The sequence below is a fragment of the Narcine bancroftii genome, chromosome 3 (genome assembly GCF_036971445.1).
Source record: "Narcine bancroftii isolate sNarBan1 chromosome 3, sNarBan1.hap1, whole genome shotgun sequence".
Lineage (NCBI taxonomy): Eukaryota > Metazoa > Chordata > Chondrichthyes > Torpediniformes > Narcinidae > Narcine > Narcine bancroftii.
The window spans coordinates 359,668,157-359,740,245 of NC_091471.1; the positions used below are offsets into that span (position 1 = coordinate 359,668,157).

At 41.3% G+C, this 72,089-nt stretch overlaps 1 long non-coding RNA gene across 1 annotated transcript; it reads left to right on the plus strand.

Annotated features, from left to right (window-relative positions):
- Positions 1-14,771: 14,771 nt before the first annotated feature.
- LOC138756636 (uncharacterized) lies at positions 14,772-58,175 on the plus strand. Its single transcript, XR_011353211.1, has 2 exons — positions 14,772-14,945; positions 57,416-58,175. It is a non-coding gene; the product is annotated as an uncharacterized lncRNA (long non-coding RNA).
- The last annotated feature ends 13,914 nt before the right edge of the window (positions 58,176-72,089 follow it).

The following is a 72,089-nucleotide window of genomic DNA, read 5'->3' on the forward strand; positions in this document are numbered from 1 at the left end:
TGGTCGTTCATGCTCTTGCATGGAGAAGGGCGAAGGTTACACCATAGATTATTTCACAAAAACAACCATGCTGGAAGTCAATGCACAGTAGATTTTGAACGGAAGTACTTATTTACATCGGCTCTGTGACAGAGTATATAGATATACGTAGATATGTTTTTGGGAGCTAAATTGGGAAAAGTTGATTTGAGTATGTCACATACAAACACTTTAAAACAGATTTTATTTAAAATACTGGAGCTCTGCCCCATGGTAGACATATCGGCCCCAGTGGTTTTGCAAGAGCTTTTTTGAAGAGTGCTTAAATGACTTCACTAATGGATTGTTGTTTACAAAAGGCAACAGATGAAAGAGTATGCCGTAGCTACTGCTGTCTGGAATAGAACTTGCTGTCTGAGAGGGTCATATGGTTTTTCAAGCAGGGAGAGTCAAACAGGCTTTCTCTCAGAGAGTCAGAGAGAGAGAGAGAGACACACGCACGCACGCACGCACGCACGCACGCACGCACGCACACACACACACACACACACACACACACACACACACACACACACACACACACACACACACACATGCACAGATCACTTGTACAGTGTTACAGCCATCAGAAAGCAGCTGGGACTGGAACAGGACAAGCTGGCAAACTTATGGAATGCCCAGTTGTAAGACGGCCTAGTCAAAGCCCTTCTGGTTCATGCAAGAGGAGAGAATTGGCTGTCTAATGTTTCACTTGGAATAAGGGAAACAAAAAGGAACTCTGTGATGACCTGAAAGAAAACAGTTATCACCTGGAAACCCCTGAAGGGGCAAGTTTCATCAGCAGGACACTGAAGTGGCTGATTAAAAAGGAGCAACAAATCTCTTTCTGAAAACCGACAAGAACCTTCCTGAGCAGTAACCATTTACCTTTCAAGCACCAAAGCCTGGTAAACTTTATAAATGTTAAATTCTGTACACAGTATAAGATTTGCCTGCAACCAGTGAACTTGGAGGAATGAGAAGTGAGATTGGACTGTGAACCAATGAACTTTTCTGAACTTACACACATACATTATATGCACGTGCGCTTAGAATTAGAAGGGAGTTAAGTTAAGTAAAGTAAGTCAATAGAGATAAGTTACAGTTTGATTCTATTTTCATGTTTAAAGATAATTAAAAGCAACTTTTGTTTAAGTAACCATTTGTCGTGTTGAATATCTATTGCTGTTGGGTTTTGGAGTCCTCTGGGCTCGTAACTGCACTCACTTCTCTGCTCTAATGACTTGGGTCCAGCTGTTAAATACATAGACTCTCTGCCTGAAGACTGATCAAAACCACTCAGCATGCTTTCAATTTATCAAGTGCACATCGTCCTTGCTGTTGGACATTCTTAACAATCTATGTTCCAAAATATACAGCAGTATTTCTGACTGCTTAGGAAATTGTTTCAGAGGATGTTCTTGGTCCAGTTGGAAGGGAAATCTCAATAAAATTAATTCTTCAACACCACTCATTTCTGGATGTAAAAGGGTTAAAGAAGAAAAATGAGTTGACATGCTAAAAGAAGAGAGCCAACAATCACAGTTTTTTTTAACATCAGGTGCAGACAAAATAAGCACATTACATAACTGGTGCTCGAAAGCTTTGACACGCCATACATGTTCGTTAACTCTTCAGAGATGATTTACAAATATATGTTCTGAAGAAACATGGGGAAAGATGTTCATTTTTCCAAATGGGTATGAGTGTATATTAGTTGAAATAAACCAGAACCAACATACTGCATATGCTAGCAATCTGAAATAAAATACAAAAGGCAGACCATTCTCAGCAGGTTAACCAAGCATATGTGGAAGAAGGAAGGAGTTAACCCATGACACGTTAGCAATAAAATACAATTGCATCACCATTAAATGATTCTTTCCAAACATTCTATGTATTTTCTTTTCAACTAGGTTGCTCATTTTAGAGTCTGGGAGATTCATCTTCAATACAACCATTGCCGAGTCACAAAAAAAAAAATTGACAAATGTAATACCAGGAGAGTAAGTGTATATTTAACACAGTAAAATCCTCCATATCCATCCAGCACCTATGAGGATTGTTAGATGACAGATAAGTGAATTTTCCAGTTGCTTGAGACCGCATGTTACGTGATTGGTGAACTGACCTCTCGGGCACGTGAATTCAAACGTTTGGTTTTTTTTCCTCTTTATTTTCCGCAATTTGTTTTTGGCAGTTGCTTGATGCCGCTGGTTGCTTTAATTCCAGATCACAGGGATTTTAGTGATTCAGGAAGAGATGGACAGAAAGGGCTTCTTTAATTCTGGAGGAAATGAGGCTGAGAGGTGATCTAATAAAGATCTTTTCACCGAGAAATCCAAAATAAGACATTCAGAAGATGCTTCTTTGTGCAATAAATGATCGATAAGAATGTGGAAGTTGCTGCCTTTGGACATGATCAAAGTGAGTAGATGCACGTCAATGCAGACTGGATCATTTTAAGCATGGCAAGGGAGCAAAGGATTATGCCGAATAGATTCAGGTGGAATAGGATGGGAGAAGTCTTGAGAGGAGCACAGACTACATGAGCCAGTTTGTGTAAACTTTTGTAATCTTGTGTAGCATAATTCAGAAATGCTGACAAAAAACAAAACCTTTTTCGCCAGGAGGTTTGGACCATTCCTTAAAGTGATTGTGCACACTTCTTCATTTGTTGCCATGATGTAAAATTTTGAAGCCACGTTCACAGCTCAATCATAACATTTCCCATAGCCAAGTAGTTCTTGAATTCTGTTTCATGACATTGAACATCAACAGCTGACAGAAAAATAATCGTCCAAGTGTTTCTGGTTTGAGAATGCTCCTATATATTATGATGAACCGCAAAAGGCAACCCACGCTCAAGGGTTACTGCGCTTAGAGGCTACTGTTGATTGGCTAGAGTGTACGTCAACACCTATAAAATAATTCACTGTCCAGATGCAAGGATACCCAGTCACATGGCGTCAAGAGAAGGTGCAAGTATTAATTGGGGCTGCACGCCAATTTATTGGACTTTATCAGTGCAAATGTCAAATTGAAAAAAAAACTCCTGAAACCAATTAAAGAAGGGTCTCCATGACAAAGTACAAGCAAAACACTATAAATCACAAAATAAAATGACAAATTTTCAATGGTAAAATACCTTACTCTCACCCACAGACTGAATAAATAAACCCACCAATTTTTTTCTGTAATGTTAAAGAACACCTCCCCACCCTGGCTATTAGCAATCCAAAAAATCAGGGCTTTTACCATTCAATTTGTTTTCATTATAGCAAAGAAATCATTCCTAATATGCAAGTAATTAGTGTTGCCACCACCATCTTTATAAATGTTTGTACAGATTAAAGCAATTAAAAAAGTCAGCCACTGCACACAGAGGAGGGAAAAAATGGGAATGTACAGCAGAGAACCAGTCGTAGGGCTTCTGAGAGAGATGTGAGATGTCACCTGAGATGCATTGCAGCTGGCAGGCAGTGAGCAGAGTGTGCCTTGGGCTGACGCCTGCTACCTTTTTTTTAAAAAGAAAGTCAAAGAATGGGATTTCAAACCAATGCCAAAAATATCAACAAATTCATAGCTGTTGTAAAGCCAGGGAAAGCTGAGTCTGAACATGGTGCCGAAATTTTCCAATAATTCTGTCCACCCTCCCTTCAAACCACTTTCACAAAGTTCCCCCACCCAAAAAATAAATGGCCAAGAAGTCTAATTGCGAATTATAAACAAGCATCAAAAATACTTTGCTTTAAAATATATATAATCCACCAGATACTCATGCTTTCCAATTGTCAATTAAACAATAATTGGTTCAATGGAATTGAACTAAATCTTGTAAGTCATAATAATGCGATGAAAAGTTCAAAGTGGACTAGAATTTCAGTCTAAGAGCTTGGCTCATGAAATACTGTCTGACCTCAGATTAAATGATGACTGATTTAATTTATAACTCACTGCATTCTCTTTGTTTGATGGGCCATGAGACTTATAATGCGTCTATTAATATTTTACACCCACAACGTAAGTCAAACAAGAGAGAAAATAATAGTTGACGTATCAGTTTCTCAACTCAATTACATTCCCAGCACTCAGATTTTTCCTCATTTCACCATATTTTTACTTAAGTTTAGGCAATCACTATAGTTTGTACCAGTATATTTGAACAAAAAAAAAAGCACAGGAGCAAGAGAAGAAAATTTAATATGTTCTGCTGTCTAATTAGTTTTTGTAGACCCTAACATCTTGACTCCATTCACTTACCTTTGATTGACATTCTTAAAGTCTCTTCCCTAATACAAATCAGAATCAGAATTTATTGTCGTGAACAAGTCGTAGTGCAAACATTCATATAAACCACCTTACACCAATAAAAAAATCTATTTCAAATTTTAAGAATAACCGCAATTTGAGCTTGTCTCGCTTGTTTTTACAAGTTCAAGTTGTGCACCAAGGTGCAGTGAAAACGTTTATTTTGCATGCTGTCCAGCTCGTTAACCCTCACAGCAAATAAAACACAATATGGAGCGTAGGCTTTACGGAGAGAGAGAGAAACCAATCAGAATGCATCAAGAGAGATATTGGTGGCACGGTTAGCGTAAAGCTGTTTCGACGCCAGCCATCTGGTCCAAGAATCCCACACTGTCTATAAAGAGTTCGTACATTCTCCCCGTGTCCGCGTGGGTTTCCTCTGGATGCTCCGGTTTCCTCCCACCCTTCAAAACATATTGTTGTAATTGGACGGCACGGGCTCGTGGGCCGAAATAGTTGTTTGTCTGAATTAAAATATTAATTTAAAATGTTTTTAAAAATCACAAATTAAATATGTATATATTTTCCAATGTGAGATTCATCCAGGAGGCTGAAACACTCAACCTATAGAGTTTTTACAGCAGACTGCAGCATCTGCGGCCTCGCGTGTGTCTCTATCAGACGTGGTGTACCTCAGTGCCAGATTTGAAAAACTAGAATAAAACAAACGAATAAGATGAGCCCAGTATCACAGAAGGATGGGAACATTTCCTCCTGAAATTGTGGAATTCGATATGAAAGGGGAAATGCTCTTCCTTAAGCTTATATCGGGCCTCTTCGTAGTTTCAGATTTTCTTTTAGATTTCCAGCAAATGCAAATTTTAAAATTTAATTTTCCTTTACTGATATTTGCTCTCAGGGACTGGAGACCTCAACTTATGAAGGGACAAAGAAAATCACGAATGTCACCCCACTATTCAAGAAGGGAATGAGGCAGCAGCAAGGAAATTATAGAGTGGTGAGCCTGATGATTGTTTCATCTTGTATTCATATGTTTAATGTTGTGGTAAACAGCACCATGCAAGCCTCCTTTACAGATCTCACATACAGTGTGTCAGCCCCCTGCACACAGTAACAATAATCAAGGCCTTGCTAGTGGCCATGCAAACATGATCACCATCATTCCAATGTTAGTGGCTGGGAAGATGTTGGAGTCGACTGTCAAGGTTAAGGTAATGGAGTACAGTACTTGGAGCCACATGAAAAGATGGACCAAACCCAGCATAGTTTCCTTAAGGGAAAACCTTGCTTGAGAAACATATTGGAATTCTTCAAAGAAGTGACAAGCAGGCTGGATAAAGGAGATGCAATGGAGGTCGTGTATTTGGATTTTCAGGAAGCCTTTGACCACATGCCGCCCATGAGGTGACCTAATAGGGTCTACCAGAAAACTTAATAGAGCATTGGCTGATTGGCATGAAGCAGAGTGTCAGAATTCATATTCTGGTTGGCTGCCAGTTGCTCCTGGTGTTCCACAGGGGTCAGTGTTGAAGCTGGTTTTCATGTTGTATATTAATAATTTGGATTATGAAATGAATAGCTTTGTAACTTTGATGAAACCTGAGTGAAATTTTGTGTCATTTGATATAAAACATTGCAAGAGCCATATTTCAGAAAACACCCCTGGTCCAAGCCTCTGTTTACTCTTGATGAAATAGAAAAGATCCCCAACTTGTTGTCTGATGAAAAGCAACAATTTCCTCCCTGCAAATTCACAAAACTGGTGGAGGACCTCGGCATGTCAACATTTTCAGCCAGAGCCTTTCGTCAGGAATGTCAGAAATCAGGCATTACCGCCCGCCCTGTGCACTTCAATCAACTTTATTCAGCCAGTTCTCTTTTGCTGTTAGGTGAGAGAGATTTTTCTGAGTGCTACTTGGTTACTGTGATTCCCTGCATTAGTCCTGAAGTTCGATTTTATGATTTTTTTGGCTCACAAAACATGCATGCATGTTTTGCCGAAACCAGATGTCCAACAAAAATCTGGTAACTTTGTGAAATTTTCCTTTCAAAATCGTTGGACTACTCTACGCCATTTTCGTGTGCTTAAAAGCAAGCCAAACCATGTCCATTCACTGCTATAATGCCATGGGAGAGAACCTTAAACAAGTATTTCATTGCAGCTAAATTCATGGCAGAAAAGGCTATCTGAGAGATGAGGAAAGATGTGTGGACAGAGAAGGGTCACATCTTTACAGAATGTGTGGCTCCCATCTCCCTCCTGTGCTCCCTAACCCCCATCCCCACTGACAACCATTATCGTTCATCCTATCCTCTGCCTTGAGTGGCCCCCTTATCGCAGCAAGTAACTGTTCATAAACCTGTGAATACCTCACACAGCATGTTAGTGCAGTATTGACCACAATGAGATTCGCCAATGAATTATTCAATGATAGGAATGGTCTCAAATGGTGTCAGGCCCTTGCATAAATCAATACACCAATGTCCCACTCAACACTCTTTAAAAAGGTTGGCTTCTCAACCTCTGTGTGGTGTGTTCCATGATTTACGAGGAGCTAGAAAATATAGCTTGAAGGTTGCATAATCAGACTCCAAATTCAAAATTCTAATTAAGAAATGAGTATTGTCCTGACATCATCAACTGTGTAAATAAATCCCACAAAATTAATTCCACACTGATTAATTATGCCTGGAGGTGTCTAGCCCAATTTCCTGATCAGCGGGACTTTTGTCCACAATGGGTAAAATGATTTGAAACATGCGTCAAATGATATCTTACAGATAGAGTCGTGGAGTCTTTAGGATTATTCAACACAGAAGCCATCCCTTTGGCCCAACACATCCTTGCCAACAAAGATGCCTTCCATTAACTGCATTTGGCCCATATCCCGCTAATCCTTTCCTGTCCATAGACAGTAAAACCCCTGGTATCTGGCACCAATGGAGATTAGTAGAAGCCGGATAAATGTATTTTCCGGTAGCTTGAGACTTACTCTTATGTTGCCAAACTAATACACCTGCATTAAGAATAAACAGACAAAAGTACTATACTGGACTTAAACTGAACAAGCTTAATTTGCATGAATATAGAAATATTTAAGATGTTTACTTTATTTTCAGTCACATTCTTTGAAAAGATTTAAAAATCTCTGCATCTGCAAGTTCCTCCTCAAAAGACGAACAATAACATAATGGATGATTAACCCCCTCCTCCCCCAAGTTTACAGATAAAGCCTCTGACCAGGGAAACTGTTATTAAGCAGGGATAAGGAGCATCAATCAGCTTCGTGCTGGACAACACAATTTTATTCAAAAACAACTTGATTCAAACAAGACCAAGGCACTCCAGTGGCTGAATATTTGCTCCAATCTTCACCGAAGGTTTGTGCGTTACTGCAGAAACCATTGACTTTTACAATTTTAAACATGTATTTTTATGTTTTATTCTTATTTAATTCAATTTTTAAAAATGTTCCTCTATTTTTTTGCCAGTTGCTTAAATTCCGGATGCTGGAGTTTTACTGTAATTAATTAAATTTAGAGATACAGTACATTAATAGGCCTTTCCGGCCTATGAGTCTATACTATTCATGGTTTTCAAACTGCCCCCCTAAACTCACATTCCACCTTAAGCAATCCCTATGCCATAGGTGCTCTGTTATTAGTAAGTGGAAGGAAAAAGGTTTGAAAACCACTGTTTTAATCGTCCCTAATTGACTCGTTATGTGCACTGTTTCAGAACTCCAAACGAAATGGGCCAATGACAATTTTCTCAAGCCAAATATTTCAGTAACAATTGGGTCTAGAGCAGTGATTCTCAACCTTTTCCCCCACTCACATCCCACCTGAAGCAATCCCTTACCAATCACAGGGATTACTTCAGGTGGAATGCGAGCCGGGGGGATAGTTTGAAAGCCACTGTACTAAACCATGCATCTTTGGAATGTGGGAGGAATCAGGAGGAAACCCATGCCGGTTTTTGGAATTTTCCAGTCCTCTGGGACCATGCCAGACTCTATTAATTCATGGGGCTGCACCGTTAGCAGAGCGGTTAGTGCAATGCTGTTACGGTGCCAGCAGCACGTGTTTGAACACGATGCCATTTGTAAGGAGTTTGTACATTCTCCCGTGTCTGCGTGAGTTTCCTTACAGACAGAATTAGATTCAATCCCGGGTCGTTGGTGCAATAATGACACTAACCATATTGCCTAAATGCATTTTAATTGTACCCACATCTATCATTTCCGCTGGCAGCTCATTCCATATATGCATCATCTCCGTGAGAAAATCATTCCCTTCTGGTCTGCTTTAAATTTTTTCTTTCTGATCTTAAAGCTATTCCCATAAAATTTGGCTACAATAATGAAACAACTGATTAGATAATTTGTTGGTGAAAAGAATATTGAACAAAAAAAAACTGCAGCTGGTGGAAATCTAAAGTTAAAAAAAAGAAAGCATGTTACTTATTTCACATTGTTGCATAATAAACATCACTTAGACACTGCCCCTCACTTTGAAAAACATCTCAGATGATTTTACCGTAATAACTAATATTGCACCTGTAATTCTTCAGCACATTCAAGGTTCTTCGTGGAAAAGTTATAATCCTAAATTTCACTGCAATCCTCACAAGGAGATATTAATGCAACTAGAGAAATGTTAGCCAAAGATGGAAGCTTTAATCAGCATTGGTAATGAAGGATAATAAATGGAAGTGAATTGAAGGGAGGGAATTCTAAATTTTGGTTGTGGGAGCTGAAAGTCTGGCTCCCAATGGATCAGCAAGAAACCAGATTTCGAGGAGCGTAGATATCTCAGAGGGGTTGCGGACCAAAGATAAGGAGAGAAAGGAAGGTGAAAATGTGATGGAAAGTGTTTGTAAACGAGGCTGTGAATTTTAGCAAGCACTTATGTAGGCTCGTAAGCACATGGGGGAATGGTTTGTCCAGACATGGAAATAGATGTTTGGGTTTGAATCAGTGGGGACAATGAGAGAGAGAACAAACTGGAATGTGCTACAATAACAATGAACAAGGAAGAATTTGATTCCTGAACACATTTGTGTGTATTTGATGGACTTGGGGACTGCTGATCTCACACACACAAATCATCTTAAAATGTTCCTATCACGTAACATTTTTTAGATTTCCTGTCGTATTTTAAATCTACTCATATGTTGCCACAAAACAAGCTGTTCTGGTCAGTCCAGGCATCCCTGGGCATGCACTTAGTGTAGATGCTATATAAATGTTGTCTTTGGCCTGGGCATGCTTAGTCAGGATAGATGCAGACAGGCTATAAAAGCACCTCACATATAAAGATGCTGTGCCTTATATTGATAGAGATTGAACGCATGTTAATGGACATGATCTTCAGGCAATAGCACAGTGAGTGTACTTAACAATAGCATTTATTGATTTTGGGGAAAATTCAATACAGCAGAAATGTCTCGTCAGTGTCACAAAAGCTGCTATACATTGTTACATTTGTGGTGAGTTGGCTTATTACTAAATTCAATCATTGTTAATTTAATGTTTCTCCAGCTTTGCATAGTCTTCAGCTTGGGCTGTCTATCATAATCCCAATTGCTTTTTTCACGAGCAAAACTTTTGAAAAAAAATTGTTGTTCAGTGTAATCAAGTCTAAACAAAAGAAAGGAACAGAAACTTGGATGAGAGCTTCAGCACCAGGTGGGTTGAAACTGACTGAAGTTACAAGAGTATAAATGGATGTGGTGGGTCAGTGAACGTAGGATCAAATATGTCTGCAAAGTTGCACGTGATCTGTTTCGGTTTTGGAATAAGAGAATCAACAGGACTGAATCTGTGATAATGGTCTTGGCTTTCCTTACATTTAGTAGGGTGATGTGTCTGCTTATGCAATCCTGTTGGACAAGAGGTAAAAGATTTTAGAAACAGCCATGAGGTCATAAGCAGTGTTGAGATGGATCAATGGTGCTAAGCCTCTGCTTGATCTTCCAAGCCCGCAAGTAAAAGCTCCAGAGGGTCAGAAGGCTTATCAGTGTGAGCATATAGGGAAGTAAACCATTGGATGAGAATGATGCCCCTGATCGAAAGATATTAGAAGTCCCAACAGATCATGAAGGGATGCTCAACCATTCAATAAGATTCCGAGTCCCATGGACCAGATGATTGCACCATCAGATTCTGAAAGAAGTAGCTGTAGAAATTGTGGAGGTTATAATTTAAATGCACCATGGCAACAATGCCATCCGGCCCCAGAGTCTGTGCCATCCAATTACCCCAATTAACATACAACCTCGGTATATTTTTGAATGGCGGGAACGCACCAAGGAAACTCACGCAGACACGGAAGAATGTACAAACTCCTTGCAAATGGCATCGTGTTCAAACACGGGCTGCTGGCACCGTAACAGCATTGCACTAACCGCTCTGCTAACGGTGCAGCCCCATGAATTAATAGAGTCTGGCATGGTCCCAGAGGACTGGAAAATTCCAAATGTCACCCCACTATTCAAGAATAAGGGGAAAGCAGCAGAAAGGAAATTATAGACTGATTACCCTGGCAATGAATGCCAAGGATGAGATTAAAGAGTACTTGGAGGCACATGACAAAGTAGGGCAAAGCCACTATGGTTTCCTTCAGGGAAAACCTTGCTTGGAATACTTTGGAGAAGTGACCAACAGATAAAGGAGATGCAGTGGATGTTGTGCACTTGGATTTTCAGAAGCGCTTTGACAAGTTGCCGCACATGACACTATTTAATGGATAAGAGCTCATGGTACAACATGAAACATACTTGCATGGGTAGAGCATTGGCTGATTAGCAGGAAGCAGAGAGTCAGAATACAGGGATCAATAGGTTGGCTGCCAGTTGCTAGTGGTGTTCCCCACTTCTTTTTATGTTGCATATCAATGCTTTAGATTATTGAATGAATACCTTTATAGCCAAAATGATATGAAAGTAGGTGGAGAAGCAGGAAACGGAGACTGAAGAAGGATTTAGACAGATTAGGAGAAGTGACAAATGAAACAATGTTGGAAAGTGTACAGTTATACACTTTGGTAGAAGAAATAAACAAGCAGACTCTTCAAACTGGAGAGAACATTGAAAATTTCCAGATGCAAAGGGACCTGGGAGTCCTCATGCAAAATACCCTGAAGGTAAATTTGCATGTTGAGATGGTGGCAAAGAGGTAAATGCAATGCTGACGTTTATTTCAGGAGGAATAAAAAATAAGAGAGGGATGTGAAGTTGATGATTTATGAGACCTCCCAAAGTATTGTGAGCAGTTTTGGGCTCTTTGTTTAAGGAAAGATGTGCTTATGTTCAAGAGGGAGAAAAAGGATGTTCACAAGGATGATTCCAGGAATTAAAAGGTTGTCATGTGAGGAACATTTGATGGCTCTCAGCCAGTATTCATTGAAATTTGAGGGTGTTGGGAGGGGGGGGGGATCTCATTGAAACATTTCAAATGTTGAAAGGCATGGATAGAGAAGATGTAGTTATTTCCCATGGTGGAAGAGTCTCTAGGTCAAGAGGGCACAATTCAGGGTTGTCGGCACCCACTTAGAACAGAGATGTGGAGGAATTTCTTTAGCCAGAGGGTGGTGAATGTGTGGAATTTGTTGTCCCGGTCGGTTAGGTGTTTTTATGCCAGAGATTGGTATGTTCTTGTTTAGCCAGGGCATCAAAGGTTATAGGGGAGAAGACAGGGCAGTGGGCTGAGTGGGCGATTGGATCAGCTCATGATCATACAAATGATAAACAAACATACAAAAAAAAATCATATCCTTAAAATGAAATAACCTTGAAATGAAGTAACCCATCTGTACCTTAAAAGAAAGGAAAAGAAATAGAGGACAAGAAGAAGGAAAAAGAAAGGGGGTAAAGAGCCAGCATCAACATTTAATACAAACAAAAGACAAATAAAAATAAAAATATTAAATTACTAATAAGGGTTGAAAATTAAATATAAAATATTTAATAAATAGACTAAACCATCCAGGCAATTAAATAATTCAAATAAGGCTGCCAAATCTGAATGTTATATTCATTTCTAAGATTGCAAGTAATTGTCTCCAGGGGTATACAACTTTGCATTTCCATATTCCACGGATGAATATGTAAGAGGGAATCGATTTCCACGTTACCAGTCAACATTTCCTGGCTATTGCCAAAGCTATTTTAATTAATTTGGATTTACCTTTGGGGAAGTTAACATTCATGACAGCCAAATTCCCCAGAAGGAACAATTGCAGATCAAGAGGGAAGCCCACCTCCTTTATTTTCGTTAATATTTCCCTCAAGTTTATCCAAAGAAGTACCAATATCTATGTCACACCTAAAACACAAATTTGAGATTTCCGATTGACTATGGTGCAACCATAGATAGAGATGATGTGAAAAAATGGAAACATATCGTTCTACATCTTGAATTAATAAGAGCTGTCGTACTAACCAAACATAAATTTGATCAGCAATGTTGATCAATTTCAATGCCCATATCCAATTCCCATCTCTCCAGAGCTCTAGGAAACCCAATTTTGGAGGAAAACATATATTTTTTTAACCATGAATCCACTCAATAATGGAGCACCCACTGGGTTTGAGCATGAAAAATGACAGAAGTATCCGTGGAAAGAAATGATTCCTCACTTCAATTCTTCCTCGTGTCCCGATGGAGATTCCATCCTGAAACATTGATCATGTTTTTTTTTCCAACTGATCCAGCAGATTGTTTTGCATTCCAGATTCCAATATTTGCAGTCTCTCACATGCATCTTTGGAGAATGTAATGTTCATGCCATTGGGTTGTAAACTAGGCAGATGGAATAGGAGGAGCTGTTATTTAAACTTTCATTGAGCCTCATTGGCAATGGAGGGGGGGGGTGTGCAGAGCAATGTGGGATCTGGGAGAGACAATAAGGAGCTCCACTGGACAAAGCACAGTGATTGCTTTGCCCACACTTTTTCTCATCAATGTAGAGGAGCCCACATCGAGAGCACCACATGCAGTAGATCTTGTTGGAGGAGGTGCACGTGAAACTCTGCTTTACCTAGAAGACCTGTTTACATCTCTTGGTGATGGAATGGTAGGGACAGGCGTTATTTATAGTTATCATGAAAAATGCTGGGGAGGGAAGAGCAGACAAGATAGTCGTGAAATGGCCTCTGCACGACGTGTGCCTCGAGCTCACCAAGGTTGAAAACACATGGCTGCACTGTCAGTGGCACAGTTGGTGAATGAATTGCATTCACTAAGGCTCACTGTGACAGAATGCCTTTAAAACGGACAATACTTTATTTTAAATTTAGACTTAGCTCTTGCTTTTTCCTTTTACAGCCTTTCAGTATTCTGTATGCTATAGCCACAGGGATAAGATCATTCACAAAGTGTCCTTTCAGAGAAGGGAACGAAGAACCTTTAACTTTACTGCATTTATATGTAATACAGTAAAGCCACTGGCATCCGGAACCGATTGGGATTAGTAGATGCTGAATGCTTGAGACTCCACACCTACAATGCCTAATTAATATATCTATATTAAGAATAAACAGTTTAAAAGACAAAAATACTAGACTGTACTGACACTGAACAAACTTCACATGCATGAATATATAAACCTTAAAGATATTTTATGTTATTTTCAGGCACATTCTTTGAAAAAATTTAACCGTCACAGCATCTGCAGATTCCTCCCCCTCTGTGGAGCCACCCAAAAGACAGACAATAATATTATGGATAATTAACCCCCCCCCCTTCAATTTTATAAAAAAAAGCCTTAATGATATACTTAATAATATACTAATAAAGATAAAGACTGTTATCAAGAAAGAATATGGAGTCATTTGAAGACAGTCACCCCAGTGGCGAGCAGTGTCAACCAGCTCTTCACCCTGAGCGATGCCATTGCTGTTTCACACAACTTTATTCAAACTGCTGCTACAAGCAAAGTCCGAGCAAGGCTCTCCACTGGCTGAACATTTTCTCCAATCCTCACGTTACTTTAGAGAACATTGACGTTTACAATTTAAACTTTTATTTACATTTTCATTTATTCTTATTTATTTAGTTTCTTTTTTTTTGCTGGTTGCTCAAGATATCTGGTTGCTTGAATAACATGGGTTTTTACTGTATACAATAGTATCTCTATATTTATAACATTGCAGTTGCAAAACAGCATTCATATTTGTTGCAGATTTGTGTACTACACAAGTGTTCCCCATCTATGATTCTTTCCCAGGTCCTGTCTCATTTAATTATACTTTGCTGTCCCCCACATCATCTTTTATTTTAAAGTCATTATCCAACTCAGTTTTAAATCATGCCATTAGATTTGCTTCAAAGGTCACTTGTGGTGAGGCATTCTGCGTTCCAATAACCCTCAGTCTGAAAATATTTCTGTCAATTATTATCTTGCTCTGTCAATCATATTCCTGGATCAATGATCCCTTGTTTTGGATTCATCACAGTCTTCCAGTTTTGTATTCTCAGAATTCCTTTTCGTTACGCTTTAACCTTTTCTATTGCAATAAAAATGCATTCATTCTTCAGATTTTTCTTTACAACTGTGCTCCTCTCATTTCTAAGAAAAATCGACTTTCAAGTACAAACTTTCGTTGTGCTTCAGTTCCTTGAATATCTTTCCCGTGAAAGTTGATCAGCAAGGTATGTGATGCTTCACCTTTAGCCAAACTAATTTATTTTAATAAATTATAAATTACTGTGGCTTGTGCAAATTCAAGTTCAATGTCACAATTTTGATCACAATTTCAAAGAATCTAGGGTCCAATTGTCCTCCCCCCCCACCCCAGTTCCCAATATTAGAGATTAAACAAATAGATTTTAAAAGTGCAGAAAACATCTTTTCCCTTCTCCGAATCCCAGCTAATCCCATGATCACCCCCTTCCTCCGTCTTTCCAATTTAGATAAGTACGTATAAAATGAACAGTCCACTAGCAACTTTAACATCTTCACCTCTTATTTCTCTGGTTTTTGTATTTGCTTGTTTTATCTCCCATAATTTTATAGAATGTATCTTGCACCTATGGGGATCAGCAGGCGCTGGAGATGCGAATTATCTGGTTGCGTGTTGCGTGATTGGTGGATTAACAGCGAGGTGCACCCATTTTAAACCTGTATTTTTAAACTATTTATTTTCTGCAATTTTTTTTGCCGGTTGCTTAAGACTTAAAACTAAAATTAATACAATGGAGTGAAATCTGAAAGTCTGAAGATGCCATGATTGTAGTAAAAACACAGATATTCTGGAGGATTTCAGCAGGTCACTCAAGCCGCTTTCAGGTGCTTGGACACAGATAATGTGCCGGCAGATGCGGCTGGGGGAGTGCAACTGGGATGTTCAGGTGGCCACGAAGAAGACACCTCTCTGTCACCTGAACGTGCCGGCTGAAGGAGAGCCTCATCTGAGCAAACAACGACTCCTGTGGCCGTCGTCCCACTGCTGCTTTCATGTGCAACAGGGAATTCTACGAGCTGGAGAATATATCTACAGGAGGAGGGTTAGGTCAGTGCTCCTCCTGGCCGGGTTCTCCATCTTCAGGTGGCCACCCGATGGCCACATTGGAGTAGAATAGGCAGCTTTACAGTCAGGCATTCTGGCCACCTGAAAGCGGCTTTAGTGTCCATAGGGCAAAAGATATATCACCGACACTTTGGGCCTTAGCCTTTCTTCAAGGAATGAGTAAAAATTAAAGGACTGGGGGGTGGGGAGGGGGAGAAGGGAAGGGAGGTAGGGGAGGCACTCAGGCTCAAAGGCAAAAGGCCATAACTGGACATGGATAGGAGGACAGGTGAGAATTGATTGAGGGAGGGGGTGGCTCTATGAAGGCAAAGCTGGAGGGAAGGAGACAGGTGGAAAGGGAGACAGCTAGAGGTGAAGGCTCCATTATTGTCACGCAATATTACATTTAGAATGTAACATACATGAAATACTTTAACTTTTTTTTCCACTGCAACACCTTGTCCAGCGCCCCTCACATCACCTGGTAGTTCCCAGGCGGTCTCCCCTCCAAGTACTGACTAGTCCTGACCCTGCTTAGTTTCTGAAATCAGACAATCTCAGGCGAATTCAGGCTATCAGATGAAAGGGGACATACCAATAGGGGAGAGACGGGGATTGGGGGGTGGGCTGGGTAGTGCTAACGGAAAACGGAGATGTCAGTGCTGATGCTATCTGGTTGGAGTGTGCCCAGATGGAATTAACTCGCAATTTTATTTGGGATTGGTCTGTATCCATATTTTGAAGATTAAAATAAAGAATAATATTTATATTCTATTTATTATACTCTCAGAGTCTGGGATATTCTGAAGGAACACAGGGTGCAATTGATAAAATTTAATGTTTTGAGTTGTATATATTAAGAAAGAATAACAGCCAATTCAATAATTGCTAGATTTCAAATTAACGTGCTCCAATTGGTAACAGATATTACAAATCTGCTAAATACAGAGATTTTTTTCACCCTAAGTATGATGATTGTTAGTCTAAATATTCTAAACAACTTAAATCATATTTATTATATTAAATGAAAAGCTATCCACAGCATTGCACTAATGGTCCTTTCTCACATGTGCAATTCATCATTTAATCCTTTAGATTTTATCCTGTTCATCAGGCAGTTCAGTAGTTCTGAGATACACTGTAATTTTTGGCACTGTAAAACTGAGAGCTCAAAAAAGTTATTTAAGCTGGATGAGCCATGCTAAGATCTTGATTCATTTAACCCAAGGGTTCATGGAACCAGCTTTTAAGGTGGCTCAGTTTTCTCAGTAAAACCTGCGAAATGTCTTTCAACAGCCAAACGCAAAACGTGCAAACAAGGAAAATGACTCTTCTCATAAAATTTTCCTCAGTAAATGTTTTGAGCAGTTATAATAAATGAGCATCTTGCCTGTGGGGAAAGATATTAACTCCATCATCTACTGACACAATACATGAAATGACTCGTTCCTTCACTGTAACTTACTGCCACAGTAAAAAAAAAATATTAATTTTGGCTGTTCTGGTGTTGCCTTTCGCATTATTTTTCTAGGTTTTCATTGATCTATATCCTGGGCACGAAGTAAGACCCAGGTGCTGTCTGCATTGTTGGAAAGGCTTGAGTTTTTGGTTTCAGCTCGCAATGTGCATAATTCTCTTTCAAACTAAGATTTCAATCCAGATTTTCCCGAATCAATGGCAAATCACATTAAAAAAAAACCACCCCTATGGTGTCAGAAAATCTTCTGCAATATGGAATTCCTAACACGGAGTTCAAACGTGATTGTGACTGAGCCCATTCTGGTCATTTTTATCCACATTAAACCAATAGTCTTTGAAAGAGCTCACGTGGGTCATGTTAATATTTCAATAACAATGCAAAGTACAAGATCAGCAGATCAACTGTTTTTTTCTGAGTGTTACCTTTTCCAGAATGAGATAAATACCTCAGGATCTTTGCATTGATCAACTTATAACTTTGTAAAGGGAATTTCCTACAATGGGAAGGAAATATTTTTGTAATCCTAACAAACGATAGCAGTTGAGTTGGAAAGATACACGTTGGAACCAGAGTACAAAAGGAATGAGAATGTAATTATTCCTAGCATCAAGTGATACAGTTTGCTCATGCAACTATTAATATATGACAACTGCAAACAGTATGAAAATAGAATCAATTATGATAATTAATCTCAAGCATGTTTGTTTAGCAAACATTCAGGAACAGCTGCTACCCCTCCACCATCAAACTCCATCAGGGACTCATTTAAGCGCTCTTATTTTGTACATTATTCATTATTGAATATGTATTCTGTATTGCAGAGTCATTTGTTTCTTTGTTTACTTTCCTCGCTTTTGTATACGTACCTTTTCTTGAGTACAGTTTTTTTGCACTAACAGTAAGGAGAAATTCTGCAGGTAAAAAGAATCTCAGGGTTGTAATGTGATGTCATGTATGGACTCAACCAATAAATTTCAACTTTGAAATTCAATTGGAAAATAGCTTCAGTGGATTGTTGTTAAAATGCTCACCTAAATCAAAGTCCCTATTCCTCTCACTCAAAGTGCAGGTGACTCATTGATTCGATGTTAAAATAAAATTACATTTTAATACACACACGTTATCAGTCTGGCCATTTTGGAAATAATTTAGTTCATAGAACACAGAAGAATACAGGACAGCTACAGGCCCTTCTGGCTCCAATCTATTGAATGCCAGATTAAACTATTCCCGCCTACCAGTGATTTTCTGCTCCTTCATGTGGCTGACTAAATGTGTCTTAAATGTCACCATTTCCAACAGCCCGCAAGCAGAGCGTTCCAGGCACCTCCCATGCTCTTTTTAAAAATCTTGTCCTGCACATTTCCTTGCAAGTGTGTCCCATTTCCCCCCCCTCCCCCCTCCCCCTGCCTTGAAGCTAAACACTTGATCATTTGACATTTCCACCGCTTACACCTCTCATGATGTTATAAACTTCAACTTCAGCTTCCGACGCTTTGGAGAAAGCAATCCAAGTTTGTCCAAATTCTCTGTAAACCTGCCCTGCACCCTCTCCATTGCCTCCACACCCTTCCAGTAACGTGGTGACTAGAGCTGCACACAACATTCCACATGTCTGCAGTTACCATTAATATCAATTTTTCAATCCACGCTGTTGTCATCATCATGGCCCATCCCTTCCCAAGTGAAATGAACACAGTGCCTTGTAGTTCTTCTGTCCTCACAGAACTTTTGTTCTGTTTTCCGTGGAGCTTTAGGCACCGTGTGCCAGGGCAAGGACATGGAGGTGAGTGCTTGCCCAGGAAAAACGCCTCCCTCTGCGTCCCACGCCACTGGGCATGGCAGAGTGCGAGGCACGACAGCCAGAGTGACGCAGGATTGCCCAGCAGTGGTCTGTTCCAAGACCATGCTCGCTGCTGTTGTCCTTACGGATCTTTCGCCCACCAAGTTTGCTGCTGCAGACCGCTATGGAAGCTGTTTCCTGCGCTCTGTCACAGCTGCCGGCCCCTACTGCCAGACTGACATGTGCTATTTGCCCATAGCTGGTGCCCTTTCCAGGTATTGACGGCTGGGCGAGCTGAGCCTGGGGATTTGAAGTCAGAGTTACCTTCTCCTCGCCTTTGCCTGAAGAGACAAAACCTGCAATGCTGTTGTATACACTTGAATTCCATATTCTTTAACTTTTGCACATTAAGCTCGTGTGTGGGACATTATCAAAGGATCGTTGGTGGTTATATCACTGTATACAACACATCCAAAAAGCAAAATGTTATTGTTGCACATAATCCAATCTCAATGCTCTGAGCAGAGCGAAGATGCTCAGCAAGATGATCTCCAAGTCTTCGACGAAGAAGGCGACAACAGGAGAACAGGATGCAGTAGATGACCCCTGCAGATTCACCAGTAAAGTGTTGCTTCACTTGGAAGGATTGGGATTGTTTGAGGCCCCAAATGGTTGCTGAGGGAGGAGGTGTGGGATCAAGTGCCGCACTTCCTGTGGTCACAGGTTTAGTACAAAGGGGGTGATTGGTGGGAAGGGATGAATGGATGAGGGGATGAAGGAGGGTGCAGTACCTGTGCTAGGCAGAGAGCAGAGGAGAAGGGAAGATATGTCTCGTGGTGAGATCACATTGTAGGTGACACAAATCACCGAGGAAAATATGTAGGATGTGTAGTGCAGTGTTACCTGGGGAGGGAATCCTGTCCTTGTTGCATCTAGGGGCAGAGGGGGACCAGGCCGGATGTGCAGCAAATGGGGGTAAGGGCTGAATTGATGGTGGTAGAGAGGAAGCCAAGTTTTTTGAAGAGGACATCTCGGATGATCTGGAATGGAATACCTCATCCTGGGAGCAGCAGTGATGGAGATGGAGGAACTGAAAGAAAGGAATAAAATGCTTAAAGGGGACAGGGTGCGAAGAGGTGTAGTCGAGGCAATTGTGGGAGTTGGAGAGTTTGTGGACCTGCTGCCTCACACTTCTAACATTCTGCCTTGAACCAAACCTCCAGTCCAGTCTGTTTCACCCTGGGTTTCCTCTGAGAGCACATCCCAATGATGCGTAGGAATGTGTGTCAAATGGCCACTGTAAACTATTAAGTGGTTCAAGGTTGCATCAGAATCGTAATTTATAACCATGATCAAGTCATGACATTTGGTATTTTGTGGCAGCGTCATAGAGCAAATATTCATATTATAACCGTCTTATGACATTACTGTATAAAACAATAATACTGCATGAAAAGTAAGGCAGTGTCTTTGGTTCATTGATTATTCAGGAATCGGATGGCAGCGGGGAAGAAGCTGTCCTTGTGCCACTGAGTGCTCATCTTTAGCCTCCTGGACCTTTTCCCAGATGGTAGCAAAGTGAAGAGGGCATGGCCTGAATGGTGGGGATCTTTGAGGATAGAGGATGCTTTTTTAAGACACCATCTCGTGTCGATGTCCTCGATGGAGTGAAGTCTGGTGCCTGTGATGTTGCAGGCCGAGTTAACGACCCTCTAGAGTTTATTCTTGTCCTGAGGGTCGTCACCTGCATACCAGGCAGTGATGCCATCAGCCAGAATGCTGGTACACCTGTAGAGGTTTACGAGAGTCTTCAGGGACATACTGAATCTCCTGACAATGTATAGCCGCTGTCAAGACTTCTTTGCGATTACATCAGCCCAAGACAGATCCTTGGAAATGTTGACACCCAGGGAATTGGAAGTCCCTGACCCTCTCCACTACTGATCCTTTCCTGAATTATTCCAAACGCTTCATTACTCTCTGTGGTAACTTTTACTTGGGAAGTGATACCTGCTTGAAACAAAATTAGATTAAATCCACTTTACTTACAGAGTGTTAACATCTCTTCTGCAGAGTAGATACAGTACAAATCACTGTCCAGCTTTAATAAAAGAAGGTTCTATGAGATTAGTACATTTGCTCAACCTACTGAACGCATTGGCCTTGTGGTCTCTGAGCAGCTTTTCACGTCTTTCACCCTCAGTGTTATTCTTGGCCAAATGAAGTTGGCAATATCAATGCCAACAGAATGATCACCATATTAACTTCTTGACATTGCATGCAAGATTAACAGTTACATCTCAAATAATAAAGGCATTTTAATGGGGAAAATGTTACAGTTGGAGGTAAGTCCAATATTTTTGTATCATCTCCTCCTTTACCAATATGTTCCTTCCCTTGAAAACGATGTTGGATCAAAAAGAAAAATACATAATAACTTTCTGAAAAAATGTATTCTGCAACACATCCATCTCTGGATTATGGAATTACTCCTTGTAAAAAGCAAGTTCTTACTTTCAAGCGAGATATTCACCTTATCAAATATGTCCTCATTGTTTGCACAACAGAAATCTAACGTTTCCTTTAATTTAACAACTATTTTAAAGGACAAAGTTGTTCCTCCTGTATTGTAATGAGAAAAAATTGAGAGTAGTAGAGATTCAATCATGTGAATAAAGTCTAGAGAAGGCACAGAAATTAATCACTATCCTTATATATCTAATGAAAAGATTGGTTCGGAGAGCTGTAATTGCTCAATTTAGGAAATATGATTTTATTTTTAAGATGATTTAAAAGCATAAAATGATAAAACATTACAGCACAGAAAATAGACCCTTCAGCCCTTCTAGTCTGCGCCAATCTATTATTCTGCATCATCTCACTGACCTGCACCCTGTCCATATCCCTCCTTACCCACCTCCCATCCATGTGCTGTCCAAATTTTTTCTTAAATATTAAAGTTGAGCCCACATTCACCACTTCAGAGGGCAGCTCGTTCCATTTTCCACCACACTCTGTGTGAAGATATTGCCCCTCATGTTCCACCTAAAGTTCTCCCCTTTCACCCTTAACCCATGTCCTGCTTCTGGAAGACTTGTGGAACTGCAGGCCCCAGTACCAAATACAGGCCATTCACTGAAAAACAGCAGCAGGTGTTGATACATGCTCCACCCATTTGCATACTGTGGTTGCATTTTGCACCATTACCAATATATACAGCAATTCTTCCCGGCAACTTCACTCTCTCCAACCCACGGCCTCAATGACCTTGAAGATGCACCCTCAACTTTGCAGATTTCCACTAAAATTGTACATCGTTCCAAGTTTGATACATATTGGCCTTCCTTCTTGTTGCTAGGACTAAATCCTGAAACTTTCTGCCCAACGTTATTGTGCAAATGCCTTTCCACAAGGACTGCAGAGGATCAAAGCAGTTCACTGACATCTTGTCTCAAGGGCAATAAGGGAAAGACAGTAGATGCCTGTGACACCCAGATCCTCCCTTAATGCTAAAAAAAATAAATAAAAGGATTTTTTTCTTACTTATGACATGTCCTCGGGGGTTCTGCACCCTAATGTTTATGTTTCAAGGTAAAGACTACCAGAAGAAACTATAGTAACAGGGTTAAATTTCACATTCAACAGACATTTGGACATATATTTGGAAAGGAGGGTTTGGCGGGATATGGAGCCAAATGCAGGAAAATGGGACAAACCAGAATGAACTTGGAAAGTTGCATAAAAGTCATCTTTTTTATCGTTCATACCATGCTTGCATGATAAAGACAAGATAGCGTGTCTCCAGGGCCATGGAGCATACTTACATAAATATAAGTTAGAATAGAAGTTAAACGCATTTAAATGTCAAAATATTAAGACATATAAAATAAAAGTTTACGGTAAACTATCCACATATGTTCTGGGAATTCTGGAGTCTGATGGCTTGGGGGAAAAAGCTCTTGCCCAATCTAGACGTAAGGGGCCGAGTGTTACGGTACCTCCTACCAGATGGCAGAAGGAAGAACAGTTTGTGTGAGGGGTGTGTGGAGTCCTTCAGAATGTTTATTGCCTTTTGCCTGCATCGAGTGTTGTAAATGTCCCACATGGTAGAAAGAGAGCCCCCAAAGATCTTTTTCACTGACCACTATCCTCTGAAAAGGGCCTATTCTGACCTGTTTTGCATCATAGAAATATACTGTAATATTTTACTATGTCTACTGCTAAAAATATCAGTGTGCAGTCTAGTTTTTTAGACCTTGCACTGCTTTCCTGTAAGTCCCCTCCACCCTCCCAATTTCCTCTGTTCACCTCACTCTGATTCTAAACTCGAAAACATTATAGTAACAGGCCCTTTCGGCCCAAAAGTCCATGCCACCCAATTAACCTACCACCCTTTGTACATTTTGAACAGTGGGAGCTCCTGGAGGAAACCCACTTCGACAGAGGAGAGCACACAAACTCCTTATAGGCTGTGCTGGACTTGAACCCTGGTCCCGGTTTGCTGACGCTGTAACAACCTTGTGCTAACCATGCAGGAAAGAGTGGCAAAAAAAAAACATGAGCCATTCAAAATGTGAGATGGAGGAATTAATGATGGGTAATCTGAAAATGGCTGAGGCCCTGAACAACTATTTTATGTCACAGTGGATGACAGGACGTCCATACTAATGATTAGATACAATGGGCAATGTTGACCTCGAGACAATTGTTAACACTGAAGGGATAGTGCTGGACAAACCAGATACATTTGTGATCATTTACCAAAATTCATAGGACCTTAGGCATGCCCAGTAGATTGGAAGACAGCTGTAATGTTACTGTTTGAAAAAGGAAGTAGACAAAAGGCCAGTTTGCTCAACATTCATAGTTGGGAAAATGGTTAAAGCTATCCTAGAGGATGAAATAACAAGACATCTGGATAGAAATTGCTCCACCAGGTAGACTCAGATGGATTCAGGAAAGGCAGGTCACGTTTAACTAACTTACTAGAGTTCTTTGAGGATATCACAAGTGCAGTGGATAAAGGGGTGCAGAAATGTGTGGGATGCTTCGATTTCCAGGTGTTTGACGAGGTGCCGCACAAAAGACCTGCATCTGATAAGAGTTTGGGTTACATATTGAAATGGATAGATAATTCGTTAACCAACAGAAGGCAGAAAGTTGGAAGAAGTAGGTGTTTTATCCTTCAACGTCAAAGTTTTTGTTTGGTAGGGATACATAGGTCGGCATATCATTTAGGGCTAAAGAGCCAGTACTGTGCTGTAGTGTTCTATGTAACAGCAGGGAGTTTCTGGGGTAAATTTGTAGAGTTCTAGTGAGATAGCACCTGAAATACTGAGTGCAATTCTGGTTATTTATTTGAGAAAGGATATCTTAGCTTTGGAAGGGGTGTGAAGAAGGCACACAAGGTTGATTTTGGAAATGAAGGGTATCTTATGAGGAGAAATTGAGCAGCCAAGGGCTATGGTCATTGGAGTTTAGAAGAATGATAGGGATTCCTATATTAGATTATGAAAGGAACAGATCTGAGATTGCTTCTACTAACGGGTAAGATGAGGATGAGTGGGCATAGCCTCAAGATTCAGGGGAGTAGATTTGAGACAGAGATAAGGAGGAATTGCTTCTCTCAGAGACTAGTAAATCGGCGGAATTCTCCACCCAAGGAAGGGGTAGGGACAACCTCAGTAAATGCATTAATGATGCCGTTAGGTAGATTCTGGAAGAATGGGCGAATTAAGGGTTTGGGGAACAGTTGAGTTCACAGCCAGATCAGGCATTGAATGCTGGAGCAAGGCTCGATGGGCTAGCTGGGCCTACTCCTGGCTCCTATTTCTTATGCTCTTATGTTTCTTCATTCTCTGAAAAGTCAAGGGCTTCTGTGACTTCGCACTTCCCTTCGTTAATAAAGCCCACACACTGACGGAGTAATCAACGTACAAATAAAATGCAAATCGCTCTTCTTAGCTTGGGATAAACTTGTAGATTCATTTCACATAACTAGTGTGGCGGTCAAATTATGATTAAAATTGCTTGCACATTTATTTCTCACCAAATCTATTCGACCCCTGTGGGATTAGTGATAGCGTTCTTTTATTGTTGTCACGTTATTTGTCACATCTTTGGGGAAACCTCCAATTAAAGAGCAATTTGTTGTTGCTTGGTAGAAGAAAGAAAAAATGTTCTGAGCAATGACATTTAAATTGTGTGGTCAGTCACTGAATTACATTGCATGTAAACAATAGGCATTCATTTTATTCATTGTTTCTATGGTAGTAAGGATTATAGATGAATCGATTAAAGGAGAATAGGGCTTTGGCAATGATTTCATTTGGATCAACGGAATACTATTGTCAGCAACTTACAAAGATGTTCCAGCTGAGAAGTCACTTAAACATATTGGTGGTTCATTTTCATCATAAATACATGGCTATGAAGGATTCATGTTGTGCTTGCCTTTAGGTGCTATTTTACTATGAGATACTTCATGGGATTAAGATGCAAGAAGAGGGATTTAAGGGGCAACTTTTTCATTCAGAGGGTAGTCTGTATTTGGAGCAGTCCCATAGAAGTGGGTACATTTTTGGGATTCAAGATATATCTGTCTAAATGTATGGGTAGGAAGAGGTCGGAAGGATATGGATCAAATGCAGAATAAATTGAGACTGGCCCAGATTACCATCATGATTGAGTTGGGCTGAAGGGCCAGTCCTATACTGCATGGCTGTAAAAATGCGATGCCCCTCCCAGTTGCAGGACAGATTGTGAATGTGGAAAGATGCTGTTTATCGGATTTAAAAAATGAAATTCCTCCAATTCCAACATTGCCTTTAAAAATTGCTATTAACCAGCATTCTGACTGTGTTTCGGGCAGAATTCAGTTATTGTCTGACAGAAATGCTGGATGAGCTCAGCCGGTCATGCAATGACCATAGGCAATAAAAAATATATTATTGAAGTTTTTGGGTCTGAGCTAGGTAGAAGCAAAAAGCAGGCAGGCATCTGAATAAAGACGGGGAAAAGGGCTCAGGCCTGAAACATCAGTAACATATCTTTACCTCCTACGGACGGTGAGATACCAGTCGAGTTCGTACAACATTTCTGTGTGTTTTTAGTACAATCAGTCTACAGACTTCCATGATTCACTCACAGTTATTTTCCAGCCCATGTTCTGACTGCTGAGAAGGATTTTATTTTTTTAGCCCATTGATTAAATATATTGATGTCATCCATTGCATGGCCACTCTTCATGTACACTTCTTTCAAGGGCAAAGCCACTACCTCACATCGTTCCCAATCAGAGCTCCAGGCACTGATTTCTTGAAAGGTGCTACTGAAAGCCTGTACCAAAATTCCAAAGAATTATTCGGGTATTGTGAGTCATGGAAACTGATCCACAAAGAGCTAAAATGCAGAAAAAATGTTTTTTTTTCTTCTCAGTTCTGTTTGAGCATTTATTTATCCTCATTTCTGCCCTGAATTATGCTGCAATAAAGTTTTCAATGTTTCCAAAAAGTTCCTTTCATTCAATTGCATTTATTTCATTTCACACTGTTGGCTCTGAAATATTGATACCCTGATCGTAAGAAAATCTTATCTCTTTCAAGCAAAGTCTGCCCCACAGCAAAGGATGAATTCCAAATTCCTTACTTATCAATCAATCAAGCAGCAGGGGATCCAAACATTTCTCCTCAGCAGAACCTTGCAAGCTCTTAATATGGCTGTTAAACCATCTGTATACTGCTGCTTGTTCCCTTAAACACAAACATATAACAGAAATATGAACATATTGCACACCTCCTGGGCTCTCTTCAATTGCTGTCGTCCTCAGCTGATCTGTTATTTATCAAGTCCTAATTTATACCTCACCTTTGATTCATACGGCCTTGAAATTTATCAACATCTGATTAACTTAGAGTCACAATTATCTTGGTCAAGACCTTTTCCTTCAAAGGTTGGTTCTTTATAGCGAGACCTCAGTCCTTGGCTCTCCAGTTAAATGAAGCAGGTTTTCATCAATCCCACTGATTACACTGAAGCATCGAAGATTTTGCTTCCTGAATACTTTTGGGACTCTGAGTTTGCTGAAAATGAAAATCACCTTAAAGTTTTCCTATTACAAACTGTTTTTTTAAAGATATAAACTATTTTTAAAAGTCCTGTCATATTTTAAGTTTAATTCAAGCATACAAAGCCATGAAGATAAACATGGTCAATTCAATCAAAGTTAATTTAGTATTCCAATGCGATACAACAAATCTGAAATTAACCTCTGTGTTCAATTCCAATAATTTTTCAGGAAGCAAACCTTTTGAAAATATTGTTGTTAAATACAATCTCCCATTAAATTTACATTAAATAGAGTGTGACATTAATTCCAATACATTGCGATACATCCAAAAAGGGTTTTGAACCCATGAACAAACATTTGAATCATTTGGGAAGATGGAGGAAAAAAAACTAATGGCAGATACAATTCCAAAAATGAATCAAAAATTATTTAAAAAGAAGAATATTTAATTCATAAAATCAATAAGGCACAGTGACATCTATTCATCTAACATGAAACATTGCACACTCAAGAACAGGTATTTGGCGACTGCATCAGAAGTAGTGAATGGAAATGCTATACAACCACCAATGTGATAACACTCGACAACAAATATTTTCCTTCCTGAACACTGTTGGGTGTATTTTACGGATTTTCAGCTGCTGATCACAAAAATCGACCTATAATTATCTTATCCTGTATTGCTTTTTTAGCTACTGTCCAACCTATATTTGTGATTTTCTTTCATAATTTTAACATGCTTCAAGGCACAAAACCATAAAGTTCAACATGTCCCTGCTGATCTCGATGCAGTCAGTGATGAATAAGATGAAAGGTTACACCAAGACATTGCGACAATGGAAAAGCATTATCAGGGCAATTGGAATCCATCAATGCTGGCTGACTATTTTTGGAAACTGATACAAGAGGCATCAGATGCTGAGTACAAATGAAAATCAGGGGCAAACCATTTTTAGGTCATTTGAGCTAACACAATGTGTCAGCATCATTATGCAATTAAACATACTAAATTCAATAATAAAGATTATTTTGTGGCAGCTCACCACTAGGCAGGCGAATCGGCCCCGCCAGTAAGCCACACAGTGCAGCAGCCAGCCAAAGTGGCACCAAAATGGCTCAGAAGCCCGCACTGGGGGAACCACGTGACGCCCGGATGACGTCAGCTTCCCCTCCAGCGCAGATCTCATCCAGGTCTGGGTTGGGAGTATAAGTACAGCCCAGCAGCCTGCAATAAACGAGTCTGCTCACTGAGCTCAACCCGTCTGGTTGTGTGTGTTCTTTCAGGAACAGTGTGGCTGCCGCTACAATTGGTGACCCCGACTGGTTCAAACGTCTTTGAACCCATCATGAACAAGCCGGGGATCAGCGCTGTAGCCGTGAAACTGCCTGAATTCTGGGTTCAGGAGCTGGAGACCTGGTTCGGCCACGTGGAGGCTCAGTTTCACCTCTGCCAGATTTCGTCCCACATGACCAGATTCTATCATGTGGTCACTGTCCTGGACCAGGCCACTGCCAAACACATGCTGCACCCCGTTCAGCACCCACCCGTCGAAGACAAATACGAGACTATCAAGCGAGTGCTTACCAGGTCCCTCGGACTATCCAGACACCAGTGTGCCACTCAGATGCTGCACCTCGACGCCCTGGGGGACAGGTGCCCAATGGAGCTGATGGACGAGATGCTCGCACTCATGGGTGAGCACACCAACTGTCCACTCTTCGAGCACATTTTCCTCGACCGTATGCCCGGGGACATCTGCCTGCTGCTGGTCCAGGAGAGCTTCACTGACCCGAAGAAGGTCGTCCTGAAGGTCAAAGAGCTATGGCTCGCACGATTCCCGGAGGGCTCAGTGATCCAGCAGATCACGAAGCATGGGCACGACCATGCCAAGCCCGCCCCTATCACTGCAGTAGAGCATCTGGCCCCTGCAAGGGCCCCCAAGAGCATAACCAAGGCCACAGCTGCTCCAGGCATCTGCTTCTACCACCAGCGCTGGGGAGCCAAGGCTCGGAATTGTCATCAGCCCTGCTCGTTCCAGGGAAACAACCAGGCTGGCCGCTGTTAATGGCTGCGGCGGCTGGCCAAGGACCTCTACCTGTGGGACTCAGTTAGCGGCCAGTGATTCCTCATTGATACTGGAGCTGAGATCAGCATCATCCCGGCCACGGCCGTCGAGTCCAGGAACCAACCTCGTGGACATCCCCTCCGTGCGGCCAACGCAACAGCAATCTGGACGTATGGAGCCAAGACAGTCCACTTCCAGATCGGCCAACAAAATTTCGCTTGGAGGTTCACAGTCTCGTCCCTCCTGACTGCCATCCTGGGTGCAGACTTCCTCCTCGTACACGGGCTTCTGGTGGACATTTGAGGTAGGTGCCTGGTGGATGCCCATACCTTCCAGGCCATTCGCCTCGATTCCTCCCACTCGGAGCAACCGCAGATGGCCACGATCAGCATGCCCAGAGACAAGTTTCAGCGAATCCTGGATGAGTTCCCTACACTCCTCAAGCCACAGTTCTCCACCAAATCCCCATCCAAGGCCCACCGGTTCACGCCAAGGCACGCCGGCTCCCGCCTGACAAGCTTCAGGTGGCGAAGGAGGAGTTTTCGCACCTGGAACTAGGGATCATTTGATGGTCCAACAGCCCATGGGCCTCGCCGCTCCATCTGGTTCCGAAAGCCTCTGGCAGCTGGCGTCCCTGCGGAGACTATAGATGGCTCAATGAGGCCACAGTTCCTGACTGTTATCCGATCGCTCACATCCAAGACTTTACGGCCAACCTGCAAGATGTGAAGATTTTCTGCAAGGTTGACCTGGTGCACAGATATCACCAGATCCTGGTGCACCCTGAGGACATACCCAAGACAGCCATCATCACCCCCTTTGGCTTGTTCGAATTTCTGTGCATGCCGTTCGGGCTCAAGAATGCCGCTCAGACCTTCCAGCGCCTCATGGTCTCTGTGGGCAGGGACTTGGATTTCGTCTTTATTTATTTGAACAACATCCTCGTCGCCAGCAAGAACCAGACACAACACAAGGCCCACCTATGTGCCCTTTTCTCCCGGCTGGCCGATTTCGGCCTTACCATCAACCCGGCCAAATCCCAGTTTGGGAAAGAGTCCATGCAGTTCCTGGGCCATACCATCATGGCCGAAGGAGCCACGCCCGCCACTGCGAAGGTCGCAGCTATCAGGGAGTTCCCTCTCCCGGACAGCCTCAAGGAGCTGCATGAGTTTGCGGGTATGGTCAACTTTTACCACCGCTTCATCCTGGGAGCTGCGTGCACCATGCAGCCGCTATTCGCCCTCATCGCAGCCAAGCACAAAACGCTCCCTTGGAACCCAGAACCCTGCACCGCATTCGAGGCCTCCAAGGACGCCCTCATGAAGGCCACCACGCTCGCCCACCCGCACACTGACCTGCATATGTCAATGCCTCTGCCATAGCCGTCGGTGCCGTCCTGGAAGCCGCTGGCATTCTTCAGCTGCCTGCTCTGCCCGCCGGAATGCAAGTATAGTGCCTTCAACCACGAGTTACTGGGCATGTACCTGGCGGTGCAGCATTTCCACTATGTTTTGGAAGGGAGGACTTTTACCTTCTTCACCGACCACAAACCCCTCACCCAACTCACGATGGCAAAGGATCCCTGGTTGGCCCGCCAGCAGCGTCACCTCTCCTTTGTGTTGGAGTTTACCACTGACATTCGGCACAAGGCGGGGAAGGACAATGTGGTTGCCGATGCACTCTCGCGACCGGCCATCTGCACTCTAACGCCTGACCTTGACTTCGACCAGCTCGCCTGGGACCAGAAGTCTGATGAGGAGACGAGGGCCTTCAAGACCGCCATCACGGGCCTGTGGTTCCGAGACCTCCCAACTCCGAGCGGCAAAGGTACCATCGTGTGCGATATCTCCATGGGCACTCCACGACTATTGGTTCCCCAGCAGTGGTGCAGGCAGGTCTTCCGTCACATCCTTGACCTTTCACATCCGTCTATTAGGTCCACGGTCCGGATGGTGGCAGAATGGTTTGCATGGCATGGGCTTTGGAAGCAGATCATGGGCTGGGCCAGAACAGCACCCATTGCCAGACGTCCAAGTTGCACAGGCACACCAGGGCACCCGTACAGGAGTTCAAGCACGTCCGGGAACAGTTCAGCCACATTCATGTGGACATCGTCGGGCCCTTACCCATTTCCCGGGGCAACTGTTACTTGTTTATGATGGTGGACCACACCATTCACTGGCCTGTGGCGATTCTGATGCCAGACGTCTCCACCAACTCCTGCTCTCGAGCACTGTTGCATGGTTGGGTCGACCAGTTCGGCGTCCCGGGTCATCTCACCAGCGACTGGGGTGCCCAGTTCACATCTGCACTATGGGCACAGCTTGCAACAGGTTGGGGATCTACACCGCCCCACGGCCTACCACCCACATGCCAATGGACTGGTCGAATGTCTGTACCACCACCTTAAGTCGTACTCATGGCCCACCTCACCCATCCTGACTGGGCGGACGGACTGCCTTGGGTGCTCCTGGGCATCTGCTCCACTCCCAAGGAAGATCTACAGGCATCATCTGCTGAGCTGGTCTATGTTGCACCGCTGGCACTACCTGGTGAGTTCGTCAACGCACCTCACAATCCACAGCGGTCGCCGCACGAATGACTTCTTCATCTCAGGGCACGCTTGGACTCGTTCGAACCCCCACCGTTGCCCAGGCATGGCACCCGCCCGTCTCACATTCCCGGCGAACTGCTTTCCATGGAGTATCTTTTCGTACGGCTAGGCCCGACTGTGGCACCTCTGCAGCGACCGTACGAGGGGCCGTACAGGGTTGTACAGCGTTCCAGTTCCACATTCACGCTGGACATTGGCGGCAGGCGGGAGCTGTTTACCGTGGACAGGCTGAAGCCAGTGCACCTCGATCCCACTGAGCCCGTGGTTGTAGCCCAGCCCAAGAAGCGAGGCCGCCCAGTGAAATAGGGACATTGGCGCCGGTTCTAGGGGGGGCTGTGTGGTAGCTCACCTCTAGGCAGGCGAACCTACTTGTAAACCGTGCGGTGGGGCAGTTGGCCAAAATGGCGACTTCGAGGGTGTTCCTTCCTCCCAGCACGGGGCTCAGAAACCCATACTGGGGGACCATGTGACGCCCGGGTGACGTCAGCACCCCCCAGCGAGGTTCTCAGCCAGGTCTGGGCTGGGAGTATAAGTACAGCCCAGCAGCCTGCAATAAACGAGTCTGCTCACTGAGCTCAACCGTCTGGTTGCGTGTGTTCTTTCAGGCGCAATGTAGCTGCCGCTACAATTTCATGTTTGTCCAACTTCTTACATGATACAACAAATATGAAACTATCTTTGTGTTCTGCTTGTAGTTGTCTATCTTAATCCCCAATTGTTTTACAGGAAGCAGAACCATTCAAATAATATGTTGTCCATGGTATTTCAATTAGTTGGATGGAGATTCAGCCCAATGCCTTCAGAGCTGAAGGACGGTGTTACAATGCAACTCTTTCTGTACAATATTCACCGGCATGCACCTCTTCAAATTTGAACCGCACAGTTATAAAGTACATCAAAGTGCAAACGCATTTTTACATCTTGTGCCTAGAGGACCACCAGTTTAGTCAAGTGCATGCAGGCACCAAGGACTAATGAGTGTGGAGTATCTTAATTCCTGCCCCCCACCCTGAGTCCCCCATGTAAAACCCAGATATTCCTGTTACCTGACATTGCTGACATTAAGCAGATCTCAAGCATGCTTGTAAGCCACAGTGGAAACATTTGCCTTCCCTTGGGGGTTTATTTTATTATGTTTTTGCTGTTTGAAGACTGGAGGCTTATTTTAGGCTATAAGGAACAAAAGTATTTCTATCCTAGCTTGTCTCTGCAAAATGCAATCCTGACGGCTGCACAAAAAGACTCAAGGAAATATAGAATGCACAGAAGTTCCACTTTCTCACTCACTTTGGAACTGACACAAAGCAACTGCAACACTATCCAAAGGCTTCAGTGAAATTGTGACCTGGTTACTAAAAGAAATTAGGATGTTTTGAAATGTGTAACTTCCAAGACCGCATTCTTTTAGTTGTACTAAGAAACAAGCGTTTGATTTACAGTATATTTTAAAATTGTAACATAAATTATATGTGCATAGAGATTCATTTTAAGTCGACAAGAAATAACTCATCAGCCCTCTAGTAATGTACTGTCATTAAATAAGAGACAACATTGATTTCCTCAGCATTGTTCCTTATTCCATTTGTGCAGAACCAAACAAAATTGCCAACCATCAAAGCTAAATTTATTCTGTTCCTAACTGATGGCTGATAATAATCTCATGTACCACCAGCTCCCAAAAATGGTCCAAGTACCATATTTAATGGCATATAGGACACCCCTTTTTCCACAAAATAATGGCCTCAAAAACCACATCGGTTCTATGGAGCCGCCATTTTGGGAACCGTAGTGGATGCTTTCATCTGCAAGATGGCAACAGGAGGAAAGTACTCAAGCTACACTGTTGCATACAAAGTAAAAGTTGAAACATATGCTAAGGTGCACAGTAACAGAGCAGCAGATAAAGTTTCTGGAGCGTCGCCTACAGCAAAAATAGTACACGTATGGAGAAAGCAAGAAAAATGGGGGGGGGGGGAGGTGCTAGAGGCTGCTAAAAGGGGTAAACTTAACCTGCATTTTCCAGCCTCATGTTGGCCACAACTTGAGGAGGAGTTAAAAAAAAGGTGCTAAATGGAACGGGATCAGGGAAAGGCGATTCTACCAAGAGGATAATGCATGAGGAGGTGAACAATAGTATAAGGATTTTAGAAGGTTGGTGTTACCGGTTCATGAAACAGTGCAGTCTATCAATACATAGAAAAACATCCATTGCACAGAAAATGCCAGCGGATTATGAAGACAAAATAGTCATCTTTCATAAGTTTGTAATAAATGCACAAAAATGAACTTGTTTTGAATTGAGCCAAATAGGGAACATGGATGAAGTTCCAGAAACATTCGATGTACCATCCATCAAAACTCTGAATGTTAAAGGAGCTAAAACCACTGGTCATGAAAATACATACTTTGCAGTAGTTCAAGCCTCCAATCGTTTGTAATATTTAAATGAAAGTCTGACCCCAAAGAAAAAAAAAACATGCAGTGTTTTCGTTCATGTTCATCCAAAAGGCTGGATGGATGAAGCTGGAATCAAATTAAGGGTGCAGAAAATATGGCAAAGGCGTGTCCCAGTGGATTCTTAAAAAACCTGTACTTCTGGTCTGGGATCAGTTCAGGGCACACAGAACTGAAGACTGGTTTAAAAAAAAAGATTCGCCATCTGATGGCTGTTATTCCTGGTGGCCTGACCAGCCACTTGCAGCCTTTAGATGTGTGTATAAACAAGCCGATTAAAAATAGCTGGAACAAATGGATGGGAGGAAAGGATCATACCCTAGCACGAGCAGGAAGAGTGAAACATCCCACCATGACACAGGTGTGTGAGTGGGTGAAGTCTTCTTGGGACACTGTAAGAGCTGGAATTATATTTAAGGGTTTTAAGAAGTGTGGAATCATTAATACCCTTAATAGCACAGAGGACGAGGCATTATTTGAAGACAAAAGATACCAGCACTAGTCATGTAGAGTTTTTGGGCTTTGACCGTGAAGACGCTGATGAATATTCAGACAGTGAAGCTGATTAAAGTCTTTGTTAAAGAACATTGCTGTTTTATTGTGTTTTAGTTTATGATAGTTACTTGCTTTAATGTTCTCTTGTTAAAGGTTTGCTCTTGGCAGTCTCTTCAATCTGAGGCGCCTGCAAGCTCACACCAAGACACAAGAGCAACTCGTCCGTGAACTACTCTTTGCAGACAATGCCGCTTTAGTTGCCCATTCAGAGCCAGCTCTTCAGCACTTGATGTCCTGTTTTGCGGAAACTGCCAAAATTTTTGGTCTGGAAGTCAGCCTGAAGAAAACTGAGGTCCTCCATCAGCCAGCTCCCCACCTTGACTACCAGCCCCCCCACATCTCCAACGGGCGCACAAAACTCAAAACGGTCAACCAGTTTACCTATCTCGGCTGCACCATTTCATCGGATGCAATGATCGACAACGAGATAGACAACAGACTCGTCAAGGCAAATAGCGCCTTTGGAAGACTACACAAAAGAGTCTGGAAAAACAACCAACTGAAAAACCTCACACAGATTAGCGTATACAGAGCCGTTGTCATACCCACACTCCTGTTCGGCTCCGAATCATGGGTCCTCTACCGGCATCACCTACGGCTCCTAGAACGCTTCCACCAGCGTTGTCTCCGCTCCATCCTCAACATTCATTGGAGCGACTTCATCACAAACATCGAAGTACTCGAGATGGCAGAGGCCGACAGCATTGAATCCACGCTTCTGAAGATCCAACTGCACTGGGTAGGTCACGTCTCCAGAATGGAGGACCATCGCCTTCCCAAGATCGTGTTATATGGCGAGCTCTCCACTGGCCACTGAGACAGAGGTGCACCAAAGAAGAGGTACAAGGACTGCCTAAAGAAATCTCTTGGTGCCTGCCACATTGACCACTACCAGTGGGCTGATATCGCCTCAAACCGTGCATCTTGGCGCCTCACAGTTCGGCGGGCAGCATCCTCCTTTGAAGAAGACCGCAGAGCCCACCTCACTGAAAAAAGACAAAGAAAGAAAAACCCAACACCCAACCCCAACCAACCAATTTTCCCTTGCAACCGCTGCAACCGTGTCTGCCTGTCCCGCATCGGACTTGTCAACCACAAACGAGCCTGCAGCTGACGTGGACATTACCCCTCCATAAAGCCAAGCCAAAGAAAATTATTGAAATGATTGTTATCGATGTTCTAGTTGCATGTTCTGTCCAAGTTTTACCTGTAAATTCACTAAAACATTTTTTTCCTCAAAATCTCCCATTAAAATGGGAGGGGTTTCCTATATGCCATCAAATACCTTAAGTCAGTGGTTCTCAACCTTTTTCTTTCCACTCACATATCACTTTAAGTAATCCTTAGGTCATCGGTTCTCTCTGATTAGTAAGGAATTGTGTGAGTGGGAAGGGAAGGTTGAGAATCACTGCTCTAGACCTAATTGTTATTGAAATAATTTTCTTGAAAAAAGTTGTATTGGCCCATTTCCTTTGGAGTTATGAAACCGTGCACATAACAAGTCATTTAGGTACAATTAATACAGTGGTTTTCAAACTTTTTTCTTTCCACCCACCTACCACGTTAAGCAACCCCTTACTAATCACAGAGCACCTTGACATGACATAGGGAATACTTAAGGTGGTATGTGAGTGCAAAAAAAAATGGTTAAAAATTACTGCCGTAGTCATTGAAATTCTGCAAACATCCATCAACATTCTAGAGTTTCCAACTGTCTTCATACTTTTAAGGCTGAAAGGTCTGAAATTTGGAGCTCATTTTAGTTATTTGTGGAAGCTTAATGCATTCAAAATACATTTTTATTTCCTTAGTGACTGAATTTCTAAAGCACCTCATTGATTGTGAGGAACATCCTGAGAGAAACTACTTGGATAGTGACACATTCCCGCCACCTAATGCTTTTAATAAATTTGATCCTGAAAAATTAAAGCAATAACCTCAGTTTGAAATATTAATTATTATACAAATTTAAGTTTGGAAAGCACAGTAAATGTAACGGTTAGCGCAATGCATTACAGCACCAATGACCCGGGGTCAAATCCTGTGCTGTCTGTAAGGAGTTTGTACGTTCTCTCCATGTCTGCGTGAGTTTCCTTTCACCATTCAAAACGAGCAGAGGTTGTAGGTTAATTGGGTGTAATTGGGCGGCATGGAAGGGCCTATTACCATGCTGTATGTCTAAATTTTAAATATAAATATACCAAAGTTGAAATGATAGAGGTTGTTTTGTGAGGAGACCATTTAGACATCTCACATAGAATTCAACAACACACAGTACAAAGTATATAGAATCAGAGGGGAAGCTAAGACAACACAACTTAACTATTTTGGAGTTTGTTCAGGAATTTCAAAACAGCGGAAAAGGAACTGTCATTGTATCTGGTGACACATGATCTCATACTTACGTATCTTCTTCCTGATGGGAAGGTGGTGAAGCCAAATGTCACCAAGGTGGGATGAGTTTTATAATGTGCTGGCTGCCTTTGCAAGGCAGCGGGAATTATAGATGGAGTGGATAAAGGGGAGCAGAGTGTGTGCGATGTCCTGAGCAATCATTTGGCTGGGCACAGAAAAATCCAAACAATTTATGGAAGGTCGATAGGGAATAATGTCCAGAGGGAACTTTTTGTGGATCTTCAGGAGAGCTACAGAAAGGAATATTATTCATTTCAACACAGTAAGTATTAACCAATGAACCAAAAGCAAAGTAAAAAAGAACCAAAAAGACGGTCAAACAATGTAGGTGAACAGTGATGAAGCGTTAATGTCTTAGTTGATACACTTGGTTATTACTTGGAAATGCAGGGCTGGTCTTTGCACAATCAAGCACACAGGCCTCTCTCCTGCAGGTCAAAGTTTGCATTTATATTTGAGATCTCAAGAACCCCTGGTTGCTTCAGAAAGAAGTATAATTTACAAGAGGCAACTAGTCTTCAGGTGGCAGGTACGGGAAGCATTGCCCCTGGAACATTCTGATGATTGTTTGACACTCCCAACTTTCAAAACACATGAGGTTGTAGGTTACTGGGCAGCATGGGCTTGTGAGCCGGAAGGGCCTGTTACAATGCTGTATGTCTAAATTTAAATTTCTTTCTTTCCTTCTTTGGCTTGGCTTCGCGGACGAAGATTTATGGATGGGTATGTCCACGTCTGCTGCAGGCTCGTTGGTGACTGACAAGTCCAATGTGGACAGGCAGGCACGGTTGTAGCGGTTGCAAGGGAAAATTGGTTAGTTGGGGTTGGGTGTTGGGTTTTTCCTCCTTTGTCTTTTGTAAGTGAGGTGGGCTCTGCGGTCTTCTTCAAAGGAGGTTGCTGCCCGCCGAACTGTGAGGCGCCAAGATGCACGGTTGGAGGTGATATCAGCCCACTGGTGGGGGTCAATGTGGCAGGCACCAAGAGATTTCTTTAAGCAGTCCTTGTACCTCTTCTTTGGTGCACCTCTGTCTCGGTGGCCAGCGGAGAGCTCGCCATAGAACATGATCTTGGGAAGGCGATGGTCCTCCATTCTGGAGACGTGACCCACCCAGCGCAGTTGGGTCTTCAGCAGCATGGATTCGATGCTTGCGGACTCTGCCAGCTCAAGTACTTTGATGTTGGTGATGAAGTCATTCCAATGAATGTTGAGGATGGAGCGGAGACAGCGCTGATGGAAGCGTTCTAGGAGCTGTAGGTGATGCCGGTAGAGGACCCATGATTCGGAGCCGAACAGGAGTGTGGGTATGACAATGGCTCTGTACATGCTGATCTTTGTGTGTTTCTTCAGGTGGTTGTTTTTCCAGACTCTTTTGTGTAGTCTTCCAAAGGCGCTATTTGCCTTGGTGAGTCTGTTGTCTATCTCTTTGTCGATCCTTGCATCCGATGAAATGGTGCAGCCGAGGTAGGTAAACTGGTTGACCGTTTTGAGTTCTGTGTGCCCGATGGAGATGTAGGGGGGCTGGTGGTCATGGTGGGGAGCTGGCTGATGGAGGACCTCAGTTTTCTTCAGGCTGACTTCCAGGCCAAACATTTTGGCAGTTTCCGCAAAACAGGACGTCATGCATTGGAGAGCTGGCTCTGAATGGGCAACTAAAGCAGCATCGACTACAAAGAGTAGTTCACGGACAAGTTGCTCTTGTGTCTTGGTGTGAGCTTGCAGGCGCCTCAGATTGAAGAGACTACCATCCGTGTGGTAGCGGATATAAACATTGTTGAGGTCTTTCATGGCTTGTTTCAGCATTGTAAAGAGGGTTGGTGCAAGGAGGCAGCCTTGCTTTAAAGCCTTAAAAAAAACCAAAATATGCTTTGCAGGTCAGGGAGCCTTTGCAGTCAGAGAAACAGGGTTAAAATTTCAGTTTGAATGCCCCTCATTAGAACTGGGAAGGAGAGGAAATAAATCCTCTTCCTCCTTAGAGGATTAGACTTAAAATTTGGTGTTTGGCAGTTAGTATTTCATTAAAAGAACACAAATCACATACATGGATTGGCCTTTCACTAAATTGGCAAAGGATAGGTGCTACAGTGACTATGCCAGCAATGTTTGGAGCTGGGATCCATGATGATATGTAGAGAGGTGAATCCAAGGCTGATCAGGTTCAGCTCCAACTTACCTCTGACATACAGGTTTCATTGCGTAGACTCTGAGCTAGTGGTGTGTTGATCTGAAAGAGGTGCCCACCGGAGGTTCCCTGTCAACATGTTTCAGGCCATTGACGGTGTCTCCTTTCTTATAAATGCTTCTAGACCTGTTGTGCATTGCCAGCAATTCCTCTTTTATTTCAGATTTCTGGCATCTGCAGTATTTTCCTAAGCATTTATTGGGACATGAAATACCCTAGAACCATCAGGACAGGAAGCAGAGCTCAAAAAGAGAAGTCAATTAATATCTAAGAAATTAAAAATAAAATATATATGGAAAAATGGTAGGAGCCAAATAGTTGCAAGCTAATTTGGGCACAGGAGTCAAAATTCTGGCCATATAATGTTTGAATGCAGAAATACAACTGTTCTAAGTGCCCAAAGAGGGACATTATATACACACGAATGCACTAATCCAGATTAATGATGCTTTAAACCTCCCATTACATTGGATCTATTATTAAGTAATCCTACCAATCCAAATGGGAGAAACTTCAGGCAACACTTGAAGCAGGACGTAGTTACATGCATTTTATTTTCCTGAACCAATGTCTGTGATTCATTAAAACCAGTGGCAATTTGTGTAATATACGTATGGCCTTTAAACCACTAATAGGCACTTTGTTTCCTCCTTCAAGCGCGTAGGCACATGCGCGGTGAGGACCAGACCCGCTGATGTGTTCTCCGAAACCCTTCCAAAATCTAAATGTTCTCCTCGAAGTAAGCTCAGGATATACTGAGAGTGCCACTAGAAACAAACGAACATGCAAACTGACTTTTCGTAAATACATCAGGTCATGAGTTTGTTTACTTATTAACCCTTTGAAAACACAGTTGTGGCCAGACAGGTATGGAAAAATGTCAACAGGCATCCGAACAAACATGTGGGTGGGGGGGGGGGGGGGGGTGAGGGGAGAGGTGGTTGCAAATGCAGGAGGTATAAGTGGTATGGAAAATTATCGGCAGGCATCTGAACAAAAAGTAGGGGAGAGGGATGGTCGCAAAGGCAGGAAGGAGGTGATCACCCATCCCTCCCTACTCCTTTGTTGGGATGCCTGAGGTCATTTTTCCAAACCATGATAAAGGGCTCAAGCCCGAAATATCGGTTATGTATTTTTGTTTTACCTTCACTACATAAAGGACGCTGTTTGGCCTGCTGAGTTTCTCCAGCATTTTGTGTTTTTACTTCAACCACAGCATCTGCAGATTTTCGTGATTTACTTTTACTTGTGTTCAGTGAAACATGTTGAAAATGTTCTCAGCAATAATAGATGTAAAATAGTAAATAACTGATGAACTGATAAAATCCAATTGAAAAATATTTTTAAGAACCTAACAATGCCAGCACCCAATTGGCCAACCAGATAGACACAATGAGGTTTGTACACCTGCTTACTTTCAACCAGAAAAAAAAGCAGTGACATGAATCACCTCCGAGACCAAGGCAATTAAACCAAAACCAAACTAAACTAAATCAAAACAGACTAAAATAACACAGGATATATTATGAAAACAGCACTTGCTGCTGAGAAACAGGTTTGCAGCCTTTGATAGACGAGAGAAAGACCTCATCGAGTTGGGTTCTTACAAACACCAATTCACCCCTGGTCACAAAGGTACATCTCCTCAGTAGCACATTATTACTAGTACATAATACAATTCAAATTACCCCTTGTTGTAAAGCATTGTATTTCTCATAGTTCTGGAGCATAGCTTTTCCCTTCGTTATTGAATGAAGATCTACCGGGACTAATGCCTGAAGAGGGCGCACAAAATCAGTGAACCGGTGCGGACTCGAAAGGCCAACATGGCCTGTTTCTGCTCCGTAAATGGTTATATGGTTATATGGTAAGTCTAATTTCATTGTATTAAATGATGCAAGTTGTCCCTTTGGACAATGTGCTTTCTTGTTGTCTATTCTCTCATTATGTCATCGTCATGGCTATCCCTTGAGACCAAGGATGATAGGCTTTGTTCCATTGATCCACAGAAGATGACTGTGAATGTATTTATTTAACGTGTACTTAATGTTGCACTCCAAGAAGCACATGGTACTTCACAAATCAACCAACCAATTCCAATGTTATGGAAACCACGACAATTGGAGCTGATGGATTGGTTGCAGCCTTCGTCCGCCCTCATGGCTGTTGAGTTCAGAGTAATTTTGTCCTCCTGTTCCAGCGTTTGAGGATTTGGTTGGATTATTTTTTTTGTCAGGAACCTCACCCTCGACCTTATCGTCCTGGGTGACCCTCCCAGGAGCATAGCTCCAGATGGCACCACAGGACCACACAAGCTTCTCCACAACAAGGTGACAATCCATGGAGATGCTGATTGTGTATTGTGACATGTTTAGCCTAACAGTTAGTGCAACACTGTTACAGTGCCAGCAAATGGGAAGGGGGTTCGAATCCTGAGCTGTCTGTAAGGAATTTGTACATTCTTTTATGTGTCTGGGTGGAATTTCCCTGGGGCTCCGGTTTCCTCCCACCAGTCAAAATGTACCGGGGAATGTAGGTCAATTGGTGTAATTGGGTAGCACAGGCTCATGGGCCAAAAGGGCCTGTTAATTTAAAATATAAAAAAATAATAAGGCATGTAAGGAAATATTTAGCAATTTTATCCATGTCATATTCAAACACTCTTTGAGAAAGTTGAATGAGATCTACAAAGTATTTTCAGGTTTTTGTGGATAAGTTCACTATTAATGGCATGGAATCTATTTTTTAAAATCTAATTTTGTTGCTCAGAGGATCAAGATCCAGTGGGTACAGAGGTCAGATGGACAAAGATTGGTGGAGGAACAGGTAGTGAGGTGAAAATGGAGAGGCTGCAGGGAGACTGAGATAGATTAGGAGAATGGGCAAAGAAGTGGAAAATGAAATACAATGTTGGAAACTGTACAATCATGCACTTTGTTAGAAAGAATGAAAAGATAGTCTATTATTTGGAAAATGCAAAATTCTGAGGTCCAAATGGACATGGGAGTCCTCATGCAGGATACCTCCAGATTAAGTTGGACGTGAAAAAGGCAAATGCTTCCATATTAAGAGGGAGATATATAAGAGCAGGAATGTGATGTTGAGGTACTGGTGAGGTCTCATTTGTAGTACAGGTTACAGTTTGGGGCTCCCTATTTAAGAAAGGGTGTGCTGGCATTGGAAAGGGTTCAGAGAAGATTCACAAGAATGATACCTGGAATGAAGGGATTAGCACGAGGAACATTTGAAGGTCTTTGGACTCTACTCCTCGGAGTTCAGAAGAAAGAGGGCGGACCTCATAGAACCATTTTGAATGTTGAAAGGCCTGTATAGAGTAGATATTGCAAAGTCGTTCCCCATAGTAGTGGAGTCAAAGACAAGAGGACACAACTTCAGGATTGGAGGGTACCCATTTAAAACAGATGTGGAGGAATTTCTTTAGCCAGGGAGTGTGAAACTTTGGAATTTGCTCCCACAGGCAGATGTGCCGGCCAGGTCATTGGGTGCATTTATGGCAGAGATTGATAGGTATCTGCATCGTGAGGGTATCAAAGGATATGGGGAGAATGCAGGGGAGTGGGGCTGAGTGGGAGAATAGATCAGCTCATGATGGAATGGTGGAGCACACTCAACAGCCTGCTTCCGTTCCTATATCATGGTCTTATGGTAAGGTCATTGGACACAGAGAGCCAGAGGTGAAAAGGACAGGTAGATGTTGGGCAGTGAGATTTTTAAAGATTTTAAATACACTGAATACTGATTCAACAGCAATTTTGTTTTCGAAAATAGCTTTACAGAAGAACTCTTGCAAATACGACGCAGGTTTAATTGGACTAACAGCCATAATTATTAACCCCATCCTATAATGTCGGCAAATATAGGATATATGATATGAAAGACATGCCAAATATAAAACCTTAACAGGTAATTTCAAATTGCTACAGGTTCCATATGGTATAACCTATTCTCAGCGAGTCCGCCAATTAATTAAGGTATTGTGACCAGGCTCAACCTTCAAATCTTCAAATAAAATAAAGAAATACCTTGCAACACCTTTCAAGGCCTCAGATCTCAAGACCTTCCGCCACTATGCACTGAATATCCTTTCCACTCAAGTCTCTGAGCAAGGGATGGATTCGTGACTGACACCGAAGCTCATGGGCATCAGTCTATGTTGCACTTAACCTAAAATAACTTGCCAGGCCTACATCACCCAACTGTCACAGTTCCTGGACTCTCTCTTTCTCTCTTTCAAACCATCTCTTTCTATCTCTATCTTTTTAATCATCTCTCTCTCACTCTCACTATCTACCTTTCTCTACATCACTTTCTCTATTTAACTTTTTCTTCCCCAACTTCTTTCTTCTTGATTACACCCTTTGCTTTTCGCTCCATCTTCCAACCTCTACTCACTTCTGGGCTCATCCCTCAGCTTATTTCCCCTTTATATGTGTAATTTTACCTGTTCCAGCTTAGCCTTGATAAAGGGCCTTGACTGAAAAGCATGTCTACCCCTGAAATAAAGCACTGCAGACACTGTGGTTGAAGTAAAAACACAATACCAGAGAAACAACTCAGCAGGTCAAACATTGTCCTTTATAGAGCAAAGATAAAGATACAGAACCGAAGTTTGGAGCTTGAGCCCTTCATCAAGGTAATGGCTGCCCATGCATGCTATATGATTATCTCCAGCTATTCTTAGTTTTCTCAAATTGTCCTTTCACTCAACCAACTTCTGGCCTTCCCATTCCTTCCAATATTTCAGGAATGTCAACAGAGTACATGAATAGATTGGATAACTCTAAAAACTTAACCCAGAAGAGAAACGATGAAACATTTGGACAATGTTCACTTTCCCTTTAAGTCTGACGACATTCATTTTTGCTTTTGACGTTGCATCTGCAATTTGGCATACCCATAACATAGGGTACAAAAGTAGCTTCGAGTGTCTTGGATCACGGAGTGCATAAGTGGGAAGAAAGTATAGCTACCCTGCTAAGCGGCAAAAAGGGTAGACCATCGTATCCCTGATCCTGGACTCACTATTGGTGCTCCAACCTTACTTGGGTTGAAGCAGTGCCAGACCAAGATTAGTCAGGCACTGAGAAGAGTGCCCAGATTGTTGACACTATCACCTCAGCCTGACAATCCTGACACCAAGTTTTCAAGTTAAGCAAACAGAGAAAAATAAATGCCTTCCACTTACACAAAAAAACTGCCTTCCAGGTTCAAGACTTTGGAAATATATACAGTCTCCTGCCCAAAGGAATATTGAGAAATGATCCACAGATAATTGAAGCATTGTGTTACTATAATAATATTCCCAACTTAGTATTTCTGACAGATTTCTTGGTGTTTCTGCCACAGCAAGATACTATTTTAACACGTGCGCAGACAAAATAAAACCCGGACCTACAAATATTTAACTGTTTTCATTTGCTCATGTCATAAATCACAGAAATTCTTCCAACACAGGTCTTGAATTTGTTTATTTTTACCAGCCGCAATACACTACCCTCTTTGGGGATCACCTTAAACCGAGAGTGGTTTTGCTTGGAGGTGAATATTAAGGTTGTACAGCCATCTATACATTGCGCTATGAATTGGAACCTTGTTACGATGATATGTGTTACTCTAAGTATGAGTTCCAGCACATAATTTTCAGAACAGGGCACAAACCTGAATTTGGGAGGATTGGGCCACACTAAGGTTTTCATACCTATTCCCAACAGTGAAACTAAAACCATTAGGGTTATTTTATACTTTGGTTCTTATTTAAAGAAAAAAAAGTCTAACATTTCTCAATTTGAATCGGTTGGGCCAACGTCGTTGAATCAGTCTGGTGCCTGCCCTGTTCTCCTCAGTCCTGCTCTAATCTACAATTGGGATGCTTGTGTTCATCCATCCTGGACTTCCTGATTCTAAAGTCAAGCAATGGGGCGTCAAGAATTCTCAATGATGACATGGGCTCAGGCATCACTTTTCAGAACTCCATGTCCCAGAGGACCCTTGCTGGGAACTAAAACTAACTCCTAGTGAAACAAGAGCATCTGAAGATGCTGTGACTGTAGTTGATACACAAAAATGCTGGAGAAACTCAGCCAGTCCAGCAGCGTTCATCGAAGGCAAAGATACATAACCAACGTTTCAGGCCTGACCCCTTTGTCAAGATATGGGGAGTGTAAGATGCACAGAGATGTAAAAATTATCAAAATTGCTTGAGATAACTACAAAAATGAAAATAGTTAATTCTCATTAAAAACATTTTATTAATATTGGTATTTCTCAGGTTATAAAGGGCCTGAATTGTAAAAAATCAATTTTATGCAAATACTACCACAAATTTTTCAATCTAGTAATGACAATAGTAAAAAAAAGAATAAAATAAACAGATAATAAATAATAAAATAATTTAAAAATTAAAAAATAAATAGTAAAAAAATCATTATTCATTAATTACTGGATGCTGTAGATCAAGTGATTCTCAACCTTTTTCTTTCCACTCACCTACCACTTTAAGTATTCCCTATGCCATAGGTGCTCTGTGATGAGTAAGGGATTGCTTAAGATGTTAAGTGGGTGGAAAGATAAAAGTTTGAAAACCACTGATTTAATCGTACCTAATTGACTCGTTATGTGCACGGTTTCATAACTCCAAAGGAAATGGGCCAATGACAACTTTTCTCAAGCAAAATATTTCAGTAACAATTGGGTCTAGACCAGTGGTTCGCAACCTTCTCTTCCCACTCAGATACCACCTTAAGCAATCCCTTACTCATCATAGAGCACCAGTGGCATAGGGAATACTTAAATTGCTATATGGGTGGAAAGAAAAAGGTTGAGAACCACTGTGTGTAGATACGTTCCATTAGTTTAATTTTGAGAAGAGATCTGATGATTATTCGATGAAATTAAATAATGAAAGCAATACAATACAGATAGCATGAGCAAATAGAGAGGCAGCTCACAGGAATGGAACCCCTGTGTAAACTAGGGACTACATATTTGCCTTCTATCCACTTAATCTCTGAGTCAGTAGGCCTAGATGCTTCCCAGCATAATGCTGAAGATTCCTAGCTCAATCAGGTTCTGCCAGGTGGACCTCACATGGAGTGGAACGAAAAATCCATCACTCAGTTTATCCTGGACTTAGGACCAGACCCGCAAGCAAATGAACAATCAAGGTTCTCTTCGGAACTGACAGCCACAGCCAATGGTGTGGCCTTGCCTCTACAGTAGTAGCAGAGAAAGGGACACGGAGTTTGAGTTACAGATGGATTACCCCCAGCAGAAATAGACCATTCTGATGGAAAAAAATAAATCAGTCAGCCAAAATTGTTGAATTTAGTATTGATTCCAGAAGGCAACAATATGCCCAGTCAGAAATTAAGGTGCTGTTCCTTAAGCTTCCATTGAGACTCATTAGAACAGTGCAGGAAACCGGAGCTAGATATGACATATTCTGAATGGAAAGGACAATTAAAATGACAGGCAACTAGAAGCTCAAGTTCACATCACAGACTGAATCCATCCAATGCTTCACAAAGTGATCACTTCGCTTGTGTTCATTACTCCAAAATAGAGGTGACCACATTGTGAATTGCATTAAACTCGACTGAAGAAGAAACAAGTGAATCTGTGCTTTACTTGGAAACACCCTTTTGGTCTCTAGATGATGGGAAGGTGTTGGGTTGGAAGGGAAAAGTTTGGTGGATTCAAAGAGTAGCAAGTCTGGATACAGTCTGAACACAGGAAGGATCTTTATTGAAACACATGTAAGGAGATTATAACAGGGATAACACACACTAGTACTCTCAATCACAAAACAGCATAATTAGTCACGACTGACTTAACACTACTGATATTAGCAACTAGCTACCCTCATACAAACATGGTTAAACGCAGTTACATCAGACTTAACACTACCGATACTAGCAACTGTATACAGACTGACAAGCATAGTACAACCCAATTACATCGGACTTAACACTACTGATGCAAATATAACAACCAAGAATTACAATACGCTACTTTCCATTCCTTGTCTAAAGTGAGTACGGCTTTAGTGCTATCTAACACTCCCGATCCCTGTGTAGTGCGCACCTTACCACCGACACCTGCAGCAGGGTTCATCTTAGGACTGAAGAGCAAAGAGGGAGAGATACTGCACATGGTGGACTTTATAGTACAGTAAGCTGGAGGGTCCGGCCCAGGTAATCACTGAGTGTTTAAAGGGGCAATGGTCAGGTGTGCACCAATGAATGGGCAGAATCCAACCTTGATTGGCAGGTGATGTGACTACCGACTAGGTTCCAGTCAGAGAGATCACGATCCACAACAATTATCATTCCTATCAGGTTCCAGACAGAGAGATTACGTGACCCTCCACAATCCCCACTACAGAAGGGATGAGGTAAAGGAGCAAACATTCCACTTCCTGTAGTTTCACGTAAAAGTGGCTTGAGTAGAGGTTGCTGGCAATGGACTGGTGAACCAGAATTTGTGTGAAGAATGATCCTTTCAGAAAGCTGATAAAGGAGGGGGTAGAAAATATGATTGGTGGAATTTCATTGGAGGTGATGATTGAATGCCAAGGCTACTGAGGTAGATGGAAAGGACCAGAGAAACTCTATCCTTGTTCAGTCCTGGAGAAGAGCAGGTGAGAATATAGGTGTGGGAAATAGATGCAGACATGAACTTAAATATGGCAGAGGGGATCTACTATTAAGGAGGAAAGAAGACATCTTAGAAATATGAATGACAAGCTTGAGGTACTCAGCTCTTATGAAGGGTACTGATCCAAAATGTTGATTGACCATATCTTCTTTCTTTGGCTTGGCTTCGCAGATGAAGATTTATGGAGGGGTATGTCCACGTCTGCTGCAGGCTCGTTGGTGACTGACAAGTCTGATGCGCGACAGGCAGACACGGTTGCAGCGGTTGCAGGGGAAAATTGGTGGGTTGGGGTTGGGTGTTGGGTTTTTCCTCCTTTGTCTTTTGTCAGTGAGGTGGGCTCTGCAGTCTTCTTCAAAGGAGGTTGCTGCCTGCCGAACTGTGAGGCGCCAAGATGCACGGTTGGAGGTGATATCAGCCCACTGGTGGGGGTCAATGTGGCAGGCACCAAGAGATTTCTTTAAGCAGTCCTTGTACCTCTTCTTTGGTGCACCTCTGTCTCGGTGGCCAGTGGAGAGCTCGCCATAGAACACGATCTTGGGAAGGCGATGGTCCTCCATTCTGGAGACGTGACCCACCCCATGGATTCGATGCTGTCGGACTCTGCCAGCTCAAGTATTTCAATGTTGGTCATGTAGTCATTCCAATGAATGCTGAGGATGGACCGGAGACAGCTCTGATGGAAGCATTCTAGGGTGCCGGTAGAGGACCCATGATTTGGAGCCGAACAGGAGCGTGGGTATGACAACGGCTCTGTACATGCTGATCTTTGTGTGTTTCTTCAGGTGGTTGTTTTTCCAGATTCTTTTGTGTCATCTTCCAAAGGCGCTATTTGCCTTGGCGAGTCTGTTAGACCATATCTATCCATGGTGCAAAGGTTAAAACCTTGTATTTTTGATTTTTAGTAATTTTGTTCTGTCCCTTTAAGGCAAATTGTTTTGTAGTGTTACCATAGTTACTATGGCATCACATGTGGTAATATCTGTGCAGACCGGGAGATCTTCTCTTTTCTTGGAAGAGCCATGAAGGATACATGAGCTCTCAAAATATTTTTATTTGAATTCGTTCTAATCATCTTCATTTAATTTGTTTGAAGTTTAATATCGTTATCATTTGCAATATGCTTTGTTTTACTCATCATGAAGTGCGAAGCTATAAAAATGTTTATTCGCTTTTATCAATGGAAAATTAAAGCTATTCGGAGCTGCAATTAGGAAGTTTGATTCATTTGGATTGAAAAGATGCAATTCGAAATATCGATGCTTATGTTTCCTTGAAGATGACATGTTTTGAAAGTTGGAAATACGAGAGATTGGAAAGTGTCATCGATACATGGACGCTGCCTTATCTGCTGAGTTCCTCCAGCAGGCTCATGGTTTTCTCAAGAACATCTGCAGCTTTTGTGCTTTTCTATCTTTGAGGCACCTGTGGGTCATCACCAGAGCCCAATGAAATGGAGACAGCAGAAGGGAGAGAACGGAATGGAGTCCTTACAGGATGCAGGATGGGAGGAATTCTATGGGAAACTGTGGGCTAATAATGGTCGTTGGATCCCAACTATATCCCGAGATGGAGAAACAGAAAAGACCTAGAAAGGGAAGAAAAGAGTCAGAGATGGACCTTGTGAAGATAAGAGCAGGGCATCGAATAACAATATTTTCAGATTGTGAACGACTGCAGGAAACAGCACTGATGAGGGCATCAGTGCACTGGAGAGAGTGGAAAGGCAGCATGAACAGAACTGAAACAAGGACTTTTTAAAATATATATATAATATATATTCCAAAACACGACAGACATAGCTCTAATGCAGGCCAAAGCTCGAGGTTGAAGATTATAATTACCACACTATCCCACCTTCCACAAATACCCAAAAGAGAGTTAAATATTTATTGAAGGGATCATTTATGGATTTTCTCTCACTAAAATGATGCGGGTCAACACATTGAGCCAAATCCCGACTTAGTGACGTGTTATGAGATCAGATCAAAGGCTGCTTCTGCTGTGATAATGACACACCTTTCTGACACACCCTATGACTTCCCAAGGCCTTTCCAGAATTTTTAAATGTTTTATATTTTATTTGTTGTGTTTTACTTGTTTGATCGAGGTTTAAATGCTGCAGATTAAAGGTGAGAGGAGAGAAATTTAAACGAGATATGAAGGGAAGCTTCAAGCTAACATGGGGAGTGGAAGAGACATAAACAATTAGAATGTTTGAAAGACATTTTGACATGTATGGGATAGGAAAGGAGTTTACCTTTAAGCAGGCAAACAAAATAAGTGCAGATAGTCAACATGGAAAAAAATAAGCTGAAGAACCCAGCCCTATGATGTACAACTCAATGAATCTCTGTCTCTTTGACTTACTTAAACAGATCTTTTGCATTCTCAGAATGGAGGGTTATTTAAGGAAAAAAATCACCCTTAGGTCAGTAACGTAGATCATGCTCCAAACTTCATCTGACAATAATCTTTAGAATTTGGGTAATCCGCTTGTTTTCCTGTCAATAACATCAAAAGCTGCATTCGGCAGAATCTTTATCAGGGAGATGGTGCACATCTCTCACAAAGAATGGTAGATTAATTTAGCAGGGAGGAGTGTTTCAAATAGTCATCAAGGAGTCGCATGACACAACATCAAGGGCAGAACTTTGCTGTAAAGATCTCCATAATTAACTTGATCTGGTGGAGAGAGATTGGAGTTTATGATCAATCAAATGAAGGCTTGATGATGTCACAATCCATCGCCGGAATGGGGCTTCAACTATGGCGTAAAACTATGGATATATTTTGAAGGATAATGCTGGAAACAATTTTTTTTAAAACTTTTCAACAACTGAACTATCCCTGTGTTATTACTCCTGTCCCCACAAAGCATCATAAGCTTGTTTCACTCCATTGAAATGAAACATAAACACACCCTGATTGGCTGCAAAGCCATTTAATAAATTCAGTAGCAGAATAAAATTTGTGTACTGAGTTCATTTCATACAGTATCAAGCTGAAAATCATTTCTGCAGATGTAATATGATAGAAAATGTCTGCATTTTGAAACTTGTCAAGGAAATTCAGTGCATAAAAAGATTAAATGACATGAAATATTATATCAAAATGGATTAGAAAAGAACACACATTGCACAAATCTAATATTTACGCAAATGATAATCGTCTATTGTGGAAACTGTATTTGCAGACAGTAGTGTTGTAATTCATAATTATGCAATTCATGGCTTGGCTCAAATTAATTTGAAAGTAAATATATATTTTAGTCAACGTGAAACAATAGCTCAACTTCACTTTTTTGAAAGCAGCCATTTGCGTTTCTAAGTTTTCCTCATCAAATATCAAAATCTAAAGTGGCCCCACCTCAACTAAATGATCCACAGGAGATGCAAATGTGGTCAAGCCCACCTGCCTAGTAGACACAAGCATTCACACCACCGCATAAGGTATCAATTATGGAACCACTCAATCCTGGCACATACAGTTAAATGTGCAATTCTACTTAAAGCCAATAATTCCATGAAACACAGTCATTCTACCTCTTTCCATAAAATTCATTTCCCTGATTAAGTCAAACTGTTATATTTTTAAAACAGTCAAAGAACTCTAGGAGGAACTCAACAGGTCAGTCATCATCATCCACGGGCAGAAATGGTCTATCAATGTTTCAGGTCTCGTCCCTTTATCAAGATTTCAGGGAAGGAGGTGATATTATGTATACAAAGGGGGCAAAGAAGCTGTGGGTGGGGTCCAGAAGGGATAGGATAGAATAGAGAGAGAGAGAGAGCGCGAGACAGACTGACCACTAGGAAAGGAGGGAGAGGATAAATAAAAATTAGAGATGGGGAAAATATTAAGTACAGGAGTAGGTAAAGAAGAGATAAAAGAAATGGAATCAGATAGAGGTGGGGGTTACCTACATTTTTTAAAATTATATTTTTAAGCCTATTCTAACACCATATGCTGGATTATGTTAACTATTCTGTCTTCCATGACTTACAAGTCTTACATAGTACCTCAGTTTCTTTCAAGGGTATCTGTCCCTTTCCTGTAGGCAAAATTTCACTAACAGCACCCAGGTAAAGAAACAGCAAATCCAACCCCTCTCCCATACATTTGCTTTTGATATTTGTTGCATGTTATTCTTCCATCAATTCTCACTCAATCTTCAAAGCCAGTAAAGCATTATATTTGCCTTTATCCCAAGCTTAACATATTCTCTTTGTGAAAGATAAAAGATAAGAGAAATTTATTGGAGTTAAGTAAGTGCAGGTTACATTCTTGCCCGTTCACTCCTCAAGTAGTGAATGTAGTTAGAAAAAAAAATGTTATTCTTAAGGGTGAAGTTAATCTTCAGCAAATAACTTTCAAGCAGCATTTTTTTTTAGTGTCCAATTAATTTAAACCACTTCAATAGGTAAATCCAAAAAAAGGCCCTTTTTACCTGTTCAAATCGCTGATGGAAAAAAGAATAATTTGATTTTCTGATGTGAATAGAAGAGCTTTATGAGAATTCTTCACAAAAAAATGAGATGCTCCATCTTAAAAGAAAGATTACATTTTTCCCCAGCATTATTTAATTTGGATCTTTTTTCTTTGCCCTGTCTGTGCTGGATGAAACTTTAGATCCATACCTGGATGTCATCAGGATTTGAGCATGAGTTGATTTATGAAGTGTGTAGCTGGATCTGAAGAACTGATCATTAAATCGGGCACCAGTTTAATCACAGTAATGGCTGATGGTGTGAGATCTTCCCCAAGACCATATCTGTCCACATAATTCATTGAACGTACTGAAAGTATTATACTATCACAATGAATTCAACAAATAATCAATAGTTTCACATATATTTGAAACACCTTTAGTGACCGAATTTCGATTATTATCCTTCACATCTTATGGAAATCCTAGCTGACAACTTGTGAAGCCCATGGATTAATCAATGTCAATGGATTAATGGATAATTCCATTCCACTGCTGAGAATATTTTCTATCTCCATGATCAACAGAACGATATGAATGTTCCAGGATCCATAAGCGCTAGAAAACCGCAGCCATTGCACTTTTGTCATATACTTTTCCGAAGTAACTTGCCTTGATATGTTCAGCATTTAATTCCATATGTTGTACAATATGAAGTTGACAGCTCATAAAACCTGTTACTTCCTGCAATGAAGCCACATTACCTCAGGCTGCCTAATACCACAGAAGCTGTTGAGGATTAATTATACTGTAAAAGTCACCGAGAGATCAGCCAGTTCAATATTTAGTCCCCATGATTCTAGCCAAATACTAAGAAACAGGCCACATTCCTCCGAAGAGGAAATATTATGGGAAACAGTTTAGAGTTGGTCATTCTGTGCACAGAGCTTGATGTGGCAGGAGAGCACTGGGTCAGGAACCCTCTTATGGTTCCTGCGGAATGTGTAATCCAGCTATGTGAGCTTTTATATCAGCCCTTTGATACATAGCTGACACCGCATCCTGGGTTTTAAAATTGGTCTTATTGTCAATGGCTTCACCAGGAGCAATTTTTCAAACTGGGTCCAACATCGCTTATTTTGAGCAACACATAATAAAATGGATGAACTCAACAGGTCAAGCAACATCAGTGGTGAAAATGAATGGTTCATCTTTTGGGCCAGAACCCCTCATCAGGACTGAGTGTGTAGTGGGAGACATACTTGGTATCATGGCTATTTTGCTGTGTATTTTCAATCCCTTCACAGATTTGAAGCTTAATGTCATCCACTGCAACTAAATTAATGAGAACCTTGATCAAAATAATGCCGGTTAGAAAATCTACCCTTAACTCTGAAGCTATTTGTATTTTATATTTGTATTTTATACTGGACCAATCCTTCTGTCTATTACCCAGGCTCAGAAATCAATATACTTTGGGGAAATTAAAAATCAAGGAATATAGGTTGAGGGCAGGAAAAAAGTTCAGGTAAAAAGTCAACCATGACCTTATACAAGGTCAATGCTGAGGCCCACTCCTGCTTCTATTTCTTGTGTTGCAAAGGGAAGCACCTTCGCTGGCTGTTCAATTTGCATTTGCTTGTGAATTCCTAAGTGAGTAAACTGTCTCCTTGATCGTGTATCAAATCGGACCGAGTGCAGGTTCCAAAATGTTAGTGACCTCACTAACTTTCTTTTTTTCTTTCTTTGGCTTGGCTTCGCAGATGAAGATTAATGGAGGGGTAATGTCCACGTCAGCTGCAGGCTCGTTTGTGGCTGACAAGTCCGATGCGGGACAGGCAGACACGGTTGCAGCGGTTGCAAGGGAAAATTGGCTGGTTGGGGTTGGGTGTTGGGTTTTTCCTCCTTTGTCTTTTGTCAGTGAGGTGGGCTCTGCGGTCTTCTTCAAAGGAGGTTGCTGCCCGCCAAACTGTGAGGCGCCAAGATGCACGGTTTGAGGCATTGGGAGACAAAAGGGAAGTTGCTTTCAATTTTTTTTCCTTTAAGCTTTTTAACATTTTTTCGTTTAGCTGTTTTAGTTAATCTCTTGTGCTCATTTTAATATTTTAATGATTTACTTCATCTTTAATAATTTTAACTGTCTTTGAATATTAACACAGTTATATTTTACAAAATACATCACTGACAGCTTTAGTACTGAAGAAAGTCCCTCCCTAGTTTTGCTGGCAGCCACAAGCAGAGCTGCTTTGAGGCCTGGGCAATGCTCAGTGCCCCTCTATAACCTGATTAGTAAATTGCTTGCTGTCAGGAATAAGAAGGCAGAGATAAGAAGCCAACTGTTAACATTCTTTTCTTCCTGAGGTGGGGAGGAGAAGGGCACAGGCAAGCAAACTGGAGAGATATGAATGGGTTAAACATCTCATTGCAGGTTAAGAATTATAAGTAGTACTACAGCAGTACATGTCCTGCTGGGTATCATTTCAGATCCAGCCTAATCCTTCACAGTCCAGGTAGTCCCAAAGAGCCACTTAAAAATTATTCTTTCCTATCCAGAACAGCTAAAAGTGCCTGCTGCACAATTTTCCAAAACAGTCACAATCATCCTCTAAAAGTAAGGGTTTTATAGCCAATTACATAGCAATTTTTATGTCATTAGATACATTTGGGTTACTTGTAACCAAAAAACATGCAATATTTAAGAGATTTGCTTTAATATTGGCAATGATGCAAAGCTACGCTGAGCTCAGTGTGTGTTCCGGGTTCCAGGAAAATCTGTTTGGAAAAATGTTTGGCAGCAAAGGGTTGTAACATTTTTCCCCCATAAGTTCCCCTACTTTCCCTTGTCCAACTTCTTATCTGAAAGGTTTCTTGGCTTTGGGAAACTTCCCTTATTGACTTGCATAACTTGGAATTCTCAGCGAGTTTTATGGTAGTGTGGTTCCCTTTCTCCTTTTGATTGAAATGACTCCTGCCAGTTTGGGATTTTGAGGTTGCCATGAGTCATTTCACTAACAAAAGCCCTGCTACTGAAAGCAAGGTAACAAAAACATAATCAAATTCGGAATGAGCATTTGAGATTTCAAAGTTAGCTAGTCAACAGACATTTATTATCTTGGTTACCACGGAAAAGTAAGACTCTCAATTACTCAATAACCACCAATGTACACCCACAACAATTTTTGCATTCATGTCCCTCAACTCTGAGCATATCAGTGGGGTCTATGGTGCAACTAAAGTCTATTTCTGTGTTCTCAACAACTCCAGGAAAAACTTGGGCATACTTCACAATCATAAATCAATTTATTGCCATGCAATAAAACAATGTCTTATTACATGAAATTGTTTTTGCCTGCTGTAAGGGAGACAGATTCACTATCAGCAGAAATTGCCTGAAGCACCTCTTACAGTCAGAGAAAGAGAAGCAAAGGAGAATCCCCCCAGAGTCACCGAGTGTCCGTAGATTTGCCTCCAGTGCTTCTATGGCCGCACAAACCATTGGCAACCCGAGCTCCAGATCCGAACCTCCGACAAGATCAGGAACCCTCAGTGTCTTCAGCACCCCTTCACATCCCGGTTCCGATATCTGGAACCCCTTAAGTCAGTTTCAAGCCAGTCTCCTGCAGTCTAGGCACGAGTCTTCCGACAGTAGTCTCCAGTAGCTCACAGCCTCGTGAGTTAACCATATAACCACATAACCATATAGCCACTTACAGCACAGAACAGGCCAGTTCGGCCCTACTAGTCCATGCCATAGCAAATCCCCACCCTCCTAGTCCCACTGACCAGCACCTGGTCCATACCCCTTGAGTCGCCAGCAGCCTGCCGCGTGCATTGATCTTTCAGGCACAGAGCCCCCTCACTGGTCCACAGCCGTGGTTACCATCCCCCCGGGTCATCTCTCTGCTTCTCCTTCTCAGAAGGGGGATGGTCTACCCATTTTCTGGTGCCCTGGTGTCGAAAGGTCATGTTGCAACTCGTCAAATCTCTGGTGAGACCACACTTAAGAGTATTGTGTTCAGTTCTGGTCACCTCATCATAAGAAGGATGTGGAAGCTATGGAGAGGATGCATAGGAGATTTGCCTGGATTGGAAAACATATCTTTTGAAGCAAGGTTACAGAGCTAGGGCTTTTCTCTTTGGAGCGAAGAAGGATGAGAGAAGACTTAATAGAGATCTGCACGATTCTGAGAGGCATCGATAAGATTGCCAGCCAATGCCTTTTTCCCAGGGCGGGAATAGCCAACACCAGAGGACATCCATACAAAAGGGAGGAAAGTTTAGGCGAGACGTCAGGGGTAAGTTTTTTAAAGAGTGAGTTGAGTGTGTCTGGAATGCTGGTGGAGGCGGAAACATTAGAGGGATTTAAGAGACTTACACGTGTATGAAAGAAAAATAGAGTGTTACCAAGTATGAAGGGTTAGTACTTTTATTTGGCAGGAATATATGGGTCGGCACAACATCGAGGGCCAAAGGGCCTGTATAGCACTGTGGTGTTCTATGGTCTATCACACCAACTGCCTCATGTGCTGCCATTGTACCAGTCCCACTATGGAATTTTAAATAATTCTATAAATGGTGAAAGGCTGCTTGTTAACAGCTCCTGTTGCCAGATAACACAGTTTTCAGGACTTTAGTCAGATAAAGACTGAAAGATGTTGAAAGGTTAGCCAGCACATCCAAACCAACATGACAAGAATCAAAAACAATTCCATCAAAGCATTGAAAAAAAATCATTAAAAACTGTGTTCATATTATCATTGTTGATTCGATAACAACCCAGTGTCAAAGTATGACAAAAGACCAAAGGGTGTTGTTGAAGATTTCAAAAATAAAATACATCATTTAGTAGCCCAGTTAGTTAGTTTAAGGTGCGTGTTTTGCTTTTCTATGTTACAGATGCCATCCCAAGTGCAGCATAGAGGACTGAGAACACTCAACGCTCCTTCACAATGAAACCTACAGCTGTGATATCTTGGGGAACATCAACTGACTTTACATTCATAACAATACACTGAAAATCCAGTTTACCTTCCCTCAAAGACTGCCATTAAATTGAATAAATTTTGACTTATTTTTGAAAACTCTCTATTTGTCCCCTCTCTCACAAGGTACTATGCATTCTCTACAATGCATTCAACAGGGTGCACGAAACAGAGGCATGTTTGCCACGTTGCACTGCACTGTACTTGAATTCTGAAGTGACCAGCAACATTTTACATTTTACACCGGCAGACACATTATCCAGCTCGTGGAAAAAAAAACCTACAAAACCAAGAGTAATCCTCCTCTCCCTTGAACAAAATTAACAAGTAGATTTAAGTTTCTGTTTCCTGTGATCAACTTTTGTTGTTTTTGCCCAATATCAGCTCATGAAGCCTTGGTGCCCACTCAAATTTAATCTAAATGGCATGGATGTGGAACACTCAAATAATATTGTATATCCAAGCTAAGAAAGTTGACATAGTTCCTTACATACACTGTTGCTTCTGAGTTTGTTCTCTTTATAAATATTCCATATCCTTTCCTCCACTGTGCCAAAAATTGAAAATATATCTGGGTGGGAACTAATTGGACCCCAACCTCTTTTCATACTGGCAGTCCTGATTTAAATCGATTTGTTTCTCAGATATTAAAGCAGAAAGTCTGCTGAATTTAATTTAAAGTGTCTGCTTCTTTATTTCTCTGTTGTTTGCAGTCCAACCTGTCAATCGTAATGTCATTCGAGGACAGACGGGCAGAATTGGAAGAAGCGTCTACACTTTTTAAAAAAATGCATATTCTTCCTAAGAATATGCAGGCCGAATTGAGTCACTGCGTGCAGACTTCCCTGTTAAATAAATAAACAAACAATAGAGAGTGATCTTTTATTGACTTTCTCTGAGCTGGGGATATGATTCTGGTTAACCAAACTAAATATCTATTTAAATCATTTAGACTTGTTCCAAGCGAAAGGAAATTATTAAGGCCTGCATTTTAAAACCACTCGTGGAATTCAAGAAGAAACCTAATAATAAGAGGAATTTGCAAACTACCCTCCACACCCAATATAAGTAGGAGATCTTATTTACAGATTTCAGATTCATTGTCAGAGTGCATGCATGGCATCCCATACAACCCTGCTGCTGTCCAAAACTTTTTCCCTCAATCAACGTCACAAGGATAGATATTCTGAGATTTGTTTCACAAAATCTGTCTCCTAATAAGCACAGAAATCTGTCCTTTTCAACAATCTGTACACATTTTCTTATTTTTCCTCGATAGCAATAGTTAAGATTAATGGTCTGACAGTAGCCTCACCAAGTATTCTGTTTTTACCACTCACTTTTTAATTGTCAAGTCATTAAAATGAAACTAATTCTTGTATGTGAATCGTGGACCCTTGAAGATGGTGAGAGCTTTGCTCTGCACAAATGGGCTGTTACGCTCTTACACGATAACACGAGCTGCCCTTCACAAATATACTTAATTGCATCTAAGGTGCTTTGGGACGTTGTTGTGGATGACAGTAGCCATAGGCAAACCTTCCTTTTAACTCAGAGACGCAGAGAGAACAGAATATCTCCGATAGCTGAGAAATTGGACATTTTCAGCAATAAAATGCCTTCATTATTTTGATTCCTGACCAATTAAGATGGGCAAGCATGAGAAAAATAAGGACAGCTCGTATTCTAGTCCACCATAAAGAGGCACTTTACGGAATTTGATGGACATTAGATGCAAGAGAGGGAAAGGGCAGCTGTTTCCTTGGAGCCACAAGCATTTTAGTAGAAATAATAACAATACCCGGAAGAGCTGGTGGAACTCAGCAGGGCATGCAGCACCCATGGAAAGCATAGGCAGTCGACATTCCGGCTCTCGGCTCTTCGACAGGAATTTAGACACAGACATACATTTCAGCCCACAAGTCCGTGCTGCCCAATTTACACCGAATTAACTGACATTCCCCCGGTACATTTCGAACAGTGGGAGTAAACCGAAGTCCCCCCCGGGGAAAACCCATACAGACGCAGAGAGAATGTGCCACTTCCTTACAGATAGCATGGGATTCGAACCCCGGTCCCGATCGTCGGCGCTGTAAAGGAGTTGCGTTGACTGTCCCTGATGAAGGGTTCAGACCCAAAACACCAACTACCTATGCTCTCCATGGATGCTGCAGAGTTCTTCCAGCACTTTTGTGTGTTGTTCTGGCTCTCCAGCATCCGCAGACTCCTTGTTGACCTTCATTAGAAATCATTCTGATAGCTCGAAATTCGTGCAGGGTGATTACGTTCACTTCTAATCCAGTGAAGAATCAGACAACCCTAAAGTTTTGAAAAAAAAACAAGTTTGACAAGATCAGTTCTAAACTTCTTTGTTGAGAACCAACAAAACTCCTGAGAAGAAAGCCTTCATACAATCACCTGGAATTGCTGGACCCTCAACCCTTATCTTATGCTAGAGACATAAGAGACTGCAAATGCTGGAATCTGAAGCAACAAACAATCTACTGGAGGGATTCAGCAACTTCAGCAGGCATCAGTGAGAGAAAAAGTATGGTCACCATTTCAGGTCCGAACATCAAGATTTATTGGAACAAGAGGTTCTCGAGGGTTCCAACTCAAAATGTTGGCCATTCCTTATCTCTCATTGATGTTGCTGGATTTTCTGAGTTCCTCCCGTGGATGGTTTTTTTTTTTTGCTCGTCCAGCGTTCTTTTGCTTTCATTTGCATTTCACTTAGACTGAAGGAACCTTGAGCCCAGAGCCAAGTTCAAAAACTGCACTTAAACCTGCTGTTATTGAATGATGACCCTCTTCCAAGGTTCCCCACTCTCAAATTCAATGCAGAAGTCACCAGGGTCATGTCACTTTTCTGACCTGCCCACAGGATTGGAAGACTTAATTCTGAAATGCTACAATTGTTGCAGTCCCAGCAGATACCTGGCTATCCCATATATTTTCCTCCACTGTTCAATGATATTTAAACCAGAGTACAGCACACTCCCGAATCTAACTTCAAGCTCGGTTATTGTCGGTTTTACTTTCTCATTGGAGCACAGGAGATTGACTTTGTCGAGGCTTCTGCGATAATGAAGGGCATAGATAGGGAAGGTGGTTGCATTCTCTTCTTCAAGGGAATCTAAAACCAGAGGTTTAAGCTGAAAGAGGGAAGATTTAAAAGGGACATGAGGAGCATGTTTATGCACACAGGGTGTTGTGGGTACATGGAATGAGCTGCCAGAGAAGATGGTAAGGTTAGGAACAATCATCTGATTTAAAAATCATTTGGGCAGGCACATGGATAGGAAAATAAAAGAGAGATAAAGGCTAAATGCAGGAAATGGGATTGGCATAGAAAGGCATCCAGTTAGCATGGAGGAATCAAGCTTGCTCTATGACATTGGCAGTGACTGCAATCCAGAAATGGTTGATCTATCTGCCCACAACGCAGTACATAGACTGAAAATCCCCTTGTTCAGATTTAGGCAGGAAATCAAAAAGCGAGCTTTAAAATTGTTTGGGGTTTGAGGGCAATGTAGCTGAATCACTTGTAAAATTATGAGCTCTAAAAGAAATTTAACGGAGGAACCAGCAGGCATTTTTTGGCTTTCTCTCAGCACTTAAGTCTGGCATGTTGCTTGAATATTGAGGAAAAAAAATAACCTGCAGATGCTGGAAATCTGAAACAAAAGCAGAGAATGCTGGCAATGTTCAGCAGGGCAGGTGGCGTCTGTCTAAGATTTCAAGTCATCAACGTGCTGATCTGTCGAGGTTTCAGACCTGAATCTCTTACAACACACAATGCCTAATCTGCTGACTAATGCATTGCTTGATTTGAGAGATAACTATATCATCAGGGATGTCAAAGGGCTAAACTGAAACACGAACCTTTCCCTATCTTGGATTCTGATTATAAGGGCAAATTGACCAAAGTAACTCATGCAATAGCTCATCCCACTACTCTGCAGTCTATCACAGTCTGCACCAAATAGATAGACCATGATATTTAACTATTGGAAATATGATTTTACTTATGTAGAGTTGAGAAGATCTCAAGGCCTTTCCTCAGTTTTCAGAACATTGTTGCAATCTTCCTGGAATTTCTTGAAATGCCAAGGTTCCTTTATTATCATGAACATAAACACACAAAATATGTTAACTTTTGCTTGGTGCCTCCACTAGCCCAGCACCTCCACCAATAAGAAAGGCAAAAGAGAGTCCATTCAGAGACCCAGCATCCGTGAATTTTCCTCCTGAGCTCCTGTAGCATCTGAAGCCATGTGGCCTCCCATCCATTCCAGCAGTGAATCGGAGCACCTGTTTCCAAACCTCCGATTTGATCAGGAAAATGTAAAAACAAATTTGAGGTTTTTTTTTCCCGGAGCCCTCCAATCCTCGCAAAATGATATCCAGTTTCCATGAGGCAATCTCAAGGTGCCAGAGGCCTAGTGTGACATGGCAGTGACATTGCAGACGAGAGTGCAGCACGTTCGGTCTTGATTTCTGTGCGAGCTGTGTGAACCATCATGATTCTGATCAAATACATTGCAAATTTTCTGGAGGCCAGATTGATCAGGTATTGGCCTTAGGATTAGTTGACTTTCTCCACTGCAAATCACCCCATTCATACATCTCACATCGTGACATATAATTGTGATGAATCAACACAGATGTTCCTTGTAATGGGATGAAGCTCCATTTTGTCTTCAAACTGAGATGTGCGCTTGCACCACTTTCTCTGAAGCCCAGACCTAACTCTGAAACTCCTTGATCATGGAGCACGTCAAATTGGAAACAAAGGCAAGCCCCAGAAAACATGATATTCATCTGACAATCAGTCCTGGTGCTGCAACACATTTAAATTCAATAGCTCTTGCATTAATCAGCCAGCTTGGGACTTGGATAAATAGTGTATCCTCTGTGGGAATTATGGCTATGCTGGGAATTCAGCCACACACTCCGTGTAAGCTTTGCCAAACATCTTTAATGTTGTTACTGCTGCTGAGTTCAAGAAAGGGACCCTCAACCATTGCAATATGGAAGTCTTTTACTCATTTATTATTTTTAATATCTTTACACAGTGTAGTCTGGCTTAAGTCATAAGCGAGCAAAATAATTGCATCAAACAGTGCCTCAGGCTTCAAATAGCAATAAACTGCTTGACCTTCAGACTCATGCTTAATAGAACCACCTAGACCCCTCAAGTGTATTACAACCTTGTAACATACTCTCAGACATCTGTCATTCTGATATGGCTATTTCTATTCTTTAAACAGTGGAACAACAGTTTTTTTTCCCCCTCGATATTCTGATCCAGGTTTTGAAAAATCTAAAGCTTCTTAAATTAAGATTTATAATTTGAGAGGAAACATACTTGCAGTACAAGACCAAAGGTTACTTCATTCTCTGCCAGTGTTATCAAATGTCCATGGTTCATGATCCAAATATTTTTTGTAATTAACATTTTATTGTTTTTCATTCTCATGCATAAAGTTTCCCCAGGTGGGTTACCATGTAAAGTTTTGTTCAATCCAGATGAACTTTCTAATTATAATCAGGCACAAAATAAATGCAACGAGTCTTCACATATGTGGTTACCTTGCACATAGTTAATTTTCAGATCACGCTTCCATATACATTGGAACGGATATGTATGGAAGCAAAACAAAAAAATCTAGAATGCTTAAGTTCATTGTCTCAATTCTCACCATCAAAGTTCAAACATTTAAGCTTGCAAATAAAAAGGAAGTTAAATATGAATCTCAAACGATTTAACAGTTCTCTCCAAAGTTTGCACATTTTATTATTCACCTTTTGAAAAGATAATTTAACCAAAAGAAAGAAAATCAATTTCTCAATAAGATATTTCCCCAAAGGCAACATGCAAATCTAAACCACTTTTGTCAGAATATTGGTCGGAAACTGCTATGATACAACGGAATTAATATGCAGAAAACTGAGCTCTAGGTGATGACTTATCAGTACAGGCAAACACTACAAAGCATTATTTGTTCAATTCCTTGTATATATGTTGGCATTTCAAATGTCTGCATAAATCAGATAGACCTGTCGAGCACGCTGAATATTATTTATTTTTCATGTTCCATTCAGAACAATTTCATTCTTTGGCTAATGGACTTGTAATGTTTCGTTGTCAGTATTGTGCCCAGAATAAATAAGAAAAGCTTACACATAATTCAATTACAGATGTTCTTCAAGATACCAAACTGGGCAAATCATTATGCAGTGATGTACTTCAAACTGAATTTAACGCTGACATATTTCCTTGCATGGAGAAACAGGTTAAAAATAATATTTAAATTTTGTTGCATTTATAACTTGAATACAAGAGCATTCTCATTTAGAAACAATGATTCATTTATAACAATGTAATTAAACAAAGGTGCAGATATGCATGCTTCTCATTTCTGGGCAGAATTGTGCCTTTGGATTTTAGCACCGAGTGGATGAGAGAATACGCATGTTAGGTCTCAATGTCAACACTAGTGACCAAAGGACCATTTCTCTTCTTTTGCTACATGACAATAGTTATAGGCCACACAAATGGAAAGAGGTTCAATGAAATGGAGATCAACATAGCCTCTAAGGACTCAATGTAATCGAGGAATTCAGAAATCGCCATAAACTCTAAGGAAAAAGTTGGAGATTTTTATGATCATTAAATTCATTTTTCAAAGAGGTTTACTTTTCAATTTATTTACCAAGAAAATGCAAAAGGTTGTGGACACAGCCCAGGAAATCACAGGCAAAAACTCCCCCCCCCCCACCCCCCCCCCCCCCCCCACCCACCTCCAAGCACATCTACAGGGAACACTGCCATCAGAGAGCAGCAGCAATCATCAAGGATCCACATCGCTCAGCACATGCTCTGTTCAGGTTGCTTCCATCAGGAAAGAGGCTCTCATCAACACATTCAGAAACAACTGCTACCCCTCCACCACCAGATTCCTCAAAGACAAACTCAATCAGGGACTCATTTAAGGACTCTTACTTTTGCATTTTATTGATTTTCTTTCTTTCTTTCTGTTTTGCACTGTTTTTTTTACATGTGTACATTGAGTACAGTTATTTTTCTCTATCAATAACTGGTAATTCTGCCTCGCTCAAAGACAAAAGAATCTCAGGGTTGCATGTGATATCTAACAATAAACTGAAATCTGAAAATCTAATTGGTGCACTTGGCATCCACAGGTTCATGGGCCGGAAGAACCTGATTCCGTGTTGTATGTCTAAATATTTTTTAAAAACACACTCCAAAGTTTTACTTGAACAAGCCATTATACCAGCTTGTCAAAGTCACTATAGGACTCCCAAAGTAGCTCTGTACCATGGCAATAACCTTTGTGCTTTTATTCCCCAGGAGAAACGATAACAGGCTCTGCAGGCAAACAAGACGAATACCAAATCATAGAGAGTCAAGTTTCATTTCAGTGGCTAAACAATTTACAAAACTGTTTAATTCCACCAAACACAAATTATATTTGGATTCCATCTGCACAGAAAAACTTGTTTAAAGAAGAGCATGGATTCCTCCCACGTTTCAAGAACGTCCAGGGTTAGGAGGTTAATTGGTCACATGGGTGTGGGCTCGTGGGCCGGAAAGACTTGTCACTGTGCTGCTTCTCAAAATTAAAGTGAAGGGGTCAAACTAATTCCATTCAAAAAGTCACCTTGTTGCAAATTAGTTAGAGAATAACACTTAGAAACTGAGCATTAAAGAGCTCTCTTTTCGTAGGATGTCAGGCGGTGACTGCAGCAAACACTCGGTATGCAAGAAATATTAATGCAAGGCTCTCAGTAGGCTTGATATTCTTGACATCATGAACAGGATCAGCAATGGATAGAGTCCAGATTAGGACACAGCTTTGTATAGGAAAGGTTAAGAGAGATATGGACCATTTACAGCCAAAGGCTTAAACAGCATGGATAAATATATTGGGGCGAAAGGCCTTTTTGCATGGTGTAGAACTCAATGATAGCCTCAGCAGATGCACTGAATAGAAGCTGATACAATTTGGTGCTCTATTCTGAGCTCAGGAAATGCAGGTTGCCAATGGGTCACTGGCCAGACATCGGGATCCACTGACAATGAGCTCTAATATTCACTTCCACGACTGAATATTGTATAAAGAGAGATAAGGAGCCAAATGTCCATAACCACAAGGGTTCAATGTCCAATGTGACATTTGCAAAGCAAAATTGTCAAGTTTTGAGAATAAAGGATGTCACTTGGTTCCACCAAACCAAGAATGCTGTTCAATTTTTGACATTAAATTATTGGAAGTACACAATGCCATATTTTCTTCTCAGGTAAGTGATCAAAACAAGTTAAACCAAATCCAAACTTGAATAATTATCATCTTAGGGGAATCATTAATTGTTTTCCTTATTAATCACACGACAAAACCAGGTGAACTAATTCAAACACAAATCAACAAGGCTCTAAAACAGACATATTACGTAACATAAGCATTTAATGTTAAAATATTCTAATTCATCTTGGGAGGCAAAGCTTTCACTGAGCCAATTTCTAATCTTACTGAATAAATTTGCAGTAGTGCGCCTTGGGCTAATTAGGTGTTGAGACTCACTGTCTCGACATTCCAAACCCTCACCTATTCCTCTTCTCTTATAAATTGAATGAGGCCTCACATGCAGGAGGCACTTGTTTGAGGGGGGAAATTGTTAGGGTGTGTTGTCTACAATTTAACCTCTCCCTTGACATGAATGTACAGAAAATCATGCGCAGAACATTGCAATTTTGCAACAATTATCTGCTATGTGTGAGGCCCTTTTTGTGGCTGTGGCCTGGGAAATTTCTGCCAGGTGTCATAAATTTATACCTTGAATCGTTCAACATGCAAAACGTGTCCCTCTTGGTTATTGGATGGAAAACATAGATTTCTTATCGTGTAATTGCAAAGCTCTGAATATTAAGCCTGACCTGTTCACCATGGCAAACAGGAATAAGCTAGGATCCTAATTTAGGAAAGGAATAGTTTAGTATTTTAAAGATACTTCATTCTTCAAATCAAGCAGCTAATCTGTGCCATAACAATGAATGATGTGTTTGGAAATCTTTTTCAAACTTATTTAAAACTGGACTTTTCCCAGTCCAGCAATAGCTGGCCCTGTACCAGATTTGGTTCATTAAAGACATTGTTTCATATTTATATCAGACCTCAGAACTCTATCGCTTATTTTAATAATTCTACAAAGGATTTGACACTGCTTAGCCTTTACGTTGGAGTCCAAATCTTGATACTAGCTCAAATGGCAACACTTTCCACAATTTTTGTTTCATCCTTATTATAAGAGAAATACTGCTAATTTTAAATGAAGGACTTTGGGATTTGTTTATGGTCCCTACCCCCACCAATCCCCAACCCCTCAGGGGCACATTAAAATCAGTGCTTAATGCGCAATGAGTCTGACCCAGTGTCAACTAGTGCTGAGCTGTTGTGATTCGACCATTGCTGTGGGAGAATGGTGGGTTTCGACCATTGTTAGATCGATGCGGCTGTGTGTTAGTAAGAGAATAATGGGGAACCATAAGATTTCTGAACACTGTATAAAGATAGGGAAGTTCAAACTAAGGTGCTGGCTGATGGAAATGCACAACTCAGAACAATTCCCTTTTCAGGTGACTAATCTCATTGAGAAAGACTCCCAGGATGACTCTCTACAGGCTGAGTTACAGAGGAGAGGGAAGGGAAGGAGAATTCTTATTGATTGTGATATATTTCTAAAGATCAAATTGTGATATATTTCTAAAGATCAAATGTTCACAAACTTTGAGTGCAGAATACTGATCACCAACCAGTGTTACATAACTTTTTAGATTTTTTTGACAGTGGTAACAGGCCATTTCAGCCCACGTGTCTATGCTGTCCAATTTACACCCTGTTAACCTAGATCCTCCTGTACATTTTGAATGATGGGAGGAAACTGGAACCCCCAGAGAAAACCCAAGCAGACACAGGGAGAACGTACAAGTTCCTTACAGACACCACAGGATTCGACCCCGGTCCGGTCCTGATCGCTGGCTCTTTAAAGGTGTTGCACCAACGGCTACCCCAACCCTGCGACCCATGTGATATGTGTGCCCCAATATTAAAGTTAGTCATTTGTTACAAACAGAATTCAAGAAGCTGTATAATATTAATTCTGAATATGTTGCAAGCAATCAAATAAATGTTATATATGTGCAGGAACAAAGCTTTCTATTGTCCAAGGTAAGGATGGAGTCTATCACAGCACACAAAGGGGTAAAAAATGGATATCCATCCTTAATTGCATGCACTATGTAGATAAAAGGCCTGGACTGTACTCATTGGAGAACAGAGAGATGAGACAGGACCTCAGAGAGGCATTTTGAATGCTGAACGGCCTGGACAGAGAAGATGTGGCAAGGATGTTTCTCAGGGTAGGGGATTCTTGGACAAGAGGGCATAACTTCAGGATAAAAAAAGGCATCAATTTAAAAGAGAGAGGTGGAGAAATTTATTTAGCCAGAGAGTCCTGGGCCTGTGGAACTTGCTGCCACAGGTGGCTGTGGAAGCGAGGTCATTGACAGGTATTTGATTAGTCAGGGCATCAAGGGTTATGGGGAGAAGGCCAGCGAGTGGGGCTGAGTGGAAGATGGATCAGCTCATGATAGACTGGCAGAGCAGACTCAATGGACTGATTGGCCTACTTCTGCTCCTATATCTTGCGATCTTCTGATTTTGTGAAATGATAGTGCTTCCATGTTGCTCTTTTCTTCCAAACTCATTGATGTCTGTTGCAGCAAACATCAGATAGCAAGTAAAACAGGATTAAATGGGTTTAATGCATGCTTCCAAGTGTTAAAATGAAATCAGCACAAGTGATCACACTTGAAACCATGACTGTCACTTCAATTTCATATTCCTCCCACCTGGGGTATGCTATTTCAAGATCTGGATTCACCTCTCTCTAAAACTGTTACCTTTCATTGTCAATGAGACACCACTTGTCTGTCATTTTGCATGCTCAATTTCAAGATCATCTCAGGCTGAGTACGTATTCTGTGGTCTTTTCCATTCTTATCCAGTCTCTGACATCCAAACATCACCATTTGTTCTTTCAAGCATGATATCTTCTGATATTTACATGATGAGTGATAGATTCACCTCCAATTTAATAGCTTTTTTTTAAACTAGTTGTTCCAAAATCTCCTTTTTTTCAGGGCAGGATTTACAGGGGCCTGGAGAATGTCGTGGAACAGTGCAACCCAGGGGATACAAGCAATTTTTCTTTCCTGAAAGTGCAAATGCAGGTAGACAGGGTGATGAAGAAGGTATTTGCTATGCTATGCTTTCATTGATCAGGGCACTGAGAACAAGAGTTGGGACATGACTGTCGAACACATCGTGGAGACCACAATTAGAGTATTTTTCGCAGTTCTGGTCACCTAGCTACAGGAAGGATGAATTCAGCTGGGAAGTGTGCAGAAAAGATTGACAAGCATGTTACTGGGACAGGACTGTATAGCCTTTTATCCTGCAATGTAGGAGGGTGAGGAGTGACTTTATAGTCATGGTGAATGGTCAGATTATCTTTTCCCAGGAGATAGAGGAGATTAAAATTAGAGGGTAAAGACATGAGGGACAAATTCTTCACATGCTGGAGGTCGACAATTACAATGTTTAAAGGACATTTAGATAGGCTCAGAGAGATAAGGGCCAACCACAGGCAAATTGGACTAGCTCAGGCAACCAACTTAGCTAGTATGGATACATTTGGCTGAAGGGCCTATTTCTGTGCTGTGTATGATTTGTTCAGTGTGTTCCATTCCACTTATTAATACATGTGACAGGTACAATATCTTTTTGATTTCACAATCCACATCACCCCATGACCGTTTGCTAGTAAACCAGATTTGGAGTCAATGAAAGTGCATAAAAATCTGGGAACATATTTTCAATTTTGCTTAATTAGCACAACTTCTCATCTGTGCACAACACAATGAGAATGGAACACATTAAAGAGTTGATGTTAAATAAAAATTTCCAGTGTAGAATTTCAAAAATATAACCTAAAGCTATTTATTATAGATGTATGTCAATCATGTTGAGAACTTCTAAAAGCTCAATTTTAGTTTAACCTTTATCAAGCTGAACAATGAAAAATAAAGACACCTGACGCATAGAAATTTGAGAATGTTAAAGGATTTTCCAAAGAACCAAAAGGTTGAAAGCTGGCTAATGTTCAGCAGAATGCAAACCCCCTACTTCACAAGGAGAACCTGATAGCAGTGGTGGAATGTAAATCTGCGACCTGTGCAGAGAGATTTCCATTGTCTGCCGATAGTAACTGAGAGTTCACTGTGCATCTAATATCAAAACAGCAGAGGTTATCCATGCACAGTGAATGTGTGATCAGATATAGACTCTGCTCAAAGCTTTTTACTACCAGATTAAAAGTAATACTAATATTCTTACCAAATGTAGTCACAGTAAAAAAAAATAGAGATTTTTTTTACAAGCAAAGTGATGAAGTAATGAAAGGCAAAGACAAGGCAGGTAAATAGAAGAGAAGATCACCATTCAATTAAAGTGCTTTAATCTCCTTGTTTTGGCGAGGAGCAGTTGGGTTGGGGCAGGTAGGGTGGGGGCTTTGTGCAATTTACCCCGTATTTGTTTCCAATTAAAGGAATATTCCTACCTGGATTTTCAGATTAACTAATAAAGGTTTAGCAGAAATGTTAACAGAGTATATCAAGTACCTTTTCTTTTCTGCTAAAGACATATTTTCAGCTCCATCAAGTACATTGCAGTGATAGTGATTCCCATTGGACAAAATCAACACTGGCATTTGGAAGATAACAGTGCAGGTCCTTTGGCCCATTATATCTATACTAACCATGTTGCCAAACTAACACATTCCATCTGCCTGTACGTGACCCTTTATATAAAAGTGCTAGACTAAATGCTTTTTTTAAATGTCCTAGTTGTATCTGGTTCCACCACTAATCCTGGAAGCACATACAAGGCACTTACTACTCTCTACATAAAATAATTCTTTTGCACATCTTTAAACTTTCTAGTATTTGACATTTTTGCCTTGAGAAAATGGTTGACTATCTACCCTTTCTATGGCCTCTCATAAAACCTATTTGGTTTTCATTCTGACACTCCAGAGAAAACAACCAAAATTTATGAAGCTAATATTCTTGAGTCCAGACAATACTCTGGCAAACCTCTCCAAAACCGTCCTGTAAAGTGGCATCCAGAAATGCACACACTACTTTCAATGTGCCCTCACCAATGTTTTATACAGCTGCATCAACACCTTGAAGTAATCTAGTGCTACCTAATCTTCCTGGAGATTTACCACTTTCTGGTTCATGAGTGCCAAAGGATACAGCTCCCAAAGGTTAATCAAGTGATCTTGATCAATAATTAGAAATAATAATTAATAATTTAAAGAGATGTTTGCAGCTTTAAATGGATAGTTGAGATCATTTAAAAAAAAGAGATTAAGATGAGAATCGTAACTATTTTGTTCTTGTCTTAATCCAAATAATAGCAGACTTAAATCATCCCTCTCTCTTGTTTCAAGCAACAAGCATTTTAACAATAAAAAGGTTTCAGATCTTACCACAACCCATAGAGTATCACATTCCTAATCACTCGAATGATGACAGAAAACTATTTTATCTTTTCTTTCTTTATATCTGCACATCAAACCCTTTTCTGCAATAAAATTAAGATGTAAAACCAGACTGCTATATTGATGCTAAGTGCCACTTCTTTAAAACAACAGTTCTTTTCAATCCATTCCATTGAACAACCAGCTGATTTGAAACTATACATTTGAGAAATGAATGGGAGCCTTGCAGTATTATTTGTGCGGTTAAACCTCAACTTGGGGTTTGAGGCTTCTGCGTATAAAGGGCATATACAGATTATTCAGCATTATCTAAAAATAAGCTCAAGGAAATTCCACAGCACAGTGCATTTGTATATCACTCGGCTGTTTGTTGTTTGGTTTCTTTTCTGTTTTTTTGCTGTAAAGGTCAAATGCCAAAGGAAGTGTGATTTGTCTAGTTTCCATGTTCCTAATTGTGCCCATGCTTGTCACGAGGAAGTCTGTCACTGAGAAAGGGGTTGTTGACTGCCAGAATAGGTTTGGGAAGGATATAAACTGTGTCCTGGCAAATGGGACAAGACCAGAATGCCAACTTAGTCAACATGGGTGAGTTTAGTTTCAGAGCCTCTTTCATGGTGTTTGACTCTATAACTTTGATTATTGTTTAAAAAATGCTGGGTTTTTTTTTTGAACGTGAAAATTTGGACTTGCTGGTCACGAGATGCGAAATTGGCACGTTATTTCTATGCAGACACTTCAGAGGTATTTATTTGTTCCTCTTCTTCTGCATTCTTTCCTCTCCTTCTCCTTTTCTTCATCATCTTCCTCTTTATCCCTTTGGAATCAAAGACATTTTCCTACAGTCCAGTCCCGAGGGCCCTGAGGTGACTGATGATGCCAACGTGAAAACAATAGATTCTTCTACGAATGCAACAGAAGATGTCCATTTGCCCTCA